Below are 72,089 nucleotides of genomic sequence, written 5' to 3'. Positions count from 1 at the left end.
TAGCAGGTGCACTCATTGCTCCTCCCCCAATCATCAGGCAATCGACCCTCTTGTAACCCACTTGGTTGCAGTGAAAACATAACGGGCTTGCCCCCTGAAGACAATCCATGCTGACATGACCAACCCTGCCACACTTGTAGCAGCCTAAACCTCTGGAATGACAAACCCCATCGTGCAGTTTCCCATACGTACTAAACTGAACCCGACACTGCTAGCCCCTTAATCACTGATATGAAGTCTGTAACATCCCAAGTTCGGAAGCAAGAAGTTGGAGGGTGCTAAGTGTAAATTAAGGAAGCTACTCGACGAGTAGGTATGCTACTCGTCGAGTCGAAGCGGGATTGATCGCGGGTTAAGTGGCCAACTCGCCGAGTCGGAAGACGTACTCGACGAGTTGGTGCTGGAATGAGAAAACCCTAATCCCGAGGGTTGCACCCTATTTAAAGGACTTTATGTCCTTCTCCCAGCCTCCTATTCCCCCAGAGAGTTCCAGAAAACCCTAGATTCGAGTGAGTCTCCATTAATAGAGAGAATAGAGCCTTGGAGGAGAAAATCTTGGAAAGGGGCTTGAAGATCAAGAGACTTGCTGCAAAGGAGTGGTGTAGATCCGGGATCTACTTCAGTTGGAGCATATATTGGAGGTATTAATCTATTGCTTGGGCTCTTTTGTATCTGGATCTATTATCATTTGAGATTTGGGGCATTTTTGGTATGATTGAGAGCTATTTCGAGTTAGAGGCTTAGATCTGAGGTTGCTACTTCAGATCTAGGCTTGTGATGGTCCATAATGTCATAAAGCTCCTGTCTAAGAGTTATTGGTGAAGCCCCTTTGTCATAAACCCTAGCCCTAGAGTGTTTTGGGCTTATATCTCCTTGGTTTCACGTAAAGTTTGCAACTTTATGTGAGGGTTAGGCTGTAGAAGAGTGGATCTATGGATTGGAGCCCCTGCATGGCTCGAAAAGCCTATGTATGGATTGAGAACTGAAGAGACTCGGTGAGTCACATGGGTGTACTCGACGAGTTGTATGAACATGTGCATGGACTCGGCGAGTTGGAAGAACAACTCGGCGAGTATGTTCTTGGACTCGGCGAGTCTGGTCGCAGAACCCAACCTCTTTTGGTTAAAGCTTTGGATTAGTGAGTCGGTTGGCGACTCAGTGAGTTGGACAGGATGGGATTCCGAGATCGTTGAACTCGACGAGTCTTGGGGCGACTCGGCGAGTTGAGTCGTGTTATGGGAGTTTTCTAAGTATAAGAACTCGACGAGTCGACGGGTTGACTCGGCGAGTAAAGTCAACCAGGAAGGTTGACTTTGACTGAGGACTTTGACTTTGAACAAGAGTTGACCAGTTTGACTTCCAAGGGTATTTTGGTAATTTTGGTATTGGTTCTTTGGTAGTGTGCTGTGGTGAAGTTCGTGTCGGTGGTCGGAGCAGCTTGGTCATATCTCTTCAGTCGGTAATTGCAGGTGAGGTATCCTCACTATATCGACAGGGTTTACGGCACCAAGGCCGGCCATTTATCGGATGGAAATCCGGGTATTGTTGTTATGTTGTTGCTTTGCTAGATCTGCATCCTGGTATTTAGGATGGTGTTATGTTAGTGACCTGGTTAAGGTGGTACGCGGTATTTAGGGTAATGTTATGTTAGTGACCTGGTTAAGGTCGGTACCCGGTATATAGGGTAATGTTATGCTAGTGATCGGTTAGGTCGGAATCCTGGTTAGGATGTTGATATGCTATGTGATCTGTTAGACTGTTTGTCTGGTTAAGGATTTGTTATGTGATTAATTGTTTTATGTGCACATGGTTGTTTGACGGGGGTTGGGTTGAGGCGGGTCCTGCTTTTTGCTGTAGGCCAACATACCTAGGGCGGACCGGATATTCCGAAGGCCAAGCGAGTGGTCCGGATAGGCTAAAGGCCCCAAGAGGGCGGACCAGACATGCTGAGGCTCGGAGAGTGGACCAGGCCGACTGAAGGCCCGGTGTGGGCGAACCAGTCATACTGTAGACTCAGAGAGTGGACCAGGTAGATTGAAGGCCCGGTGCGGGCGGACCAGTCACACTGTAGACTCGATGTACATGGCTAGACTCGGAGGGTGGACCAGGTGGACTGAAGGCCCGGTGCGGGCGGACCAGTCACACACTAGACCCGATGTGCATGGCTGTTCTATTTGGGATATGTTATGAGTATGTTTATGTGTGGTTGGTATTTTGGGGGTAACTCACTAAGCTTTCGGGCTTACAGTTCAGTGTATTGTTTCAGGTACTTCAGGAGATCGTGGCAAGGCGAAGGTGTGATCGTACCGCTCCTCATGTTTTATGATTTATGTAATATGGTTCTGGGGGATACTCTGATGTTTAAACTATTTTGAAAACGAGATGTGTGAACTTAATGGTTTTTGAATGAATTAAAATGTTTTAAATTGGCTCAATTTTTATGGGTGTTACAAGTTGGTATCAGAGCCTTGGTTTGAGTGAATTGGAGGAACATTCGTGTGAATCCAGTCTCAAATCAAGGAGAGATTTTCGAAAATAGTTTTCAAAAGGTTTTCAAAATAACTAAAGGAGGACGCAGAGGGTACGATCAGCCGGAGCCAGTAAGTAGACCCCAAAATACCATACAAGTTATTTGATTATGTGATATGTTAGAAGAGCATGCTAGTACTAGGCTAGGGATCTTCAGGAATTGCATGATAGAATTGCCTGATTATATGATGCCTGCTAGCCTAGGGTTTCCTTTGTATGAAATTGACATCATTACTGTAGTTATTTAGTGTATGCGTCATGGTCATACATAATTAAGATCTTATAGCCTGAGAATGTTTGATTTGGCCTCATGTTATGTTCTTGTATGATTGGGAGCTTAGGGTAGGATTGGATATTCGAAAGTCTATAGGGTCCAGCGTTATGTATGACTAGCATACACTAGTGCTGTAGGGTTGGTGGAAGTTTCATGGATGGGAGGGTTGTGTGAGACCGGTAGGTTGGTTATGGGCTAGTGGTGCTCCTCTAGGAGTGGGGATCGAGTGTCCGTTATGTATATGCTATTGTTAGGGTGTTGTGGTGATACTTGATACAAATATGGGTAGGTGTGGAAGGTAGTATGGGCCCGTACTACTGAAAGCACAGGACCCATACGCGTATCAAGGAAGTCACAATCCCTAGGGTTTTTGTTGGGAGCTAGTTCTCGGGGTTATTATGAGGAATGCCTAATATCTTGTGGCGTAATTGCAGTATGGAGATTACGAGACGTCTCGGGGCAGGATCCGGTTCGGGATCGGGATCAGGAGAGGGTGATCAGGATGGATCAGTACCACCCGAGGTTATTGGTCAGATGAGTACGGATGAGTTGGATGCCAGGATTCGTGAGATCCTGCATGATGAGGTTGCTGTTATGTTCCGGGCTGAGTTGCCGGAGATGTTTGGGTCGATCAAGGCTGCCATGGTTGAGTACTTTGATGAGCACTATGCAGCTCTTGCGGAGGCGGCTGCCGCGGCAGCTACAATGGCGATAACAGCGGCAGGGGGAGGAACCGGTCGAGGTTTTCAGTACCGGGACTTCGATAATACGAAGCCCCCTACTTTCGATGGAGTTCAGGATCCGATCGTTGCTATGAGATGGCTGTCAGACGTGGAGGGATGTTTCTTCACGTGTTCATCCCCTGCTGATCAGAGGGTGAGGTGTGCTCTGAACCTTTTGAGGCTCGGGGCGAAGGATTGGTGGAGGTTGACTACGGGATCTTATTCGGATGCGCAGCGGGCTGCGGTTACTTGGGATCAGTTCTGGGAGATGTTCAGCACTCGTTATGTTCCACGGGTTGAGAGAGAGGTTGGCTCAGGAGTTCCTGGAGCTGAAGCAGGATTCAGAGTCGGTGACGGAGATCACCAGGATGCTCACTGAGAGGGCGATGTTTTGCACAGAGTTTGGTTTGGAGCAGGCTCAGATGTCCCGATATCTGAGTATGCTCAAGAGGGACATCAGGCAGTTTGTGTCCACGCAGAGGCGTGATACCTTGTTAGAGTTGCAGGAGGCTGCCAGGCGGCGGGAGTTAGAGATGGAGTTGCAGTTGCGAGAACAGAGGCAGACCCTGGTGCAGTCGCAGCCGGCGCCGAAACGGTCCAAAACCGTTGACTCTAGGGTTGGAGGTCAGAGCAGCCACACTTGTAAGAAGTGTGGGAAGGGTCATGCCGGAGTTTGTAGGTCCGGTGGTGCGTGTCGCAAGTGTGGGAAAGAGGGGCATTATGCGAGAGATTGCCGTCAGTCGGTCCTGGCTCAGGATGGGAGGATCTGTTATCATTGTCATCAGGTTGGACACTTGAGGGTCAACTGTCCACAGCTTGTTGCAAGACCGGTGCAGGATACAACACCGGCCACTTTGAGGATTACATGTGGAGGTCAGGGAGGAGCGGAGCCTCCGAGGGCTCTGGGACGCGCTTTCCAGCTTACAGCAGAGGAGGTCAGGGCAGAGCCGGATGCAGTTGCGGGTATGTTTCCATTTTGATATCTTGTTATCTTGTTGATTATGTGGTATTGTAAATCTGTTCGCCTTTTTCGCATGAATCATGGTATGATTGAGGATCTTAATAGTTAGGGGTTGTAGTCGGTTAGCATCCAAGAGGATAGGTGATCGGAAGATTGGATATACGATCTCGTTGCTAGGAATAGCGACTGCGATGCCAGAAGTGTTCAGTTGGGATTCGAACTTCCTTGGAGTTCGGGATGTGCGATGTCAGGAGAGTGTTCTGCAGAGATTGCTCACTCCGGAGGGATTTAGTTCCGGAAAAGAGGGGGAACTTTATCAAGAAAGGTCGATCGAGTTATGCCGGTTTGTCAGCGGAAGTTAGTAGTTGGTACACTAAGTGGGGTGAATTGGAAAATTCTCCTGTAAAATAGCAAGTATCTAGGGTTGGTTAGCTGCTTAGATTTATCAGTGTTGTTAGCCGAGAGTGTGGCATGATTGGAGAAAGTGATAGACAAGTGGGGCAGGGAACAGACCATGGTTTCTGGTGAGGTAGTTGGTCGATGTGAGGCCTGGGTTTAGGCCATGGAAAGGATTCCGGGAACGGAACTGGAGTTCGGAACCCCAAGAGGGCTAGAACAGACTGCATGGGAGAGATTCCCGGGAAGGATGGTTCAGGGTGACGTACGACAGTTTTGAGCGGTCCGAATAGACTGAAGGCCGGAAGGCGTACCAGTCAGACCGAAGGCTCGGGGAACGGTCCAGACAGGCTGAAGGCCCAAGAGGGCGGTCCAGACATGCTGGAGGTTCTGAGAGTGGTCCAGATAGGCTGAAGGCCTGGTAAGGCGGTCCAGTCATGCTGAAGACTTTGTATGTGTCAATAGATCTGTATGCAGAGAATGAGTGAATATGTCGCCATGCAATAGTAATCGATATGGTCTGGCCCCAAGTAGTGATCATGATGATGAAGTTGGCTGGAGGCCGTGCGTGAGCCTTGTTAGTTATGTGATCGGATTCGGAGTATATGGGAGTTCGAGAATAACAGTTGCTCTACATGGATAATGTGGAGTGGAGTTTAGCTCAGTGGCACTTATAGATGTGGTAAGGGTTGTTGAGTAGACTTCCTGGAAAGGAAAGGTATGTAGCTCCGGAAGGAGTGTGGGTCCTCTTAAAGGAAGGCAGTGGAGTAAATGGATGATCGAAAGTGCTTGGTAGTAAGCACTGGGATTGTACCAGATATATGGAAGCACATACGGGTTGGATGCCCGTTGAGGTTGTGGAACGGTTAACACTGACGCGGAGTCAGGGGAGCTCGGAAGTGATGCAAGGGTAGATTCTTGGATTCCGAATTATGGTTGTGGTCATGAGCTATGGATGTAGTGGTGTTCCATCCTAGGGATGGCTGGACCATCGTAGGCGTGCCTGGGTGTTCAGGAGGGTTGCTCGGAAGCTGTGAAATGTTCCATCATGTCAGCGCGATAAGGGATTTGATCCTGGGAGGAAACAGGATGAGTTTCCATCGGTGCAACTTAATAGAGGTAGCGCCAGTTGGGCGAAAGATAGCGAGTTAATACTGGGTCAAGACCCGGTGGTTTAGAATGGTATCCAGTTTTCGCAGGTGGCGAATGAATGCGTAAGACGGAAGTAAGGTAGTGTCTTCAGGTGGCACTTAGTTGATGAGTGTTGTCATCAGAGAAAAGAAGTCGGTGGCCGGCTTGGAGCAGTTGATCAGGACCCTGCAAGGGAAGAGATGGATTTTAGGGATTCGATAACTGTGTTTGAAGGAATCTGGGTCGGTTTGAGATCAGTGGATGCATTGTGGGAGTATCATCCGGAAGTTTGTGTTGCCGCAGGCTTCGAGGACGAAGCCTAATTTAAGTGGGGGAGAATTGTAACATCCCAAGTTCGGAAGCAAGAAGTTGGAGGGTGCTAAGTGTAAATTAAGGAAGCTACTCGATGAGTAGGTGTGCTACTCGTCGAGTCGGAGCAGGATTGATCGCGGGTTAAGTGGCCAACTCGCCGAGTCGGAAGACGTACTCGACGAGTTGGTGCTGGAATGAGAAAACCCTAATCCCGAGGGTTGCACCCTATTTAAAGGACTTTATGTCCTTCTCCCAGCCTCCTATTCCCCCAGAGAGTTCCAGAAAACCCTAGATTCGAGTGAGTCTCCATTAATAGAGAGAATAGAGCCTTGGAGGAGAAAATCTTGGAAAGGGGCTTGAAGATCAAGAGACTTGCTGCAAATGAGTGGTGTAGATCCGGGATCTACTTCAGCTGGAGCATATATTGGAGGTATTAATCTGTTGCTTGGGCTCTTTTGTAGCTAGATCTATTATCATTTGAGATTTGGGGCATTTTTGGTATGATTGAGAGCTATTTCGAGTTAGAGGCTTAGATCTGAGGTTGCTACTTCAGATCTAGGCTTGTGATGGTCCATAATGTCATAAAGCTCCTGTCTAAGAGTTATTGGTGAAGCCCCTTTGTCATAAACCCTAGCCCTAGAGTGTTTTGGGCTTATATCTCCTTGGTTTCACGTAAAGTTTGCAACTTTATGTGAGGGTTAGGCTGTAGAAGAGTGGATCTATGGATTGGAACCCCTGCATGGCTCGAAAAGCCTCTGTATGGATTGAGAACTGAAGATACTCGGTGAGTCACATGGGTGTACTCGACGAGTTGTATGAACATGTGCATGGACTCGACGAGTTGGAAGAACAACTCGGCGAGTCTGTTGAAGATTGCCTTGGACTCGGCGAGTCTGTTCTTGGACTCGGCGAGTCTGGTCGCAGAACCCAACCTCTTTTTGTTAAAGCTTTGGATTAGTGAGTCGGTTGGCGACTCAGTGAGTTGGACAGGATGGGATTCCGAGATCGTTGAACTCGACGAGTCTTGGGGCGACTCGGCGAGTTGAGTCGTGTTATGGGAGTTTTCTGAGTATAAGAACTCGGCGAGTCGACGGGTTGACTCGGCGAGTAAAGTCAACCAGGAAGGTTGACTTTGAGTGAGGATTTTGACTTTGACCAAGAGTTGACCAGTTTGACTTCCAAGGGTATTTTGGTAATTTTGGTATTGGTTCTTTGGTAGTGTGCTGTGGTGAAGTTCGTGTCGGTGGTCGGAGCAGCTTGGTCGTATCTCTTCAGTCGGCAATTACAGGTGAGTTATCCTCACTATATCGACAGGGTCTACGGCACCAAGGCCGGCCCTTTATCGGATGGAAATTCGGGTATTGTTGTTATGTTATTGTTTTGCTAGATCTGCATCCTGGTATGTAGGATGGTGTTATGTTAGTGACCTGGTTAAGGTCGGTACCCGGTATTTAGGGTAATGTTATGTTAGTGACCTAGTTAAGGTCGGTACCCGGTATATAGGGTAATGTTATGCTAGTGACCGGTTAGGTCGGAATCCTGGTTAGGATGTTGATATGCTATGTGATCTGTTAGACTGTTTGTCTGGTTAAGGATTTGTTATGTGATTAATTGTTTTATGTGCACATGGTTGTTTGACGGGGGTTGGGTTGAGGCGGGTCCTGCTTTGTGCTGTAGGCCAACATACCCAGGGCGGATCGAATATTCGGAAGGCCCAGCGAGCGGTCCGGATAGGCTGAAGGCCCCAAGAGGGCGGACCAGACGTGCCGAGGCTCGGAGAGTGGACCAGGCCGAGTGAAGGCCCGGTGTGGGCGGACCAGTCATACTGTAGACTCAGAGAGTGGACCAGGTGGATTGAAGGCCAGGTGCGGGCGGATCAATCACACTGTAGAGTCGATGTACATGGCTAGACTCGGAGGGTGGACCAGGTGGACTGAAGGCCCGGTGCGGGCGGACCAGTCACACAGTAGAGCCGATGTGCATGGCTGTTCTATTTGTGATATGTTATGAGTATGTTTATGTGTGGTTGGTATTTTGGGGGTAACTCACTAAGCTTTCGGGCTTACAGTTCAGTGTATTGTTTTAGGTACTTCAGGAGATCGTGGCAAGGCGAAGGCGTGATCGTACCGCTCCTCATGTTTTATGATTTATGTAATATGGTTCTGGGGGATACTCTGATGTTTAAACTATTTTGAAAACGAGATGTGTGAACTTAATGGTTTTTGAATGAATTAAAATGTTTTAAATTGGCTCAATTTTTATGGGTGTTACAAAGTCTTGGGTCTCTTCACAAGACCCTCCACTGCATGTACCTGATCTGGCATCCTCTTCCTCAGACGCTCCAAATCAATTCCCCGCTCTCAGGCTTTAGCAATCATATCATTTAGGGTCTTGCACCCTGGCATACTCACAAACTCCTTGATGTCATCCCTCAACATATCATGATACCTCACCTTCTTCATTTCCTCGTCTGCTGCATACTGCAGGACTAATAAAGCCCTCTCCCAGAACTTGGCAGTGATCTCTGACACAGTCTCAGTAGTTTGGCGGAGATCTTGAAACTCTCATGCCAACTGTTGCACCTTGATCACCGGTGCAAACTTAGCTTGGAACATGGTCGAAAAATCATCCCACATCATTGTATCCATAACATCATCACCCACCTCATGTCCTACCTCCTCCCACTAGTCCCGAGCTCTGTCCTTTAGAAGACAGGAAGCAAATTTGATGTTCGACCCCTTGGGGAAGAAGCTCGTCCGGAATGCATTAGCCATGTCTGCTAATCATCTCTTATTAGCAATGGGGTCCTTCTCCCCAACGAACCCGGGAGCTCCACAAGCACGAAACTCGCAGAAGGAAAGAGTGAGAGCTCCAACAATAGCAATAACCTCAGCACGGAACGTTCCCAAGTGCTTATCAAAATCTCCAGAATCCCCTCCTTGACCGTATCAAGGATCACAGGAGTTTGCTCCAAAATACCGCGGGTAATCTCTGACGAGATGAACTCCCACATCTGCTCGCTAATTGGATCCGCACCTGCACCTAAGCCGAAGCCAGAACGTGAACCTCCTTCCTGAGTGCTCATCACCGTACTGAAAAATAATAGACAACTGATCAGAATATGTCCAAGAATCCTCATTCCACCGGCTTCCTAGATTATCCAAGACTCTCCCCGGTTCGAGTATGGATCTTGTGCTTTCAGTTGTACGAGCCTAATACTACCTTCCACACCTATCCATACTTACCTCAAGAATCATCCCGAATCCTCTAAGTCACCTTCTCAACTGATCCCCCAAATAATCGCTAAACATTACAACTAGGCCTACTAAAGCACTTTCTAGGCTGTCCTAGGTTCCCAACGTCACCCTGCCGTCAACTGCTGAAAGACTCCTACCAATGTCAACTAACTACCTCATAAATATAGTCACTTGCAACAGAGATCAGATAATCCTTCGAGTAAAAGACTCAACCCTAGAACGGTTGAACTCAAACGATAGCTGCGCACTAGGGCCAAATCCATTACTCTTGGATTATTTAACCTATGCGACATGTGACTTAACATATTCACTTAACAACTAATCCACATCACTAGGAGTCCCACAAAGCACAAAGCAAGCAACATTCGGATAGTGGAAAATCCAACCAGCATATCACTAATCAAGCCATTCTATCCAACCATCAGAAAACATACTAGCATGCAATTCTAAAAGCTCATACAACCAGACATACAAAGGCATCTCATCTAGCAATCTATCATGTAAACACTGAGTAGATCCTTAGCCCTAACTAACATGCAATTCACAGATTCATAAATCCAATCGTATCACATAACATAATAACCATGTGTGGGTATTCCGGGAACCACTTACTTGAGCTCGACCGATTGCAAGCACCACACGCTTTCTTGTCTTTAGAAAACTCTTTTTTTAAATATACATTTCTTTTGAAAACTTTACCAAATCCTCAGTTTGAGTTCAAACACACCCGAGAGTATGTCCGAATCCCTCAAACCAAGGCTCTGATACCAACTTGTAACGTCCCAAAAACATAGGGTAAAAATTTCATTTTTAAAACAGCCAAAACACCAATTATATTTTACTTAAACATTTAGAAATATATCATAATATAATATTTATCAGAGTACAATCCCAAAATCACTAAGATGTGGAAAAACATGGGTGTGTGCACTGCGATCAAGTCGGGCCCTTCCCTTTTGAACCTGAAACACCTGAAACTAAAACTGAAAACCGTAAGCACAAAGCTTAGTGAGGTCCCCAAAATACCACATACCATACATATCATAAATATCATACATGCCATTGAAAGTGCTATGAGCCATTCATAGTCTTGCCATTACGCCACTAGTCGTAGCATGGTCTTTCCTTGCCAGGCCGGGGGCCAAAAGGCCCAAAGCCTTGCGTCTTACAGACAAGTCCCAAGAGCCACATCTTGGTCTTCCATGCAAGTATCACAAAGACAACTAGCATACAAACTACTACTAACTATCTACCTAACTATCATAGTCTTGCCATTATGCCACTAGTCGTTGCAAGGAGCCACCTGTGACAACCGTCAAATTTCGCTCAAGTCAAAGTCAAACAAAGTCAACAAGTCAAACCGGTCAACTCCATTAACCCTTGTATGTTAGGGTTTACATTATACAATTCGCTATTTCAATGAGAAAACATCATTTGAAAAATTCATGTGTTTGATTTTCCTTAGCCTTAACAGTGCTAAACAACAAACCAAAGCGATAAAACACTATTGCACAATCATCGGGATTGTATAAGACACTAAATCATGGCTTAACGGGGTTTATGGACCTTTCGTTGCGAAGCCGGACACTCAAAAAGATCACAAACGAAACCTCTCACAATCTCTTTCACTCAACCTCTCTCTATTAAAATCTCTCCCAAATCTCTCTCAAAAGTTCCTTTAATTTTTTGTAATCATTCGGGCCATCCCGACCCTTAACTGGGTCAAAAACCACTTGAAACGGGGTAAAAACGGGTAAAATAGGCTTAAGGACCCAAAACTGAAGCTTCAGGACCGAAGTCCCCGTCATAAAGGAAGACGACACACATTTGTCTGTCGTAACCTTACGACTCGCGTGTTGATGACACGCAATGAGTATCAAGGAAGCCCCTGTCATAAAAGAAGACGACATGCATGTTTGCGTGTCATAATTTTTCCGGTTTTTCGACTACGACTTCGTTTTAACTCCGTTTTTCATTATTTTAACGTGGGATTTTCACCCAAAACTTTATTTTATAAACTAAGGCCCCAAAATATATAAATCTCCAGGGTTTTTATAAAAATGTATTAAAAGAATTGGTGGTTGGACTAATTATTGAGGGAATATTTGCTTTTCCTTATTTTATGACAAAAGCAAGCCACCACCACCTCACTCTATGATCATCCACTCTTTCCCACTACTCCTTGTCACCTTAGTGGACCTTTACACCCAATCTCCAGCTCTTCCCATGTTCTAAGAGCTGGAGGATTGATCCTCTCTCCTCATTCTCCATAAAGTTCTTTCATTCTACACTTAGCAACCAAAGGACACTCTCCAAAATTCTCTCATCTTTTCTCTCAATTTCAAGAACTTCAAGGCTTTCTCCAGGGATTTCTTCCTTCAATTAGTAAGTATCTGCATCATTCACATAATTATTAAACTCCATTCTACTCAAATCATTGATATCTTACACAAATTCCATCTTATTCGGTGTTAGATTCTCGAATCATCAAGACATCTTCTTAGTGTTCTTGGGTTGAACACTTCCTCTATCTCACTTTCATCTACTGAAATCACATAAGGTGAGTTCATACCCATACATTTACATGTTTTTCTTAAGTTTTAAGGGGGGAATACAAGTAAAATCATCAAGAACACAATTAAACTTTTTCTAACAGATTACATCAGAAAAGATGGACGTTAATCACGGACTGTTTTGGTCAACTTAAATATTTTAGTTTTCAAAACTGTTTCAGGTGCATGTAGTTCAAACTCTTAGCTTTAAAATGGCTACTTGCACATCTCCATATGATTTTTCTATAATTTATGGTGATTTTTACAAAACTGCCTGTCATTTCAGAGGCAAACTCGGACCAGTCTGTGATTATGAACATTTTCACCTCTGTTAGAAATCACTAAAAATCATGGTAAAATTTACAAACAAACTAGACTCATATTCAAACTCTCAAAATTTGCGGATTTGGATTTAGAGCTTTGATGATTTTTTTATAAATTTTCTAAGAACAGTAACAGAAACTGTTTTTCAACGAAAAGTTGCTGTTAATTTCATTTCACCTTGTAACATGTTGAGCAAGGTGTATATCTTTATGTGATTATATGTTATTGCAATATATGACATTTTATCTTAATATTTAGACATACATCAGTTTACAAATGGATTTGGTCATATAAAATATAAAGAATAACAAGTGATTATAATCAAAGTACAATCGATACATTCAAACATTTAATAAACTATTTTGAATATAGTTTGCATACATTACCACGTACTACCCTTGGTTGATAAACTATAATAGGTATAGTTTATGATACATTACATAACAAATACATTTAAAAAGGGTACATTTATACAAAGGATATTTTCATTAAGCAAGGTACGGCCATACGGTACCAAGTTTTCATAACACGTAATTCCGTTAATGACTTTGTGAGACATTTACTTCAAATTACCATTAAGTCCTGTATTGTAACCAGAGTCTCCTTGAGGGAGAGCGTGATACTTGTGTATAGATCTATATTGGGTTTGACAAACCCACACCTAAGCTGCATGCAACAGCTAGACCGGCAGGTCTGGGGTGACAAATGTCATAACATTTCCGACGCCTGAAGAACGTCGTTTCAGGCAAACTAGGTCATAGCATGGTTATAATAACTCACATAAAGTATTAATAAACGTTGGAATTTACGGGAACTTCATTAAAATTTAACGAGTTTATGTCGATTTAAACTTGCATTGTTTTACTATAAATATGACAAATTACTTGTACATTTCGGTCTTTGGGTTTTAAGACTACATTTACACATTAAGGAAAATATTGGATTTTCTAACACAAATACTACTTTCACAAACGAAAGGCTTTTAATAATACCAAACAAAAGCTTATGAACTCACCAACCTTTGTGTTGACACTTTTTCAAACAACTTGTATTCTCAGGAAATCATTAAACAGGTAATCAAGTGCTTTTGAGGATGGGACGCTAAGGCGTCTACTATTTCATATTTTGTCAACATATTGTAATTGATTCGTAAACATGTAATTCATACAACGATGTAACTTTTTCAATTATATATATGTTGGTTGTGTTTGCTTGAATTACTATTACAATTGTTGTTATGATACTATACATGAAGTCCTCCACCCCCGGACGTTTCCGCCATCCTTGGTTTGGGGGTGTGACACCACCTCCAGGTCTTTCATAAAAATAACAAGGGCCACCCCCTGGTCTTCCTATAATACATAAGCTAATGGGCTGGAATTGGTGCCTTCGACCCATAGTACAGTGAGGAGACTCACCTCAAACAGCTGAACCCACGAATAAGTCTCTGACTGACGATCCGCTAAAATCCCTGCGCTATCAATAACAATTAATCATCCAATTAATAACTGGGTCCCAACTTGCACTAAGAATCCAAATCATGGTAAAAGACCTTTTTACCCTTCCTCTATCTTGGCCCTAGGCCAAGGCCCAATCTAATGGACCCAAAAGCCCAATTTCTAAAAATGAGCACCCAAGGCCTAATTATGGCCCAATTATTCAAATTGGGCCCACGTACCTCATGGGCCTATCCCGAGAAGGCCCAATATCCTAAAAGGCCCAAAATATACAATGGTCAACCCTGGTCAAACTTCTGTTCAATGGTCAACGATCATAAGGTCAACATTTCAAGACTTCCCAAACAGGTCGAGTACGCCACATGTACTGAGAGGGTACGCCCAACATACGACGTTTGGGGCCAGTACGCATAGCCTACCAGATAGGTACGCCCAACGTACTCCCCTGAACCCCATCCTTCTTCATTAAGCACTTAATCACTTAAACCCTTGCTCCAAACTCTCCAATCTGATTCCTATGGATGAATTTTCACATAAAGTTGGCAACTGTACTTGCATGCATGGCTTAATGGGGATTTAGAGCTCAAAAGAGCTTAATAAACGGTCTTAACACATGCATGAATTCCAATACTTCATAAAGCTTGCACCTTTATGTAAAAGAGACCCTTAATATGACCAAATTTACTAGTTTGAGCTTCTGAAACAACCTTAGCTCACAAGGACCATGCAAAAGGGACTAAAATGGCCATAAACAAGCCCTAAAGTAGATCTATACAATGAGTAGCCAAGATAGAGACTTTATACCTCTAAAGTCTCGAAATGAAGATGCTAACACTGGATCTCTAGGCTCCTCTCCAGGGATTGAGTCTTCAACCTTCTTCTTCTCTTGCACAAACCACCATAAACCCTCTTCCAAGCTCCAAAGCTCACTCAAAGAACTCGAGGGTTTTATGTATGTCAAAATAGGTGGAGGTTGACCTAAAATGACCAAAGGGATGATATAATGTTGTTTATATAGGGTAAAACCCTGAAAGTTAGGGTTTGGTACTGAAGGGAGTACGCCCCGCGTACCTCTTAGTACGCCTGACGTACTCATGGACCACTTGTGATCCTCTCACCCGGTACGCCCCGCGTACATGACGGGTATGCCCACGTACTCGATGTCCCTCTAAAACCCTAAAATTTCTTTCGGCCATAACTCCTTCATTCTAAGTCCGTTCCCGACGAACTTTATATGCACGGAAAGGTGACGAGAAGCCCTATGCTTTTATCAACTCACTTTCGCTGTAATTTTTCCCAAACAGAAACCCAAAATTCATAAAGGACCGAGCTGCCAAATTATGATTATCCCCATGGGCTCCCAAACATATACAAACTCTTGGATCATCTAATCTTCAATACCAACATCCTAAAAAAGTCCAAATCTCTTCTTCCCACAAGGCCCTAAGCCTAATGATAACTGATGATCGGGGCTATAGCCCCGAATAATGAAGCGATTCGAAATCGAGCGTTACATGTACGTATGGCGTACTCCCCCAAAACTCAAATTACAAAAATGCCACTAGGGCCCTCATTGCACTCTTTCTTAAACTTAGGGACCAAAATACAATATAATTAAATTATAGGGTCAAAATTAAAAGTACCTTATCATCGTGATGTTACAATTCTCCCCCACTTGACTTAGACTTCGTCCTCGAAGTCTTTCGCAGTGAATAACTCGGGGTAATGCTCCCTCATTTCAGCCTCCGGCTTCTAGGTCCACTCGAAGCATCTCTGATGCTGCCACTGAACCTTTACCAAAGGTATCTCCTTGTTGCGCATGACATTCATCTTTCTTTTCAAAATAGCTACCAGCCTCTCGATATAATTCAGACCCTCGTCGACATGAATATCATCCAAAGGAGCCATTGTCTCGCTGTGCAACACACACTTCTGCAACTGAGAGACATGGAAAGTGTTGTGGATCTGAATGAGCTTGCTCGGTAAATCCAATCTGTAAGTTACCTTACCAACCCTAGCAATCACCTAAAAAGGTCTTTTATACTGGGGGCGTAATTTCCCCTTCTTCTTGAAGCACACCTTTCCAAGTTCTGATGGAGCAGGCTCACAAGTCGAGATTCTCCATTCATCCCGGGGTAAAGAAGATGTATAAGGATCTTCGCCCTGATTATTGGTGGCCCTGCATGAAGCGGGCTATAGCGTTGTTTGTGGAACGGTGCTTGACTTGTAGGAAAGTCAAGGCCGAGCATCAGCGACCTCACGGCAAGATGCAGCCGTTGGAGATTCACGTATGGAAATGGGAAGACATCATGATGAATTTTATCACGAAGCTCCCTCGGACAGCGCGCATAGTGGATTCTATTTGGGTTATCATGGATTGATTGACCAAGAGCGCGTATTTTATCCCGATCCAGGAGAGTATTTCTGCAGAGAAGCTAGCCGAGATTTATGTCTGGAAGGTGGTGGCACGTCATGGGGTGCCGGTATCATTAGTTTCAGACCGAGATGTTCGCTTTACTTGTAGATTTTGGAAGTGGTTTCATGACGACATGGGTACTCTTCTCCATTTCAATACAACTTTCCACCCACAGACCGATGGGCATAGTGAGTAGACGATTCAGACTCTTGAGGACATGCTGTGTGCATATTAGATTTTGGTGGGAGTTGGGATACGTATCTTCCATTAGCGGAATTTTCATATAACAATAGCATCACACTAGTATTAATAAAGCTCCTTTTGAGATGCTCTACGAGAGGAAATGTAGGACCCCGATTTGTTGGGGCGAGGTCGGCCAGTGAGTCATGGGGAGTACCGAGGTGGTGCTCAAGACTACTGAGATGATCCAACAGGTTCGGAGCAAACTTCAGAAAGCTCAAAGTCGGCAGAAAAGCTATGCTGACAAGCTCTGATCAGATTTGGAGTTTCAGGTGGGTGATATGGTTCTTCTGAAGGTGTCACCTTGGAAAGGTGTCATTCGGTTCAGGAAGCGGGGTAAGCTGGGTCCCATATATATAGGTCCCTTCAGGGTTTTGGCTCAGGTGGGCCGGGTTGCATATCGTCTAGATCTTCCAGCCGAGCTCAGCCAGATTCATAGCACTTTCCATGTCTCTCGGCTGTGAAAGTGTTTGGTGGATGATTCTGTAGTTGTACACTTGGAGGATATTCAGGTGGATGACCTCCTGAACTATGTCGAGAGGCCAGTGTCAATATTAGATTGGAAGACGAAAACCTTGAGGAACAAGGTGGTGGAGATTGTGAAGATGCAATGGCTTTACTGCAAGGGGTCGGAGTGGACTTGGGAGCCCGAGGAGGAGATGAGGGAGCATTATCCATGATTGTTGTAGGAGGCGGACTTCGAGGATGAAGTATGAGACAAGTGGGGGAGAATTGTAACACCTAGTTCCTGGTATGTATTTAATCTTCCAAATTATTCAATTTTGTAGAGCAACTCGATGAGTTGGTGGCCCCAACTCGTCGTGTTGAAATGTTATGTACCGCTTGTTTTAAGTGATCAACTCAACGAGTTGGGAGGCCTCAACTTGACGAGTTGGCTGGAAGAAATGAAACCCTAATTTCGGGGTTTTGCACCTTATTTAAGCAACTTAAGCCCCATAAGTTGGCCTCATTTCCAGCCTCCACTGTCCTAAACCCTAACCTCGAAACCCTAAGGCATTTTTGAGTGTTTGTGAGCCATTTTTGAGTGTGTTGTGTGTGTGTTTGAAGCCATTGGAAGAAAGGGGAGGTTGGAGATACAAGAAGGAGCTGATAGATCCAGAATCCTTGCTTCATTTTCGACATCTTTCTGGTAAAAAGTCTGAACCTTGCCTTGTGGTTACTTAGATCTTCATCTTAGTGTTCTTTTGCTTGTTTTTGTCCAAATGAAGTGGTCTTTGGGAGTTGGACGTCCCATATGGACAAACCCTTTCAGATCCAGGGTCTTAAGGAGCTTTCATGGCATAAAGGTGCCAACTTTATGGCCCTAAGAGCTCCATGCACCTTCTATGCCCTTATTTTGGCATCTTAAGCTTCATTTGGCCATGCATGTGAGTAAAGTTGAAGACTTTACATGACCTTTTAGCCTTTAAGGTCCAGATCTGTGTTCGTGAGCTCTATCTTGAAGATATGGTGGTTTTTGGATTAAGACATAAGCCTTTTAGGATTAGGGTTTGAGCTTAATGCCTTTGGGGTGGTTCTTAATGGGTAAAGTTGGAAACTTTACCCTTCTAGACGTATTATTGGTCTAGATCTGGAAGATAGGGTTTCGGTTTGAAGAATAGTGGCTTAATGCATTAATTGGGTTGGCTGATCGAAGAACTCGACGAGTTCTTAAGGGAACTCGGCGAGTTGGGTTGGGTTTGTCCCGATTCTGTCGACCAAGGGAGGGACTCGACGAGTTGGATCGAAATATCGCGATTCTATGCTTGATGGAAACTCGACGAGTTAAGGGATAACTCGACGAGTTGAGTCAGCTCGGAGTGTTGACTTCGACTTTGACTTTGACTTTGGCCAAGCTTGACCTTTTATGGGTTTTGATGTATGGATCGGTATCTAAGGAATTGTTTCTGTTTAGGGGCTGAGTAGAGCTGGGCCGGAGATTTATCCAGTTATCTTTTAGCATTCGAGTTGAGTTTCCTTACTGGGTTTAGCGGGTCGAAGGCACCAAGGCCGACCCATGTTTATGTTATGCTGATAGAATGCTAGTTGTCTTCGTGACTATTGCATGTACTTATGCTAGTGGACTAAGGTCTGATGCCGGGCGGAGCCCGATGACTATCTGTATGCTATGTATATTATCTGTGTATGCGTTTATATGCTTTCCAAGCTCAGCTCGATGACCGGGCGGGGCCTGATGACCGGACGGGGTCCGATGACTGGGCGGGGCCCACTGTATGTTTGGTATGTGGTATTTTGGGGGAACTCAATAGGCTTCGTGCTTACAGTTTTCAATTTATGTTTCAGGTACTTCTGGTTCCATAGGGAAGAGCTCGGGATGACTGCATCACACACACTATTGGATTCCACACTCGTTATTTTACTCTGATTTTATGACAATTAATACATTAGTTTTTATTTGAGATGTTTGGATGTCATTGGAATTACTATTTTATCTAATATTAAATCGAAAATTTTTAGGACCATATTTTTGGATGTTTCACCGAACCCAATGCTCGACATGCCTCACCATGCGGCTTACTGCACTTGCCGTAACAGCTTCGACCCTGCTGGCCTCTAGTGTGTGAATCAGAAGTCTTGGGCTTGTTAGCTTGACCCACTGCTCTCTGCACCTGATCCGACTTGCATTTCGTCTGAAGCTCCAGCTCAATCTCCCATTCCCGGGCTCTCGCAATCATATCATTAAGGGTCTTGCACCCCGAAACTCTCACAAATCCATGATATCATCTCTCAAATTGTCATGATATCTCGTCTTCTTCATCTCGTCATCCGCAACGTACTGCAAAACCAACAGAGCCCTCTCACGGAATTTGGTAGTGATCTCCGCCACAATCTCAATAGTCTGGAGAAGGTCCTAAAACTCCATCACCAGCTGACGCACCTCAATCGTTGGTGCAAGTTCCTCATGAATATCGTAACAAACTCCTCCTAAGTCATGGCCTCCACCACCTCAGATCCCAATGCAGGACCGACCTCCTCCCACCAGTCTCTGGCTCGGTTTCTCAGAAGGTAGGTGGCAAATCCCACCTTCGCCCCTCAGGGAAAAAGCCTTTTTAGTGAGCATTCTCCATATAAGTGATCCACCGAAGGCTGGCAATGGGGTCCTTAGCCCCAAAGAACTCCGAAGCTCCACAGGTCTTAAACTCCCGAAACGATGGAGTCCGTGCTCCTATCTGTCTCACAACTATCTCTTCCCGAAGGGCCCCGAGTCACTCATCCAGAAGCTCCATAATCCCCTCCTTGATGGTACCGAAAATCACAGGGGTGGACTCCATGATATCGTGATTGATATCTAATGTGATAAACTCGCGTAACCACTCATCTATTGGTTCGACACCAACGCTAAAACCAGATCCAAAAGCTCCTCCTCGACTAGACACCATACTCAATTGAAATACAAACATACAAGTGATCATCATAATACCGAGGAGACTTACACTCTACATGCCCCTTAGAATTTCCAAGACCGTCCTTTCCTCATGTACAAATCCTGTCCTTTCAGTAGTATGAGCCCAATACTACCTTCCACACCTATTTTTACTTCTCTCAAGAACCATTCCAAATCCTCTAAATCACCACACTAAATCCATATACATCATCCCTATGCTAAACAACATACATATCCCATTATGGCATTTCCTAGGCTCTCCTAGGAATTCTCAACTCAAATGCCCTGCAATACTGAGAACCTCAACCAACACTACTGGTTGCCTTATGCATGAAAGTTGTACACAAAATGGGATCACAAAGAATTTCGAATAATGATTCTACCCTAAGTCCGCAACCAAACAAAGAACATGAAATGAGGCTAAATCGATCATTCTAGGGCTATATGAACCTAATTGTATACAACTTTTAAAGCATACACTTAGCAATTAACTGAGCCGATATCAATTCCATGTAGCACATATTATCCAATCCTCCTAGGATATAAGACATCATACAAATAAGGTAAATAGGTAATTTTATCATATGATTCCTGAAGGTATCCTTATCCCTACTCTAGCATGCAATTCACATATATGACATAATAGTCATAACACATGGGTATGGGTATTTTAGGTACCACTTACTTGAGCTCGACTGATTACATGCATCACACCGCCTTTCTACTTTATAAAAATCTTTTAAATTTTCATTTTTCTTCTGAAAATATTATCAATTCATCAGTTTGAGTTCAGACACACCCGAAAGTGTGCCCGGATCCCTTAAACCAAGCCTCTGATACCAACTTGTAACAACCCAAAAAAAGTGATAAATTTTTTTGTTTTATAAAGCATTAGTTCCATACATCATATATCTTAAAGTCAATCCATGATACAAAATATAAAAATCATCAGAGTACAAATAATCATAAGTGCAGAATCATAAGGGAATGATGTGCCATCACGTCGAGCCCTTCCCTTTTGTACCGAAAGTACCTGAAACCATAAACATAAACTGTAAGCACAAAGCTTAGTGAGTTCTCCAAAGTACCACATACCATACAAATCAGTGGGTCTAGCCCTGGGGTATATTCTAACCCAACATACAATCACGGGCCCAGCCCTGGGGTTTCTTTCAACCCATCATATACTAATGGAACAACCCTAGGGTTTATTTCAACCCAATCATGCAATAATGGGCCCAACCTGTGGTTTATTTCAACCCAATCATACAAACATACAAGAGTCACAGAGACAACTAACATCCTACATACATAATCCTATGGGCCGACATTGGTGCCTTCGGCCCACAAATACAGTGAGAAGACTCACCTCAAACTAAAGATAACCGAATCACACGTGCACTTGCTGCTACAAGGGTTCCTCACACTGAATACATCCAAAACCCACCCTAATTAATAATTAGGGTAATAACCCATAATCAAGGTCCAAATCAAGGCCCAAAAATAGCCTAAGTGAACTTGTGGGAGTACGCCATGTGTAATCCTTCCTTACGCCCTGCGTACTAAATGTGCATAGAAAAGGAATCGAGGCAAAACTCGTTACTCCCTGCTTAACCCTATGTTGTCCAAAACCACTTTAAAAGCTCTTAATACCTAAAGACTAAATGTCCAACTCACAGATCTTAATCTTGGGAAGGTATTAACTGATAAAGTCAAAAACTTTAAGCTTTTGTGTGGCTTAATAGATTCCAAAACCAAACCCTAAGTTTATAACATTCTTTAATAACCTCAAACTCTTACATGAGTGAGAAATAGCAACAAAGACTTCATTTTTATGACACAAGATCCTCAAAAACAACATAAAATGACAAACATGAGCTCTGGAGTTGCTTTTACTCATAAGAACCAAACCATGGGATTAAAAGTCATGCAAAACTAAAGCCTAGCCTAGATCTAAACCATAGAGCCATAAAGGTGAGAGCTTTATACCTCCAGAAGTTGGAAAAAGAAATGGAAGTTGTGGATCTTCAAGCTCCAAGCCCACCAATCCTTAATGATAAACTTCTTATTCATTCACAATGCACCAAGAACACTCTAAAGGTCCAAAACAAGCTCTCAAGGGTTAGGATTTTGAAATGACAGAATGAGGGAGTGGAGGCTGAAGGTAAGGGAGGTATCAAGGACTTAAGGTCCTTTAAATAGGGTCCAAACCCTAAAAATTAGGGTTTGGGATCTGCGTAAGTATGCCTTGTGTACTTCTTATGTATGCCATGCGTACTCAAAGGAGTCCTCGACATCTTTTAATGAACTATGCCCAACGTACCCATAGGGTACGCCCCGCGTAAGGACCAAAAGAGTAATTATTTTAACTTTAAGCCATAATTGAAAATACCTGGGAACACGGGTGTTACATTATAGTTGTAGGTTAAATATTTTCGATACTTCAGATGACCGTAGGAAGATGAAGACGTGACTTTACACATATATCAACAACTTTCATATGTGAGATTCCACATTGTTTTATGATATACTATGATTTTGGGTTTATGATTTGTGAAACATTGGTTTTTATTTATGTTTGATTTTAATGGAAATGGTTTCTATCTTATTTAAAAATAGAAAAATTTATCATAAAAATTGGGACGCTACAACTTCCGTTGGAGTGTTCTCAAAAAAACTTTTTCCTCTTCTCCTATCATACCCTCTTCCACTACTACATCAGTTCCCACCAACAACGGATTGATTCACGATATTGTATTGAATAAGTTGTGTTTCATCTGGTGGATAGTTATCCATACAGATGTACATGAGTTTAAACCTACTATTAATCCTTTTTAAACGCTTCACATCACCCTCATTAGACATCTGTATAAATTACTTCAATGTAGGGTGTTGGGAAGATACATTGATACTAGGTTTGGACGACAAACCTATTTAATGCCAAAGTTTCTAAAAAAATGGTCTAATGTATATCAATTCCCCATTTTGTAATCGCCATGAACCAACAACACAAACAACAATAAAATACTCATGTGAAATGTTTGAACTCATGCTATCTAAAAAGAGCGAAATGTTAACGTGGAAGGAATTTCTAGTTAAATTAAAAGAAAAAACATATGGAAATTTTTTCCCAGAAAACCAGACAGTTGGTTATGATAATATTTTTTTACAAAACAATCTCTTAAGATAACATCCTCCGAATTGTATAGGCTTTCGCATTACGAATTCTGGTTTTCACAGTACAATCTCTCTCTGAGTTTTGTAGTCAACATGAGAAGACATTAGATCATTTTTCTAAAAAAAAATATATCATAGTTTACGTCATTTTTCGTAGTCAACAATCATATTTTCGTAGTCAACGACGTCCTAAACGATGTTTTATTTTTTTCAAAAAAAAAAAGAAAAAGAAATCGTAGGCCAAACAAACTATCGCTGATGGTGGCTTGCAAAATTATGTTTATTTTGGTCATTTTTCATTTTCATAGCTATTTTATAATAGAATCTTAAAAAAAGCTATCATGGTCGTTTTCTTATTTATTATTATTATTTTTTAATTTTTTTAGTTTGTGTAATTTCAAAACAACCCATTTCTAGCCCAATTACCTAGGACTGGTCACTATTTTGGTTAAAACCAAATTATCCGATAAGACAATTTGGATTGAACTATTTGATTCGAATATTTGGATTTTTGGATTGATTTTAACTAAAATGAATTGTTATTTTTGGTTTTCGGATTGGTTTTGATTTATAAAATAAGAACCAGACAAAAAAAAAAAAAAACTAAATAACAACTTATTCTTTATTTTTAATATATTTCTTTAATCATTTATAATACCATAATATATACTTATTATCAAAAGTTTTTTGTGAATAAAATATTAAACTATAATCAATTTTTCTTAATAGTTGTTTATAAATTATGATTCATAACTAAAAAGTTTTTTTAGATATTTTTATAGAGTTGGCTAATATTTAAGTTATATATTATTTAAAATGTCTTACCTCTTAAAAATTGAATTGTAAAAACCAATCAAACCAAATTGTAATTTGGTTGGATCAGATCGAATTTGAATTTAGTTTGAACTATTCGGATTCATGTTTTGAAAACGAAATCTATTTGAATTTACTTGATCGGATCGGATCAAACCGATCTATCCAAACGAAAACCCCTACAATTACCTACCATATCATGTTAAGAAAAAAATAAATAGTTTAGTGCTGATTTATAAAATGTGATAACTAATTTCCAAATATTAACATATTTGAAGGATTATTACAATGTAACTATTACATTTACCTGTGTTTGGATAAGGTTATCCAGAAACTTTTAAGCACAAATGGAAAATTTTGTCCTCCACTCACCCAAATCCATGATATATACGTAGGCAAAAGCAATAATTGAGGCAGTGTAATATATAGCTGTTCAATCAGTGGTCTTCTTCTACGCCACTATAATTTTTGCAAAGTAGCACCAGCAGCAACATTGCAAGCATACGCACAGTCTCATAGAACAGAGCCAGGTACGAGTTTGTTAAAAAAGTTTCTCTATGAATACCAATCTATTACTTGAATTTGTTGTTTTCCGTTTCAAATATATCGATCCTTGACTAGATATCTGGAATCAAGTTTAGTTTGCTACTCGTTGTGGTCCTTGTGGATTGTGTGTATGTTCTACAGATAAAATCAACTCAAATGTTAAATAAGCTGAAAACGCCTATTCATTTTCTCTGGTTTGATTATTGAACAGTGTTATGAAGGAGTCATTTTCTTACGATATATGCTTCATACTAGAGATCAGTATTAGCCTATTAGCCGTCATAAATCCCCCGTAATTTTACGAGTGTAGTGGGACTCTGTTTCCAAGTAGGTACAGGAATGTCTCAGATATGAAAGATTTTCAACTTAAATTCAATTGTTCAATCACTGCAAAGAAAACAAAATGAAAAAGTATAAACAGAGAATTTTGTGCATAATGTATTGCTTTTTGCTGTCTTATTCATCTAAGAAGAATACATTCTTGTGTGTTTATATACAAACTGAAACCTATGAGTTACCTAATCTCACTCCAGACTTAGATATATAAAAATAAAGGCAAGGCCATAATATATGCACCACAAGATGAGATAGTCCCATATCATTTTGGGTAATGCAAATTTTTCTCAGACACTGTTTAGCACAGTGACACACTTCACAAATTGTAGTTAACATAGTATCTCTATTATTAAGACTTACTTCATGAGGGATTGCTTAGAGGGTTTATGCCAAAGATCAAGAGAATTTGTTATATCCCCTTCTCTTTCACCTGCACCAGTCACCTTCATCGAATTGCGATCTTATATAGCATACAAGTAAGGAGTTAAATGAACAAAACAGTTGCAATTGCCTAATAATATTGTTGCACAGATATCAAATTAGAGTTAAACCCGGGAACATAGAGGATGTATTGTTTTCAAGGAAATACTTATATATATGTGGGCCAAACAGATTGGGCTTTTCCTTATGGGCTAAAATCCTAAAACCCAACAAGCTCTTCACTGCCCGAATACCATGAAAAGAATATAAACAGAGAATCTTGCCTATATTGCTTCAATGTCCCATTCACCTCCAAGGAATACATCCATGTGTGTTGATATACAAATTGAGGCCTTTTTGGATTACCTACTCTCATTCAAGAATAATTAGATGATAAAAAGAAGGCAAGAGTATAATATCTACAAAGGTTAGGCCGTGACCAATCTGGTCAACACAAAGGCCGGTAAAGTTGCAAGTGAAAGATACATGACAGAGTAATTGAGATCACTAGACTTGTCTGAATTTACATAAACGTTATTTTTCCCACAACCTTTTTCTTTTCTACACATATATTCATAACACACCACACACACTCTTTTCTAACCAAACGTGTTATGTGCGCTCTTCCTCTTCTCATACAAATGCATCTAAGTATTGAAGGAAATTTTTTGAATGCTAATAATTATCAATGGATTATAATGATATTTGACAAAAAAAAAAAGGATAGCTCTGCAAATTAATAATGAAAATATGAATAAATATATACTAATTAACAACTTTTAACACTTTCATCCCTTCTGTTGATTTGTCACACAGTGTGCAGGTCACATTAAAAGCTAGAATATTGGAAGATGGAGTTTGCATCTGCAATCATTGGTCCTATAGTTGAATCATTAATCGTTCCTGTGAAGAAACAGTTGGGATATCTCTTTTCCTCCACAAAACATGTTAGGAACATGAATACTAAAATGAAGCAGCTGGATGGTACAAGCAGTGATGTCAAAAAGCACATGGACGCAAACAATAGAAGTTATCTGGAGATACCTACTCGTGTACCAGGTTGGTTGGAAGAGGTTGAAAAGATTAAAAAAGATGCTCAAAGCATTTCAAGCACCGGGAATGGATGTTTCAACATGAAAATGAGGTATCGAGCAGGTAGGAATGCATTTAAGATTAAGGAGGAGATGGAAAGTCTTATGAATGAAAATAGTAAGATAATTTGGACAGATGCTCCAAAACCTCTTGGGAAAGTGATCTCGAAAATCGCATCCAGTTCTGCACCTTCGGATGGTGACGCCCAAAATCACTTCAAATCAAGAGAGAAGACTTTCAAGGATACGCTTGGGTTCCTTCAACAAGATCACAAGAGCCAAATGATAGCCATATGCGGAATGGGTGGTGTGGGGAAAACCACGATGATGGAACAACTGAAAAAGACTGCAGGAGATACAAAAATGTTTGATTATGTTCTGAAGGTGGTTAGTGGGCAACAGATCAACATGTTTTCTATTCAGCAAGCTTTGGCTGAATACATAAGTCTATCTATATCTGAAATGAATCCAACAACAAGGGCAGAACGTCTTCGTATATCATTTACGAACCTGGCAGAAAGAAAACAAAAGGTTTTGGTGATATTAGATGATGTATGGGAGATGATTAAACTTAATGATATTGGACTTAATCCTTTGCCTAAAGGCTTCAAGTTGTTGCTGACATCACGGTATGAAAATATTTGCAAACAAATTGCAGCAGGTTATTCAGATTTGAAAATAGTTAGAGTGGAAGTGATGGAGGAGCCCGAAGCACAAAACTTCTTTTGGCAAATTACAGGTGCTTTAAAACAACATGATAAGGAGCTCAATAAAATAGGAACAAAGATCGTGAGAAGATGTGGGTTTTTGCCCCTTGCTATTAATCTCATTGCCATTCGTCTTAAGTTTGAAGAAAAGGTTGCATGGAGAGATACACTTCGCCATTTGGAGAATAAAAATCTTGATTACGTGCAAGAAAGTATTAAGATAAGCTATGACTATATAAAAGAAGAGGAGGAAAAAGTGATTTTTCTTCTATGTGGCTTGTTTCCCGATGACTTTAATATTCCAATCGAGGAACTCACAAGATATGCATGGGGCCTACGGTTGTTGAATGGAGTTTCTAGTTTGGGAGAGGCTAGGGATGGGACAGAGACGCATGTGCACAGTCTCAAAAGTGCAAATTTGTTGATGGATAGCGATTCCATTGGGTGTGTCAAAATGCATGATCTTGTGCTCGATTTTGTTTTAGGTAGAGTTTCTAAGGGTGACAATCCATGGATAATCAACCATGGTGATGTTTCAAAGTGGAGTAGGGCTGGAATGAGTGAGTCTTGTAACAGAATTTCTATTACTTGCAGGGGTATGTTTGAGTTTCCTAGAGACTTTAAATACCCAAACCTTGCACTTTTGAGACTTATGCATGGAGATAAGTCGCTTAAGTTTCCTGAAGATTTTTATCAAAGAATGGAAAATCTTGAAGTTATAGCGTATGAAAATATGCAGTATCCGTTGCTCCCCAGATCACTTCAGTGCTCCACCAGGCTTCGGACACTCATTTTCCATAAATGCTTATTGATGTTTGATTGCTCTGTTATTGGTGAACTCTTGAATTTGGAAGTGCTCAGTTTTGCACATTGTGGGATCAGAAAGTTACCATCCACAATCGGAAATTTGAAGAAGCTAAAGGTACTGGATTTGACGGGTTGTATCAACCTTTGGATTGATGATGGTGTCTTGAAAAGTTTGGTCAAGCTTGAAGAGCTTTATATGAGAGTAGATGGCAAAAAGGCAATTAGGTTTACACACAGCAATCATGCTGAATTAGCAGAACTGTCAGAGCACCTTTCTGCATTAGAAGTTGAGTTCTTTGATAACAGTGGTAAGCCCGTGAATGTGTTGTTTACGAAACTTGAAAGGTTCAGGATCTCCATGGGACGTAGTTCAGGAGACAATCCTGGATTAAAGATGCACTCATTTGAAAACACGTTGAAGTTGATCACGAACAAAGATGTGTTAGGATCGAGACACTTAACACACGACTCTAAACACACACAACTCACGAAAAACAAGAACACGAGGGATTTAAGGTGGTTCGGTCTATTTCTGACCTACGTTCACACGAGGGTAACTTGGAGTTTATATTTCTTGGTGCTAATCTGCACTCTTTCTTTGTTACACTAGATACAAGTGTTACAAATACAGAATAATCTCTTATATAGAGATGGAAATCAGAAGTAGTCAAAAAACACAACTGGGTCTTCATTCAACAATTGTGGCTTCACAACTTCACATTGTTCCTGCCATTTTTGACCAGCTTTTCTGTGGATTCACACTCAACATTTCTGTGGATTCACACTCAACATTTCTGTGGATTCATACTCAACAATCTCCCACTTGAAGCCACGAAACAATCTTCACTTGTGCTTCAACTGTGCATCTGTATTTTTGTAAAACACTTTTGATCTTGACTCCATCCTAGTTACCCGGCCTTCTCTTCAATTATCCTGAAGGCCAGTTGAAGCTATGCAAAGCTTCAACTTTTCTAAGGTGACAACCTTAGTCAACATATCAGCTGGATTTTCAGTTCCTTTGATCTTATTCAACTTCAGAGTGCCATCATTAATTCTTTCTCTGATGAAGTGATATCTCAGCTGTATGTGCTTTGTCTTCGAATGGAAGACGGGATTCTTTGCAAGATGAATTGCACTTTGATTGTCACAAAATAATGCACAATCATCTTGTTCTTTGCCAAGTTCGTTGAGAAAATTCTTCAACCATATAAGCTCTTTGCTTGCTTCAGCAACTGCCATATACTCTGCTTCTGTGGTTGAAAGGGCAACACTTTTCTGTAGTTTGGACATCCAACTTACTGCAGTGCCGCCCACTGTAAAGACATACCCTGTGGTGCTTTTGTATGAATCTTTACAACCACCAAGATCTGCATCTGCATAACCATTCAGAACTACGTCTTTTCCCTTAAAATTTAATGCCGTCTTTGAAGTCCCTTTCAAGTATCTCAACAACCATTTAACTGCTTCCCAATGTTCTCTTCCCGGATTGGACATGAATCTACTAACAACTCCCACTGCATGAGCTATATCTGGTCTCGTGCATACCATTGCATACATGAGGCTACCAACTGCGGATGCATAAGGAACTTTAGCCATTTCTTTCTTGTCTTCATCTGATCTGGGTGACTGAGCTTTAGAAAGCTTAAAGTGACTTCCCAAAGGTGTGCTTCTGATCTTGGCATCTTTAAGGCTGAATTTCTCTAATACTTTCTCAAGGTACTTTTCTTGAGATAGTGTTAAAGAACCATCTTTGTTTCTGAATATACTCATCCCGAGTATTTGCTTTGCAGCTCCCAAGTCTTTCATTTCGAACTCTTCAGACATCTGTTTCTTCAACTTCTTGATCTCTGACATGTCTGAACCGGCAATCAACATATCATCTACATAGAGTAGTAGAATGATATAAGAACCCTTAAACTTCTTGATGTAACAACAATGATCATTGTCACATCTCTTTTAACCAACTTTTCTCATGAAGTTATCGAACTTCAAATACCATTGTCTGGGTGCTTGTTTCAGACCATACAAACTCTTCTTCAATTTACACACCAAGTTTCCTTTGCCTTTATCCTGAAAACCCTCTGGTTGTGTCATGTAAATGTCTTCATCTAGGTCACCGTGTAGAAAAGCTGTCTTGACATCTAGTTGCTCTAGATGCAAACTTTCTGCTGCTACAATACTAAGAACAAGTCTGATAGTGGTCATCTTCACTACTGGAGAGAATATTTCATTGAAATCAGTTCCTTCTTTCTGTTGAAAGCCCTTGACTACTAATCTTGCTTTGTACCGTTTGGTACCATCATGTTCATCCGTGACCCTGAAAACCCATTTATTCTGAAGAGCCTTCTTCCCAACTGGAAGCTTTGTTAAGTGCCATGTGTTGTTCTTCTCAAGCGACTTCATTTCATCTTTCATTGCTAGCTCCCACTGCAATGAATCTTTCAACCCTATAGCTTCAGAGTAACACTGGGGTTCACCGTTTTCTGTCAAAAGAATGTAGTTGACAGATGGTGAGTATTTGTTTGGTGGTCTTGTGACTCTGGAAGATCTTCTTAGTTGAACTTGAGGTGTGACTGGGGACTCTGGAGTTGGAGGACTAGTTTCTTCATCTTCAGAATCATTACTGGAATTATCCCCTGAGCTCCCACTGTCAGTTGAATCATCCCCAGATTCAGGGATTTCGACTGGAGTTTCTTTATTCTTTTTAACACCTTCAAACTCAACATACTCCTTCTGATCTTCTGGACTTTTGTTGTTTCTGTCTTTGTATAACTCGGCTTCGTTAAAGGTGACATTCTTGCTTTGGATTATCTTTCTGCTCTCACTATCCCAAAGCCTGTAACCCATTTCATCCGACCCATAACCAATGAATGTACACTTCTTGGTCTTTGAATTAAGTTTATCCCTGTCACCATCTTTTAACAAACTGTAAGCAGTACAACCAAAGACTTTCAGGTGTTTGAGACTTACTTCCTTCCCTTGCCACATTTCTTCTGGTAATTTAAAATCCAAGGGAACACACGGTGAACGGTTGATCAAGTAGGCTGCAGTATTAACTGCATCAGCCCAAAATGTCTTAGGTAAACCAGAATTCAACCTCATGCTTCTAGCCCTTTCATTCAGAGTTCTATTCATTCTTTCAGCTACACCATTCTGCTGAGGGGTTCCTAGGACCGTCTTGATCATCTTTATCCCTTGCTTGGCACAATAGTCAACAAACTCCTTGCTTATGTATTCACCACCATTATCCGACTTCAGGCATTTTACCTTCAAATCAGTTTCATTTTCAACAGCAGATTTCCATATCTTAAAAGTATCAAATACATCAGATTTATTTTTAAGAAAATAGACCCATACCTTGCGTGTTGAATCATCGATAAAGGTTACATAGTAGTTTTTGCCTCCTAGAGATGAAACTGGTGTTGGTCCAAATACATCCGAGTGAACAAGCTCCAACTTCTGAGCTTTCGGTGTCTTCCCCGTTTTTACAAAAGTAACCCGCTTTTGTTTCCCGAGAACACAAGATTCACAAAATTCAGTTTCGACTTTCTTCAAATCTGGAAACTTTCCTTTCTGAGCCAACATCTTCAATCCCTTATTGCTCATGTGTCCGAGTCGTTGGTGCCATAAATTAGATGGACTCGGATTGGTGGTTACTGCATGAACACCATCACCAGGTATCTCTACCATGTATAGAGTGCCTTTCTTCTTTCCTTTGGCAATCACCAAGTTGCCTTTGATCACTTTCCATTGTCCACCCCCAAAGTGAACATTAAACCCTTCATCATCCAATTTTCCAACTGAAATCAACTTTCTCCTTAAGTTTGGGATAACCCTGACATCTTTCAATGTCCAGTTGGTTCCCATGGAGGTCTTCAAATCTACGTCCCCAATACCCGTAACATCAAGCACTTGATCATCGGCCAAACGAACTTTGCCAAGATCACCTGTTTGTAGGTTCTTGACCATATCTGGGCATGAGACAGCATGGAAAGAAGCACCCGAATCCATAATCCAGGATTCCACTGAATTCTCAACACAGCATATGAGAAAATCTCCCGATTCTTCAGAGGATACATTGTTTACTTCTTTCTTTTCAGCTGGTAGTTTTGGGCATTGGCTTCTAAAGTGACCATTTTCTTTGCAATTCCAACATTCAATATCTTTTCGGTTCTTGGACTGCCCCCTTTTTCTGGACTTTGATCTGCCTCGACTACGTCCTCTTTCGTTTCTTCTTCCTCTACTTTCTGTATGCAATAAAGAACTAGAACTAGAACTAGAAGTCTCACCATTGCTTCTCCGTCTGATATCTTCATTTACAATCAAGTCACGAATACTCTCGAAAGTGAGTTTAATAGTGCCGGATGCACTACTAACAGCTGTGACGGTGCCTGACCAACTATTGGGCAAAGATGATAAAAGGAGGAGCGCTTGTACTTCATCTTCAAACTTTATTGCAACTGAGGCTAAACGAGAGATAATCGAGTTAAACTCGTTTATGTGAGCGGTAACTGACATGCCTTCCTTCATTTTGGTGTTAACCAATTGTTTGATGAGGAACACTTTGTTGGAAGCGGACGGCTTCTCGTACATGTTGGACAAAGCCTTAAATACTCCATAAGTAGTTGTTTCATTAACAATGTTATACGCAACACTCTTTGCCAATGAAAGCCTAACTACACCAAAGGCTTGTCGATCCAACAACTTCCATTCTTCATCATACATGTCATCCGGTTGTTCGCCCAACATAGGCAAATGCAAACTTTTCTGATACAACATATCTTCAATTTGCATCTTCCAAAATCCATAATCGGTTCCATCAAACTTGTCAATTTTGATTTTACCATCTTCTGCCATTTTTGCAATTTTCTGAAAGAACAGGGACCTGTCTTGCAATTTTCTGAAACTTCAGGGACCAAATCTGAGTTTTTCAAATTCTGCTACAGTGACGCTACAGTGACGCTACAGTGTCGCTACAGTGTCGTCTTCTCCGGCAGGTCTCCGGCGTACAGTGTCGTCTTCTCCGGCAAGGCTCCGGCGCTACAGTGTCGTCTTCTCTGGCGAACTGGTTTTCCCGGTCACTATTCCGGCGAACCTTTGACCGGCGATTTGGAGGTCTTCCGGTGGTCGAAAAATTCAGAAAAAAATATTTTCGGAATCTTCGGAACGAGACCTTTCCAACGGTATACACCAAAATCGTTTTTGACGAAAACAAATTTCGACCAAAAAACTGAAAATCACCTTCTGGAGCTAAACCAACGCTCTGATACCACTTGTTAGGATCGAGACACTTAACACACGACTCTAAACACACACAACTCACGGAAAACAAGAACACGAGGGATTTAAGGTGGTTCGGTCTATTTCTGACCTACGTCCACACGAGGGTAACTTGGAGTTTATATTTCTTGGTGCTAATCTGCACTCTTTCTTTGTTACACTAGATACAAGTGTTACAAATACAGAATAATCTCTTATATAGAGATGGAAATCAGAAGTAGTCAAAAAACACAACTGGGTCTTCATTCAACAATTGTGGCTTCACAACTTCACATTGTTCCTGCCATTTTTGACCAGCTTTTCTGTGGATTCACACTCAACATTTCTGTGGATTCACACTCAACATTTCTGTGGATTCATACTCAACAAGATGAGCTATTGGAATCTAGATTGAATGAGTTGTTTGTGAAAACAGAGGTGCTTTATCTAGAAGTGGATGGTATGAATGATTTTCATCAACAGTCGTTTAATAATCTAAGAGTCCTTGATGTTTTCAAGTGTGAAAACTTGAGGTACCTCTTCACAGTCCCTATTGCAAGTGATTTGATGAAGCTTGAGCACCTCACAGTTTCACGGTGCCCTGTTCTGGAAGTACTTGCACATAGTGAGAATGGTGGAGATGGAGTAATCAAGTTTCAGGGGCTAAAGTTTCTAAGATTGGATAGGCTACCAAAGTTGATAGGTCTTTGCAACACTGCTAATGTAATTGAGCTACCACAGCTGCTGGAGTTGTGACTTGAAGGCCTTCCTAATTTCAGTTGCATTTATCCTGAGAAAACATCTGCAACATCTTCTATGTCCAGTAATGTCTCTGCAATTCAACCTTTCTTCAACAAAAAGGTACATTCCTTAACCAAAATATATTTAATATAATTGCACAATATATTGATTGGATGGTGCTATTGATGGTCAACATGTCTTACCTATTGTGTAGGTGCTGATTCCTATGCTGGAGATATTGCAAGTTCAGAGGATGGATAAGCTGAAAGAGATATGGCCTTATCAATTTAGTAGTAGTGACGAAGTTAATGCCTGCATGTTGAGAAAGATTAGAGTGAGAAAATGTGATAATCTTGTGAATCTGTTTCCAACCAATCCCATGTCTTTGTTGGGTCGTCTGGAAGAGCTTGATGTTTCATTCTGTGGAAGCATTGAAGTGTTATTTAACATCGACATGAGTTGTGTTGGTGAAATTGAAGAATACAGTAGCAGCTTGAGAAAAATTAAAGTGTTTGATTTGGGGAAGCTAAGAGAGTTGTGGAGGATGAAAGGTGAAAATAGCTCTGATATCCTCATCCGTACCTTTCAAGCTGTTGAAAAGATAGAGATAAGATGGTGTAAGAGCTTTGTAAACGTATTCACACCTACCATCACAAATTCTGATGTGAGAACACTTATGAATGTGAGTATAGATGGTAGCAGATATCGGGAAGAAACCAGGAGAAACATTGAATTGGTTCAGAACAGCCAAGAGGTATGTGATGTCATTCATCTTTCAATTTCTATTTTGATGTTACAGCACTTATTTGTATGTGCCTCTATATATACCCTCACACTTATATGTGTACGTGTATCTACATATGTGTAAGTGTGTGTACATACATATACATAAATACATCACACTACAATAAATCAATCGATTATATACATTTTTTATGTATTCACACTTAAAATTGTGCCATAACAAATTATTTATAAAACTTTACACATCAAAATGCGGATAAACAATTTAATACTCCACATTTAAAAAACGGACAAATACTATATACTACCTTTATATTAGTTAGTACTTTTACATTTTTATTAGCAAGTTTTTCTTATTTTCTTATTTTTGTTATTTCACTATACTTAAGCATTTGTTTAATATTTTCTAACAATTGTAACTTCAAATATTACATATTTACACTGCATTATTAAGGGTGATTGAAAATTAATATTTTTATATTTTTCCATTAAATGCAAAGATTTTACATATTTATTCTAGTGATCAAATAAGTGATGACTCAAAATTATTGATTTATGGTAAAAAAAAGAGTATATTAAAATCTCGTCCCCTTTATCTTGGTCCTCCCTCCTAGTGACAATCTTGGCTCCACTCTGTGTCTTCTTCATTAGGTCATATATGAAGCCTTAAAGGACATCTCACTTCAATTGTTTGTAAATCTCACCTGAATTTGGATGTTCTTTCATCATCCCCCACTTGTCCTGCAACTTTTTCACTTAAATTTAAGATTTCACTCATCTGATACATAAAAAGTATAGTTTCTTTTGGAAACATGTTGTCTGGTTTTGGATTGTGACAATATGTTGTAAGCAGTTTTGTAAAAATTCCGACTAGGTCCATATTAATCCCTAGGCACTACCCAACCGATTAGATGACGCCTAGCAATTAATCCCTGCATAAAATGAGTGAATCAGTAGAAAAAGAGGAAATTTTAACACTTGAAGAAGTTCTACCTCAATAGATACTATTTGAGGAATGATTAGTGTTATATTAATCATATTAACCGATTTTATTATAATATAAATGGTAATTACGAACTTTATGATGATATTAGTCATATTTAATTTTTTAAAATTCAACGAATTAGTAATTAATGGTCCCCGATTAATCCCCGCCTAGCCGATTAATCCCTTAACCCCAGTCCATTGACGAGCAAACGTCTAGCGTTTTTTACAACCTTAGTGTAAGCATTGCCTTTTTTCTATTTTACTGGGTGTATATTTTTTGTTACACATCTTACATGATGATTTTGGATTTCAACTCACTGAATAATGTGTTACAGATGATAAGATATGGTTGTTGAATTTATGCTATACCGTGCATTTTCCATGCTTGATGATGATGAAAAATGCACCTGAGGTTGATTGCAATGGAGGAATATTGGACTCCTGATTGTGGTAGAGAAGTCGACCAAGGAAAAAGGGTTGAGTTAGGACCGCTTATAGAAGCAACAGATAGGGGAGCTAGGTGATAAGCTCTTTCATGATGATCTTATCACAAAACTATAGCTCTGTATTCAAAGAAGAATAAAATGGAATTGAACTGAAATGATTTTCATAGAAATAGGGATAATCTCACTTTCGAGAGGTGAGTGCTCTCCAAGTTTGCCTAAGCAATTACAAATTTCTGCATACCCAAACGGATACCACCTCTAACTATAAATACCGGAAAGAAAGGACAAGAAGCAGCCATGAAAAGAAAAAGAACATTCCTTTTCCACTAAAGATGTCTCCTAAATAACAACTGCATCAAAAAGAGCTCCTAAAGACCAAATTACCATTGGTCTGTCCCCTGCAGATCACTGGACTGGACCAGCCCCATTGGGCTGCCACCCATAGGCTTCTTCTTCTTACGAGTGTAAACTTGAAGGACTGGGGGCCTATCAACACCGGCGGCCCAAACATTAACCTTGTCCTCAAGGTTAAAACCGGGAAACTGCAAATTCACCTTGGAGTAATCTTCCCATGTCGCTTCCATTTCTGTTAGCCCTTCCCACTGAATTAAGACTTCTTTCTCTGCAGCCCCTCCATTCTTCTTGTATCGAACCCCTTGTAACTCTTCTGGTTGAGTCACCAGCTCTAAGTCCTCGTTGAGCTGAGGTGGAATTTCCCTAGCTTGTGTTGGAGCTCCTATAGTAGCATTGAGTTGTGATACATGAAACGTAGGATGAATATTAGTGGTGGGGGGTAATTCGAGCTTATAAGCAACTTTCCCAATTTTTTGCTGAATACGAAAAGGCCCGTAGTAACGGGATGACAATTTTTCCGATCTCCTACGAGCCAAGCTTTGTTGCTTGTACGGGCGTAGCTTCAAGTACACCCAGTCATCAACCTTATACTCCACATCCTTTCTTTTCCTGTTGGATTGGATTTGCATTCTCCGTTGGTCCTGGATGAGATTCATCCTGAGGTCATCAAGGATGATGTCACGATCCAGCAGTTGGTCGAGAGCATCCATTGGAGTCTGTTGACCTTCATATCTGATCAGGGATGGAGGGTCTCGCCCATAGAGGGATTTGAAAGATGTAATACAGGTGGCTGAATGGTAGGAGCTGTTGTACCCATGACAACCATTTGGCCCATTGCTTTGGTCTTCCCGAGCAAAAGCAACGAAGATAGGTCTCGAGACAATAATTCACCACCTCAGATTGGCCATCCGATTGAGGGTGATAGGTCGTGTTGCGTTTCAAGTCTACCCCATGTAGCTTAAAGATCTCCCTCCAGAATTGGCTTAGGAATATTTTGTCCCTGTCGCTAATGATGGACAAGGGCATCCCATATAATTTTACCACCTCTGTCATGAATTTGCTTGCGACAGTGGCTGCCGAAAATGGGTGTTTCAGAGGTATGAAATGACTATACTTGCTAAGGCGATCCACTACGACCCATATGGTATCCCACCCTCCTGATTTGGGTAGCCCCTCCACAAAATCCATAGTTATTTCGTCCCAAACTTGCTCCAGGATTGGGATGGGTTGCAGCAAGCCAACATGGGATGAAGTGAGGGCTTTATGTTGCTGGCAATGGTGCACTTATGGACAAACTTAGATATAGACTCAAGCATACCAACCCAATATACTTCCGCTGCTGCCCGCTGGAAGGTCTTCTTGACTCCCGAGTGACCTCCGATAGGTGAGTCATGAAACGTCGAGATAATGTCCGGAATCAATGGGGAGGAGGCGGGAATCACCAACCGTCCCTTGTATAACATATTCCCAAAGAAAACTCCAAAGCCTTTGTGGGTTTGGGGGTTGGCTTCCAAGTCTTGTTTTACCTTTTGCACAAAGACATCCTGGTCTAACTCTTTTTTTTTTAATTCGTCCCAGCTTCCTCATAGAGTCATGCTCACGGAGTTGCAAACGATGGTGGTATCTCGCTGGGATAGGGCATCAGCTACTCGGTTACTAGCCCCGGTGCGGTATTGAACCTCGAAATTGAATCCCACCAGCTTGGTTACCCATCGTTGGTAATCATTTCCAACAGGTAGGGTCGCCATTTCGTGACTGCTTTTACAATGGGCATGAGTTTCTTTTTGTAGATGGATCTCTCGTGCCCTTACCCCTAATGTGAAGCTGTAGTAGGCCACCGGCCGGTCTTTTTGTGACAGTACCACCCCTAACTCTAACCCTGAGGCATCTGTCTCGACCACAAAAGTTTGTTGGAAATCGGGCATGGATAGGACCAGTAAGGTTGTCATAGCGGTTTTAAGGTTTTGAAAAGCTTGTTCTACTTCTTTCCCCCACCTAAACCGATCTTTCTTTGGTTGTTCTGTCAGGGGAATCGTAATTTGGGCGTAATCTCGGACGAATTTTCGATAATACCCTGTGAGACCAAGGAAGCCCCTTAATTGCTTTATGTTCCTGGGGGTAGGCCAATCCATCATGGCTTCATTTTTCGAGTTTTCTGCGGATACCCCTTTACTAGAAATAACATGGCCCAAATAGGAGAGCTTTGATTTTCCAAACTCACATTTCTTGAGATTCAAGAATAACCGATGTTCTTCCAGTTTTTCGAAGGTAGCTGTTAAATGTTGCTTATGTAATTCGTCATTGGGACTGTAAACTAGTATATCATCGAAGAATACTAGTATGAATTTTCGCAAGAATGGACGAAAGATATCATTCATCAAAGTCTGGAAGGTCGATGGGGCGTTACTAAGGCCAAAGGGCATTACCTTGAACTCGTAATGCCCGTCGTGCGTTCTAAAAGCGGTTTTGTGCACGTCGGCTGCACAGACTCGAATTTGGTGATATCCGGATCGAAGGTCTAACTTGCTGAAAACAGAGAATCCATGCAACTCATCCAACAACTCCTTTATCACCGGAATTGGGAACTTATCAGGTACGGTGTCTCGGTTTAACGCCCGATAGTCCACGCAGAACCTCCACGACCCGTATTTCTTTTTGACAAGGATAATTGGGCTTGAGTAAGGGCTTGTGCTTTTCTAAATTATTTGTAACGTCCAAAAATTTCAACCAATTTAAACTTTTCAAAAACAACCCATATCCATTAAGTTATTACAAAAAGGTTTTCAATTCATTTAACATCAGAGTATTCCCCAGAATCATATCACAAAATCATAAAATATGAGGAGCGGTACGATCACGCCTTCGCCTTGCCACGATCTCCTGAAGTACCTGAAACATAACACTACAACTGTAAGCCCGCAAGCTTAGTGAGTTACCCCCAAAATACCAACCACACATACACATACTCATAACATATCACAAATAGAACAGCCACGAACATCGGTTCTACTGTGTGACTGGTCCGCCCGCACCGGGCCTTCAGTCCACTTGGTCCACTCTCCGAATCTAGCCATGTACATCGAGTCTACAGTGTGATTGGTCCGCCTGCACCGGGCCTTCAATCCACCTAGTCCACTCTCTGAGTCTACAGTATGACTGGTCCGCCCGCACCGGTCCTTCAGTCGGCCTGGTCCACTCTCCGAGCCTCGGCACGTCTGGTCCGCCCTCTTGGGGCCTTCAGCCTATCCGGACCGCTCGCTGGGCCTTCGGAACATCCGGTCCGCCCTGGGTATGTTGGCCTACAACACAAAGCAGGACCCGCCTCAACCCAACCCCAGTCCGACAACCATGTGCACATAAACATATAATCATATAACAATCCTCAACCAGACAAACAGTCTAACAGATCTTATAGCATATCAATATCCTAACCAGGATTCCGACCTAACCGGTCACTAGCATAACATTGCCCTATATCTCGGGTACCGACCTTAAACAGGTCTCTAGCACCTACCATCCTAATTACCAGGATGCAGCCATAACAAAGCAATAACATAACAACAACTACCCGGATTTCCATCCGATAAAGGGCCGGCCTTGGTGCCGTAGACCCTGTCGATATAGTGAGGATAACTCACCTGCAACTGCCGACTGAAGAGATAAGACCAAGCTGCTCCGACCACCGACACGATCTTCACCACAGAACACTACCAAAGAATCACTTTCATAAGTACCAGAATTACCAAAATACCCTTGGAAGTCAAACTGGTTAACTCTTGGTCAAGGTCAAAGTCCTCAGTTAAAGTCAACTTTCCTGTCTGACTCTACTCGCCGAGTCGACCCGTAGACTCGTCGAGTTCCCTTACTCAGAAACTTCCATAACACGTGTCTACTCGCCGAGTCGCCCCAAGACTCGTTGAGTCCAATGATCTTCGAGTCCCATCCTGCTCGACTCACCGAGTCGTCACTCGATTCACGGCTTAACCAGAAAAGTAGGGTTCCACGACCTGACTCGCCGAGTCCAAGAACAGACTCGCCGAGTCCAAGGCAATCTTCAATAGACTCGCCGAGTTGTTCTTCCAACTCGTCGAGTCCATGCTCATATTCATACAACTCGTCGAGTGCACCCATGTGACTCGCTGAGTCCAAACGTGACATCTCCATTCAGACGATTTCAGGCCATTTCATTGCTTCCAATACATAGATCTGGACTCCTAGGGCCAGATTCACACGTAAAGTTTCCAACTTTACGTGCATGCAAGGCTCAACAAGCCCCCACCAAGCTATAAAAGGGTTTTGGGACAAAGACACTCTCCATCAAGCCCCATGGCTGATGCTTTATGCTTCCATGTCTCACTACTAACCTAGATCTGAAGTTGCAACCTCAGATCTGGCCTCTAAACCCGAAATGGATTCCAAACAAGCTATAAAACCCAAATTAACAACCAACAATGGATCTAGAAGAGGAAAACTCAAGGTGACGACTTGTTACCTCAGAAATGTGCCCAAGAAGGAGTAGATCCCGGATCTACAATGATTTCTCAATGCTAGTCTCTTGATCTTCTAGCTTCCTCCTCTTAAACTCTTCTTCCAAGCTCAAAACTCTAACAATGGAGGCTCACACACACCATTTAGGGTTTACAGACTCTTAGAGGCAATAAGGGGCTGAGGGGAGGACATAAGGCCCTTTAAATAGGGTACACAACCCCGAATCTTAGGGTTTCTCATTCCAGCACGGACTCGCCGAGTCCAACCCCGACTCGGCGAGTTGATCACTTAATCTGTGATCCAAACCCGCTCCGACTCGGCGAGTAAGTGTACCTACTCGTCGAGTCCCTTCCTTTATTTACACTTAGCACCTTTCACTTCCTATTCCGAACTTGGGATGTTACATTATTTCTGCCCGGAGCATTTCCTGTATCATCTTTTCGATCTCGTTTTTCTGAAAATGTGGATACCGGTAGGGCCTCACGCTAACCGGTAAAGTACCCTCTCTCAGCTCGATTTGGTGTTCGATGGATCTGTTTGGTGGAATCCCCTTGGGTTCGCTGAATATCCCCTGGAATCGATCTAAGACCCCCGTCAAAAGCTTAGGAATCGGGGGCGTGTTCGTATGCTTCAACTCGACATTACTCAATTCAACCCATACCCATGGTTCCTTTCTTCTTAACTCCCTTGCCATGGCTTTTAAAGAGATGAGGGATTTCCCGAGAGATCGGCCCCCCCTTAGACAAACTGGATTCCCCGCCACTTCAAATGCCATTGATTGTTCCTTCCAATTTGTCTGGGTGGTTCCGAGTGTTTCCAACCACTTCATTCCCAATATCACATCAGAGCTTCCCAATCTAAGGCGAATGAACTCCTCCACTATGTCGACTTCTTGGAGCTGTAGGAGTACCCCTTTGCAAATGCCTTGACCTTCCTCACGGTCCCCTGTTCCCATCTTGACCCCATACAGTTCCGTCTCTTGTACTGGAATTCCCAGGTCTTCTACCAAACTTAAGGAGATAAAGTTGTGGGTAGCCCCGGGATCAACCAAAGCCACCACCGGTTAACCCATTACCTGACCTCTTAACTTCATTGTCTTTGGAGAGGAGAGCCCCGCCACCGAATTGAGGGAAACCTCCACCAAATCGTCAACTTCCTTTGAATCTAGAGTAGCAGGATCGACTTCTCTGGGCTCTTGAACTATGTCACCTTCTTCTTCTGGGTCTTCTGATTCTTCAATCAGGATGACGTTAATTTGTGTTTTGCAACGATGGCCTTTGTTCCATTTCTCATTACATTTGTAACATAGTCCCTTGGCTTGCCGCTCTTGGATTTGTGATTCAGTAAGTCGATCTGTTTGTTCTGCTGCCCTAAACGGGTTTGAGTTGTTCGCAATGGAGGTGGGGAAGGTACCTAAAGTTGTTGATTTCCCAGGTATGGGCTTACGAGCTCCAATTGATCCGATTATGCTGGTCTTGAGGTTTCGGAGCCTTTGTTCTGCTTGTTGGGCCAGATCCATCGCTTGACCCAAGTCTCGAGGAGCCCATATGTGTAGTTCGTCACGGATTTCTGGCTTCAGGCCCTTCAAAAAACTTGCGATAATAACGTTGGTGGAGACCCCTTCAAGAGGAGCCCCTAATTCAATGTACCGACGTATGTAATCGGCGGTGGTGGTCATCTGCACCAACGAGTTCCACTGTTTGTAGATATCGCCTCCCAAAATCGGTCGGAATTTCTTGAGGAATGGGGTTTTCATTTGTTCCCAAGTAACCACTGCTTGTTGATTGTGGGACCACCGATACTAGGCCAGGGCGTCGCCGCTGAGAGCAAGGATTGCTGCTTCGAGTTTCTCCCCATTATTCAGCTGATAGATTGCAAAGTATCGCTCGACTTGTAATACCCACCCATCTGGATCAGAACCATCAAAACCAGGCATATCGATCTTACGATGACGATATTCATATTTTCCCCTTCCTGTCTCGGTTGGAGGCATTGACCCAAAAACGATTTGGGTACCACCGGCGTTAAACCCTCCATGAGTTTGGCCAGAACCACCGTGGCCGGAGCCCCCCCGTTCCAAACCCCTCTGGCCCTTTGTTCTTGTTCATGGGTTCATTAGAAGGAGTAACGAGACCAGAGTTTGGTGCACCTGGGTTTCCATTGCGTTCCAGCAACTTGTTTATGTTGTCTTTCATCTCGTCCTGGTCATGGAGGATTTCGTCCATTCTGTGCTTCAGCTCCCGAATATCCACTCAATGAGATTGGAGCTGGATTTGAATCACCCTCACTTGTTCCTCCACCTTCTTGACAGCCACCGCTTCCTTTGATGTGTTAAGATTTATGGAGTCTTGAACAAATTGACAAGTTCCTAAGAGTTCAAGGGCCATAAATGTAACATTACATTTAACAATTGAATTATTCAATTGTTGTCGGCAAACGTTTGAATTAAATATTCAAATGGTCGGTGGACAATTATTTAATATTTGTTGGACGGCTAATGTGAATGGCAAAATTTTCAAAGTCAATCTTTGCGGCAATCCTGTGCATATTGCGGCTCACAAATATACCTATATATATGCATGTATGTTTTGCATATTTTGTGTGCAAAAACTTGAGAGAACATCAAGTGTAGAGTGTCAAGCCAATTGTAATCTTGTGAGTTTTAATAAAATTATCTAGTTGCAGCCCGTGGACGTAGGATTTGCACCGAATCCGAACAACGTAAAATCCTTGTGTTCTTCTTGCTTTATTTTCGTGAGTTTGTATGTGTGTGATAGTGTGTTTCCGCTGCGTGTACCCGGTCCGGTTCCTAACAACTGGTATCAGAGCCTGGTTAGCGAGGTTTGGAGGGTACGATCGTTTTTTTTTATCACGCCCGAGTGTACCTGATTTGTATCTTGTTTGTCGTAATGGCTGAAGACAAGATTATAATCGAAAAGTTCAACGGTTCTGATTTTAGCTGGTGGAAAATGCAATTAGAAGCATTGCTATGTCAGAAAGACATGGACATGGTACTCGGAGACAAACCGGAGAAAATGGAAAAAGCTTTTGAAGATGCGTGGAACTCAAAGGACAAGAAAGCCAAGGCGGTTATTACATTGTCATTGACGAAGATCGTTGCTTTCAACATCATGAATGAAACCACGGCGCGTGGTATGATGGAGGCTCTGTCAAATATGTATGAGAAACCATCGGCGGCTAACAAGGTGTTCTTGATGAAGGAGTTGTTCACTACAAGGATGAATGAGGAAGGCTCAGTTACGATTCACATTAATAATCTAAATTCAATTCTGTCCAGATTATCATCTGTGGGAATTAAATTTGATAACGAGACTCAAGCATCACTGCTACTAGCTTCTCTACCTGATAGCTGGTCCGGAACAGTTACTGCTGTTACGAGTTCCGTGGGGACCAGTGGTATGACTTTTGAAGGGGTTAGAGATTTGGTTCTAGGCGAGGATATCAGACGCAAGAATCAAGGTGGATCTTCCTCTTCTGATTTATTAAATGTCGGAAGAGGTAGAGGGAATAGCAGGAGCAGTGGGAGTCGGGGAAAAAGTTCTTCTAGAACTTTGAAGAATGTGAAATGCTGGAACTGCCAAGAGGTGGGACATGTTAAGAGTCAATGTCCAAAGAAAGAATTAAACATTGCTGGTGCTGAGAGTGTGTCTGAGGATGATGCACTGATACTCAATATGGAAAGTTCTGTGGACTCTTGGTTCATGGATTCAGGGGCTTCGTTTCACGCTATGGACAACGGGGAAACGATGGTGAATCTAAAAAAAAGGAGATTTTGGAAAGGTACGGTTAGCAAATGACGAGATGCTTCAAGTAACGGGCATGGGAGATATTGATCTAGTTACTTCATTGGGAACTGCATGGAGCCTGAAGGATGTCAGGGTTATTCCGGAGCTGAAGAAAAAATTGATTTCTGTTGGTCAGCTGGATAAACAAGGACTGGAAGTAAGGTTTGGTAGTGGTAAATGGAGGGTGGTCAATGGTGATCTGGTGATTGCTCGTGGTATGAAGTGTGGGTCATTGTATATTGTTGAGGTACCTGCTGAGGGAAGTATGACCGTCCCTGTTAAACAAGACAAAATCTGGTTCGCTAAATCTACGGCTAAGAGAGTTCATTTTGCAAACATGAATTCTGGAGCCAAAGAGATGTTAGCTGAACGAGTTCGAAAGTCTAAACCATTCAGGGGATTCTGTGACAGTGGGAGCACGGGACGTGTTCCGGGTACAGTTACAAAGAGCCGTTGGGTTTTGAAGACTAAGACTGAAAAATTCTCTCCTGTTGGAAGTTTGCAAAGATTGGAGAGTGTTAGTGGTCCTCGGTGTATCTCTGGATCTGGTGGAGTGTCCAAACCGGTTGAGACAGAGGATGAGTCGGTGGTGGGATTAGCCACGACTGAGTTGGAGCTAGTGGGAGCTTCAATTGGCCCTTCTAGTACTTGAAGATGAGGGGCGGCTGCAATTAGATAAATCAGACTAAGTTTTAGCTTGTTCTTTGGAACTGGAAGCTTGAAGGACTTGGTTGTTTTAAGATTACTGGAGTTGGATGACAGAGACGGACCATGTTGTTCAAGCCTCCAAGTGGGAGATTGTTAAGATTTATGGAGTCTTGAACAAATTGACAAGTTCCTAAGAGTTCAAGGGCCATAAATGTAACATTACATTTAACAATTGAATTATTCAATTGTTGTCGGCAAACGTTTGAATTAAATATTCAAATGGTCGGTGGACAATTATTTAATATTTGTTGGACGGCTAATGTGAATGGCAAAATTTTCAAAGTCAATCTTTGCGGCAATCCTGTGCATATTGCGGCTCACAAATATACCTATATATATGCATGTATGTTTTGCATATTTTGTGTGCAAAAACTTGAGAGAACATCAAGTGTAGAGTGTCAAGCCAATTGTAATCTTGTGAGTTTTAATAAAATTATCTAGTTGCAGCCCGTGGACGTAGGATTTGCACCGAATCCGAACCACGTAAAATCCTTGTGTTCTTCTTGCTTTATTTTCATGAGTTTGTGTGTGTGTGATAGCGTGTTTCCGCTGCGTGTACCCGGTCCGGTTCCTAACATGATGCCCCTCCCATTGGAAATTGCTCTGATACCACCTGATAAGCTCTTTCCTGATGATCTTATCACAAAACTATAACTCTTTATTCAAAGAAGAATAAGATGGAATTGAACTGAAATGATTTTCATAGAAATAGGGATAATCTCACTTTAGAGAGGTGAGTGCTCTCCAAGTTTGCCTAAGCAATTACAAATTTCTGCATACCCAAACGGATACCACCTCTAACTATAAATACTGGAAAGAAAGGACAAAAAAGGACAAGAAGCAGCCATGAAAAGAAAAAGAACATTCCTCTCCCACTAAAGATGTCTCCCACGTAACAGCTGCAGCAAAAAGAGCTCCTAAAGACCAAATTACCCTTGGTCTGTCCCCTGCAGATCACTGGACTGGACCAGCCCCACTTACGAGTGTAAACCTGAAGGACTGGGGGCCTATCACTAGGTGAGGAAGATGGTGACAGGGGAAAGAAGGGGACAGTGGGGCGATATGTGGGTGGGGGCCTATGGATAAGTTCAATGATAATTACAAAATCAGAGAAGGGTAAAATAGTTGTTTTATAAGGCTTTAACAGACTTAAGTTAACAGTGTGATTGATGGGGATCAGAATTGCAAAATGATTTTTTTGTACCTAAACAAAAAACCAGATAACCAATTTTGTATGTTAGTCTAAAAATGTTATTTTTATGTATTTGTGTAAGTGCGAGTATTTTGCATATTTATTGTAGGTATCAAATAAGTCATCATTGGAAATTATTTAAAATCCGTTAATTTAATTGCTGTCAACTTTAGTTATGTAAATAGATTTAGACAGGTGTGCCATTTATGAATAATTAATTTAAATTTTAGTTATTGGAAATTCTGAATTATATTTGTTGTTGAGATATGTGCAGATTAATGTTATATCCAAGGAAGATATCATTTCAGAGGTGCATGGTAATATTCCTGACGTTGAATTCTCAATTCTTAATCACCTTGAAATCCTTTGGGTAGAGGGCTGTAAGGATGTTGAAGTGGTGTTTGAGATAGAGAGTTCCAGTAGCAGCAACACAGATTTCACAACAACTCTGCATAATTATCAACCACTACTACTACTTCCCTACCTCAAGGAATTGATGTTATTTGATATGATGAGGATGAGTGATGTGTGGAAGTGCAATTGGAAGAAACTTGTAATTCCTCAAAACCAATCACAATCCTACTCATTCCACAACCTCACAACGATACGCATGTACAGATGCAAAAGCATAAAGTACTTGTTTTCACCTCTCATGGGCAAACTTCTTCCCAACTTAAAGGACGTCCATATACATGATTGTGATGGTATTGAAGAAGTTGTTTCGAATAGAGATATTAATGATGAAAATGAAGAAATGGCAATTACATCTACTCACACAAACACCATATCCTTCCCTCTTCTTGATTATCTCGTCCTGTGGAATCTGCCATGTCTAAAGAGTATTGATGGCGGTACTACAATCACAACTACTTCCATCCATGATCAGTTCAAGGTATCATTTCTTTTAAGTGGATCCTTTATATTCAATTATTTCTTTTATTTTTTTTTCTATTATAATTCTGCTGGAAAGACAAAACGAATAACTACATACCCAATTCTTACAGGGTTTTTTTTTTCTCTCGTGCATAGGTTATTAAAGAGATTTATAGATCGCAGGGTTGTAAAACATATCAAATGCATTTGTTATCCAATTTCAGTTAAATTAACGTACATACATGGTCAATTTTGGACCAAATCGTAAAGGAGAGAAAAATTGATTGAAATGATGCATATTATGTTGAGTATGAATCCACAGAAATGTTGAGTGTGAATCCACAGAAATGTTGAGTGTGAATCCACAGAAAAGCTGGTCAAAAATGGCAGGAACGAAATTTTTTTTCGTCAAAAACGATTTTGGTGTATACCGTTGGAAAGGTCTCGTTCCGAAGATTCCGAAAATATTTTTTTCTGAATTTTTTGACCACCGGAAGACGTCCAAATCGCCAGTCAAAGGTTTGCCGGAATAGTGACCGGAAAAACCAGTTCCGTCGGAGAAGACGACACTGTAGACCGGAGTTCCGCCGGAGAAGACGGCACTGTAGACCGGAGTTCCGCCAGAGAAGACGACACTGTAGCAACACTGTAGCAACACTGTAGCAGATTTTAAAAATTGCAGTTTAGCCCCTGAACTTTCAGAAAATTGCAGTTTAGCCCATGAACTTTCAGAAAATTGCAGTTTAGCCTCTAATCTTTCAGAAAATGGCAGAAAGCAGTAAGCTTCAGATTGAGAAGTTTGATGGGAAAGATTTTGGTTGGTGGAAGATGCAAATTGAAGATTTGCTCGTACAGAAAGACTTGGACGCAGTTTTAGGTGAAAAACCGGAGGCGATCACACAAGCAAACTGGGAGACTTTGGATAAGAAGGCCAAGGCATTTATTAGACTGACTTTGTCAAAGGATATTGCCTTCAACATTTTGAAGGAGACCTCGGCAAAGGGAATCATGGAGGCATTGTCTAATATGTACGAGAAGCCGTCGGCAGCAAATAAAGTCTTCCTGATTCGGGAACTAGTCAACACGAGGATGAGGGAAGGAAGTTCAGTTACAGTACACATCAACAATTTGAACTCGATTTTATCCAGACTTGGGTCAGTGGGAATAAAATTTGAGGACGAAGTTCAAGCTTTACTACTGTTATCATCATTACCTGACAGTTGGTCCGGAACAGTTACAGCCGTTACTAGTTCCGCAGGATCGAAAGAGCTCACTTTTGAGGGAATTCGGGATTTAATTCTAGGCGAAGACGTCAGACGAAGAAATTCCGGGGAATCATCAAGTGAACAATTGAATGCGGTCAGAGGTAGAAGAAATAACAGAGGTAGTGGGAGCGGGAACAGGAGAAGGAGTCAGTCGAGGACTCGAAATGATGTGACTTGTTGGAACTGTAAAGAGGTTGGACATTTCAGGAATCAATGTCCAAAAGACAAGAAAGAAGTTAACGTTGCAGTAGACCATTCAGATGATGATGTTTTGATCTGTAGTGTGGAGAGCAATGTGGATTCCTGGGTTATGGATTCGGGTGCTTCATTTCACGCTACCCACAGCCGTGAAGCACTGCAGAATCTGAAAGAAGGAGATTTTGGTAAGGTAAGACTGGCGAACTATGAGGTTCTTGATGTGACGAGCATAGGTGACTTAGATTTGAAGACTCCAGTTGGTCCATGGACTTTGAAGGATGTCCGGGTAATTCCAAGTCTGAAGAAACAATTGATTTCTGTTGGGCAGTTGGATGAACAGGGACACGAGGTTAAGTTCAGGAATGGGCAGTGGAAGGTTGTCAAAGGAAATCTTGTGATAGCTCGTGGACATAAGAGGGGTTCATTATATATGGTCAGTTTACCGTCTGAGGGAGTAACCGTCCCAGTTCAGATGAAAAACAAAATCCGGTTCATAGAGTCTCGTGGACAGAAGAAGGTTTGCTTTGCAGATGGCAAACCCAGAGTCACAGGTCAGATTCAGGTTGAACATGTTTGGAACGGTTCAGAAAAACCAGTCAAGGGCATTCATAGCAGTGGGAGCATGGGCTTTGTTTCAGCTAGAATACCCAGAACACAGTGGGTTAAGAGAACCAGTATTCCATCTGTAAAAGTCTCTCCAGATTATCTGCTTCACATGGAGAGTGTCGTTTGTTCTCAGGATGTTCCAGGATCGGGCAGTTCATTTCAGTGGGAGCCGGTGGAGACAGAGAACAGGTCAGTGGCAGACTTAGCCATGACTGATGCGTTGGAGCTAACGTGTCACACCCCCAAACCAAGGATGGAAGAAACGTCCGGGGGTGGAGGACTTCATGTATAGTATCATAACAACAATTGTAATAGTAATTCAAGCAAACACAACCAACATATATATAATTGAAAAAGTTACATCATTGTATGAATTACATGTTTACGAATCAATTACAATATGTTGACAAAATATGAAATAGTAGACGCCTTAGCGTCCCATCCTCAAAAGCACTTGATTACCTGTTTAATGATTTCCTGAGAATACAAGTTGTTTGAAAAAGTGTCAACACAAAGGTTGGTGAGTTCATAAGCTTTTGTTTGGTATTATTAAAAGCCTTTCGTTAGTGAAAGTAGTATTTGTGTTAGAAAATCCAATATTTTCCTTAATGTGTAAATGTAGTCTTAAAACCCAAAGACCGATATATACAAGTAATTTGTCATATTTATAGTAAAACAATGCAAGTTTAAATCGACATAAACTCGTTAAATTTTAATGAAGTTCCCGTAAATTCCAATGTTTATTAATACTTTATGTGAGTTATTATAACCATGCTATGACCTAGTTGGCCTGAAACGACGTTCTTCAGGCGTCGGAAATGTTATGACATTTGTCACCCCAGACCTGCCGGTCTAGCTGTTGCATGCAGCTTAGGTGTGGGTTTGTCAAACCCAATATAGATCTATACACAAGTATCACGCTCTCCCTCAAGGAGACTCTGGTTACAATACAGGACTTAATGGTAATTTGAAGTAAATGTCTCACAAAGTCATTAACGGAATTACGTGTTATGAAAACTTGGTACCGTATGGCCGTACCTTGCTTAATGAAAATATCCTTTGTATAAATGTACCCTTTTTAAATGTATGTGTTATGTAATGTATCATAAACTATACCTATTATAGTTTATCAACCAAGGGTAGTACGTGGTAATGTATGCAAACTATATTCAAAATAGTTTATTAAATGTTTGAATGTATCGATTGTACTTTGATTATAATCACTTGTTATTCTTTATATTTTATATGACCAAACCCATTTGTAAACTGATGTGTGTCTACATATTAAGATAAAATGTCATATATTGCAATAACATATAATCACATAAAGATATACACCTTGCTCAACATGTTACAAGGTGAAATGAAATTGACAGCAACTTTTCATTGAATACAGTTTCTGTTACTGTTCTTAGAAAATTTATAGAAAACTCATCAAAGCTCTAAATCCAAATCCGCAAATTCTGAGAGTTTGGAATATGAGTCTAGTTTGTTCGTAAATTTTATCATGATTTTTAGTGATCTCTAACAGAGGTGAAAATGTTCATAATCACAGACTGGTCCGGGTTTGCCTCTGAAATGACAAGCAGTTTTGTAAAAATCACCATAAATTGTAGAAAAATCATATGGAGATGTGCAAGTAGTCATTTTAAAGCTAAGAGTTTGAACTACTTGCACCTGGAACAGTTTTGAAAACTAAAATATGTAAGTTGACCAAAACAGTCCGTGATTAACGTCCATCTTTTCTGATGTAATCTGTTAGAAAAAGTTTAATTGTGTTCTTGATGATTTTACTTGTATTCCCCCCTTAAAACTTAAGAAAAACATGTAAATGTAGGGGTATGAACTCACCTTATGTGTTATTATAGGATGGATGTTGGAGAAGAGAAGTGTTCAACCCAAGAACACTTAGAAGATGCCTTGACGAATCGAGAACCTAACATGAAGGTGACGATGTTTGTGTAAGATTCTTATGATTTTGAGTAGAAGGATGTGTAATAATCATAAGAAGAATGAATTATACTTACCAAGAGTGGAAGAAAGCTTGATAATCAGCCTTGGAAGTCTTGGAATTGAGAGAGAATGGTGAGAGAATTTGGAGTGTGATCCTTGGAGGAAAATGAGAGAATGAAAGAAGTATGAAGAGAGGGGATGGGTTTTTATACTTAGACAAGGAGTGGGGCTGGTCATGTAGTGGGTATGAGTTGGTCATGTAGTGGGTAAGAGTTGGTCATGTAGTGGGAAAGAGTTGGCCATGTAGTGGGTGTGAGTGGTGGCATGTGACATAAAGTAAAGTAAAGTCATCTTTCCACCTCAAGCACCTCCCCTACTAATTATTGGTATGAATGGCCCTAAAAACGTGGGGATTACTGACATATAGAGTTCTAACTGTAAAAATAAAGTTTTTTGGTGAAAATCCCGCGTTAAAATGATGAAAAACGGGCCTAAAACAAAGTCGTAGTCGAAAAACCGGAAACATTATGACACGCAAAAATGCATGTCGTCTTCTTTTATGACAGGGGCTTCCTTGATACTCATTGCGTGTCATCAACACGCGCGTCGTAAGGTTACGACAGACAAATGTGTGTCGTCTTCCTTTATGACAGGGACTTCGGTCCTGAAGCTTCAGTTTTGGGTCCTTAAGCCTATTTTACCCGTTTTTACCCCGTTTTAAGTGGTTTTTGACCCAGTTAAGGGTCGGGATGGCCCGAATGATTACAAAAATTTAAAGGAACTTTTGAGAGAGATTTGGGAGAGATTCGGGAGAGATTTTAATAGAGAGAGGTTGAGTGAAAGAGATTGTGAGAGGTTTCGTTTGTGATCTTTTTGAGTGTCCGGCTTCGCAACGAAAGGTCCATAAACCCCGTTAAGCCATGATTTAGTGTCTTACACAATCCCGATGATTGTGCAATAGTGTTTTATCGTTTTGGTTCGTTGTTTAGCACTGTTAAGGCTAAGGAAAATCAAACACATGAATTTTTCAAATGATGTTTTCTCATTGAAATAGCGAATTGTATAATGTAAACCCTAACATACAAGGGTTAATGGAGTTGACCGGTTTGACTTGTTGACTTTGTTTGACTTTGACTTGACCGAAATTTGACGGTTGTCACATAACGAAAGCTTCAACTGGCCTTCAGGTTAATTGAAGAGAAGGCCAAAGTAACTAGGAAGGAGTTAAGATCAAATACAGATGCACAGTTGAAGCACAGGTGAAGATTGTTCCATGGCTTCAAGTGGGAGATTGTTGAGTATGAATCCACAGAAATGTTGAGTGTGAATCCACATAAATGTTGAGTGTGAATCCACAGAAAAGCTGGTCAAAAATGGCAGGAACAATGTGAAGTTGTGAAGCCACAATTGTTGAATGAAGACCCAGTTGTGTTTTTTGACTACTTCTGATTTCCATCTCTATATAAGAGATTATTCTGTATTTGTAAAACTTGTATCTAGTGTAACACAGAAAGATTGCAGATTAGCACCAAGAAATGTAAATTCCTAGTTACCGGTGGACGTAGGTCAGAGAAGGACCGAACCACGTTAAATCCCTCATGTTCATCATTGTGTTCTTGTTTTTCGTGAGCTGTGTGTGTGTTTAGAGTCGTGTGTTAAGTGTCTCGATCCTAACATATTACTCATTTCAACAGTATTGATAATTTTTGTTAGGTAATATCAGTGGCGAATCCACGATTCAAACTCAAGGGTGTCCATCTTAATTGAGATATTTAAATTAACATGTCTGAAAAAGTTTGGTTATCGGTTCGGGTCAAGTTGATAATAACGAATATATGATAGAAAATACCGCATGTCCAAGTTAACTGAGGTAACAAAATATATGAGTAACAAAAAATTAGTTATGAAGACCATGTTGCAAATAATATGCATCTAAATAAAATATATTAAGTAATATATTAAATATTCTTACATAACCAAAATAAATAAATAATTGCCTACCACAATTTTTTATATTTTAAAAGTAATTTATAAGTTTGTTGTTACGATGTCAAAAATTCAACATAGCTAAAAGAATATATTCTACCATGAATTTTCATATTTTAAATATAATTTATATGCTAATTGTTGTTAATTTTATCTAATGCATATTTCATAAAATAAAAAAATAATAATAAAGTTAATCAAATTTAAGTTATTTGATTGTTCAACGTAAATCACAAATATAGCTATTATAAATACAAAATAAATAAATTAATAAAATATAAGATATTACAACAAATATGAAAAAAATAATAATAAAATTATACTAGAAACAACTTGCTGCCATTATTTATTGACTTTTATTCTCTAGTACATCTAGACTTTTGTTACCCACCCTACTTTGTGCCTTCCCCATAAACCCACAATATATTTTCTGCAATACAAACCCACCAACAACACATGATAAGAAGAAAAAAGTACTTATAACTTACTCAAGAGTCAAAGAACTATCGAACTAAGCAAACAAGATGCGAGATGGCTGAGACGCTGAGGACAATGGCGGAGTGCGAAGAAGAAGAGTGGAGCCGTCCGTGGGTATCTATGCTCGGTAGCGTGGTGCTTTCCCCAAGAAGCTTCAAATACCAAAAATATGCATTTCTTGTTTTCTTTAGGTTTTACGTTCCTATCTTGAATAGTTATGATCTTTGTTATTATTATAATTTAATGAGATCACAAATTCAAAATCAGTAACCAGCTTCTAGCTTCTATTATCTGATCGAGATTTGTTTATTTTTGTTTACCATCTTAATATTAATTAGTTTCCCTTTTTCCTTATTTTTTTTATTATGTCGAAATGATAAATATCAAATCCATAAAAGAAAAATATTAGTTTTGTTTGTTGACTTTCAAGATATGGTATTCGGGTGTCACTCTTGTAATCACAAGGGTGTCCAATTGAAAAATAGAATACAATTTGTAAAAGGAAAATCTCAACAAGGGGTGTCCATGGACACCCTTGAACATAGTGTAGGCTCGCCTCTGGGTAATATGAATATTGGAACAAAAATGATTTTATTTATTTATCTATTTTGTTTACCTGCAACCTCATGTATAATGACTGGACCTCTATTTTCCCAATAGACACTGATATTGATAATAGTATAATAGTATTTTCCCCTTGGAGTTTACAATCAAAAATTCTATTTTCATAAATGCTACTACTATATTCTTTTCCTTTATAAACATTAGATAAGCTAGACAAAAAAATTTAGGTTAAGATGTAACACATACACACATGATGGAAAACTTTGAATAAATCAATTATTAATAGTGATTGAGATGCTAACATTCTCCACACTAAGTTGTTCTCCATTTTGTCATTGCGTCCTAACCATTTATGTTGGTTAAATTGTTTAAAACACAAAGAAGATGATTTAATCAATGCAGGTACGAAAGTATAAGTATATTGATTGCACATTATGTTTCTCTTCGCGACATTGTTACTTAAGTACCTTAGTCATATGAGGAGCCCTCCTGGTGTTTGTAACCACATTTATAATAAGCAAATGTTGTGTTAATATTTTAACATATAAGCAGTTTGTATGCGCATAGCAAACAGCTAAGATTTGTTAATTCAATCAGCTCCATTGATTTTTCATGTATTGTTGTAGTGTTCTCAAGTCGGTGTTGCTTCTTGGTTCTTATGCCGATACTCCAAAAGGATTGAGATATATAATTGTCCTGCCCTATCAAGAGTGTTTCCATGCTCTGTAGTGGGACAACTGCATAAGCTTGAAGAGTTGAGAATATGGAGGTGCAAATCAATGGTGGAGATATTTGAAATTGAAGGGGCCAACAGCAATGGTGTTGATAGTACTACTAATGTTGGTGATGGAAGTGATGATACTTGTACTGCAATCACCATCCCAAGGTCCGCAAATATGACTTTGCTTGAATTGCCCAACCTAACGATATTGAAAATAGAAAGATGTGAAGGTTTGGAATATATATTCACAAGTTCCACACTTGAAAGCCTCAAGCATCTCAAAGAATTGACTGTAGAAGAATGCAAGGCAATGAACGTGATAGTGAAGGAAGATGGAGAGCACAGAGAAACATCTAAATCTATAATAGTCTTCCCTCGTCTGAAGTCTTTTACACTGGGCGACTTACCAAATCTCAAGGGTTTCTTCTTGGGGATGAATGAGTTCAGGTGGCCAATATTGGAAAAGGTTAAGATTTATGGTTGCCCACAAATGATGACTTTCACATCTGGTCACTCGAAGGCTCTGAAGCTCAACTACATACATACAGGAATAGGCAAGCATAGTCTTGAATGTGGCCTCGACTTCCAGCCATCAAATGCAATGCACGAGGTATGTTGTTACTTTACTGACAACGTCTAATCAAGTAATTGTGTTATGTTATTTAAAGATATTATTTGCTTACATATTTAAGTGGTTCACGTGTGTGTATTCCACAAAACAAAACCAAATACAAATACATAACCACCTCCCATTTCTTATATCCAAATTTAGGAAAATTTGCAATTTATTTTATTATAATTAATTCGTTTATCCCTGTGATATTAAATTGTGTGTTATGTTAAGAAGAGTGTTAAATTCACTCATACATAAGTTAACTACTTAGTTTCCATATTAAGTTGGATGAACTAAAGACAACGGCCAATTGCAGCACTCACTATTGGTGGGTTTTTCGAGGTCCAAAGATACAAAAAGTTTAATTTTTTTGTAAGATTTAATTAAACTCATTTGAATGTCAGGGTCCCATATACTTGTTGATTAAGAAAACATTTAATTTTCATCTACAACCATTTTATTTATGTAAAAGTTATCAGTCACACCATTCGCTTATAGTTTACACATGCAATATTTCAATATATATAAACTTAGCTTACATAATAAAAATATGTATTATTTCTAACAAATTATATTGCTAAAAGATTTTGTTAGAACCTTTAAAAATAATACCAATATTAAACATTATTGATATTTTTTATTTTATTTTTATCTCAAAATTGTTTTTGTTTACTTTAATATAGAGTTATATTTTTTAAATTCACAAAAAAAAAAAAAAAGTTATGGGTCCTATTTACAAAAAAAAAAGAGAAAAGTTCTTATTCACAAAAAAAAACACTTAATTATTAATGGATTGGAATAACAACTATTCAAGTGAGCCTCTGAAAACCATTTTGAATTTGGAGCACGTAATAGTTAAGTTTCCTAAAATAGAAGATGTAACAAGTTAAACGCCATTTAGATTAAATACATGAATATAAAAAGATTATGTTCTTATGTATTATAAAAGATATTTGGCAAGTTTATTCTGATTTAAATCATGTTAAAATTACAAGAAATGGTTCTATTGTAACCAATTCATATACTTTTTCTAAATCCTAAATCAGTAATTATGCAACAATATTTTGTAATTAAATCATTTGTTTTCACCCAATTTAATTAACTTACCTAACAAAAATCATTAATAACTATTGTGATGCAAGTAGTTACTTAATCAAGTTGTTCTTTTCTCTCGTAGTCTTTTCCAAACTAACAATCTATGTAGCTTCAATTAACTAAAATTTAGGGCTGACAAATATGTACCACAAAGAACCAACCAACATGTTACCAACCGAACCAATAAAATCGGTAGCCAACATGTTTGGTTGCCAATATGTTTGGCCGGTAATACCATGCCAATTAAGTAGTCTTAGTACGGTAACGGTACAAAATTTTGAATACCACGGTTGTACCATACCAACCAATTCATATATACATACATACACACACACACACACACACATATATATATATATATATATATATATATATATATATATATATATATATATATCAATTCTTACATTTTTCAAGTTTTAATTCGAAGTAACAACTAACAAGTAATATTGGGAGTTACTAATATAATTCTATTGATATTGATTCTTTTTTGAACGAAATGTGATAGTAAAAGAAATTACTAATACAAGGTTAAGGAAGGTACATAACACTAAAAGGATTTACTAAACACAAACGACGACCACAACTTCAGCTCATATTCATGTTTGGAAAACCTTCTAACCATTCAGTGATGATTATAACATGAAGACCTATATAGATTATCAAGTCTCAAACTCTTCAAATATAAATATTATTTAAATTTTTTGGTATATACCAATACCAATCTGTACCAACCAAATTTGTTGGTAGGCAACTAAGTTGATACCAAGTATCGTTGGTACGGTATTGGTGGGTAAAACTGTATGCCAACTACAATTGGTACGGTACACGGTTTGGAGGAAAAAAACTTGGTACCGTACCAATTCCACCCCTACTAAAATTGAAGTAAAATTGTGTAGATGAGATTGTTGTAAAAGTATAAATATAACGTCCATATATCTCTTGCTATATTTTAGTATGAAATAAAAATATATATGTATAATAATAATACGATATATAAATCTTAATTCTTTGAACCCTATTCCCCACATTGCTCATTTTGACGCACAAAAAAGAACTAATGTAGGTAGTGTCATAAACTAGCTAGACTGTCGATTTCTAATAAATTTTGATTCAGAAAAGAATAATATAACTTACAATCTTTTAATATGTTTATATACTAAATGTATTTGTCCTTTATAATTGTAGCGTTTTGATGATTTATGTTTGTTTTTTCTTAGCAGACTCAACTCCTTATGTACTACACTCCAGATATGATAAAGCTAGTTCAGTTCCCGTGGTCTTTTTCAAATTTAGTTGAAGTAGATGCACATGAGTATGGTGACAAATTGTTGAAAAGCAGCATAATTTTTCCATGCAAGGAGTTGCTAAATTTGAAGAATCTTGAAAAGCTTTCTATTACCGGGAACTATGATGAATCTAAAATAGAGGAGGTATTTGAAGTAGCAGAAGGGACAAATGAAGATGTCGATTTTGAAACACAATCTGTTGTGGTATTTGAGAAGCTGAAAGAGGTGACTTTGGGTAGATTAAATAATCTGAAGCATATGTGGAAGAGCAATCGGTGGATAGTGTTGAACTTTCCAAACCTTACAAAGGTGTCAATTGTAAGTTGTAACCTTCTTGGACACGTTTTCACTAGTTGCATGATTGGTAGTCTATCACAGCTCCAAGAGCTACAAATAAGTAACTGCAAGAATATGGATGTGATTGTGAAGCAAGTTGAAGATTCTGAAACCAGACCGACTACTGAGGTTGTGTTCCCTTGTCTGAAATCCATAACACTTCACAACCTTCCAAATCTCAAGGGATTTTGCTTGGGAGAGGAGGCTTTTGAATGGCTATCGCTAGATGCTTTGGAAATCAAAGATTGTCCACAAATAACAGTTTTCACCTGTGGACAATTAACTACCCCGGAGCTGAAGTTAATAAATGCAACTTTTGGATTGTGTCAAACAACGGAAGACCCAAACTCCTTTATAAAGACCTATCAACAAGAGGTATGTCATGTCTCCTTTGGTTATATTACTCACAGGTTAATGTTTCTGGAACAAAAAAGTTTAACATAACTCTCTAAGTTACCACTTGTAATCTCCAACAGGGATGGCAGTTCTAGAGAAACATTTGAATTCACATGTGCAATTTGGCTCATTTTGAAGTCAGCTATATATAGCATAATAGGTAAGATTACAGCATTGTACCATGGTTCATGCCTTGGGATTTCTTATAGCACTCATTTGTTGTTGGGGAAAAACGAAATAGGGTTATTGGAAATCTGGATCACAAACAGGAATCGTGTTAACACTTTCCTTGTTTGATATTTCGACCGTATATGCCTTGGGTATCACGAAATCCAAACTGGGATAATTCCTGATGTAACAATTCTGATTTTAGGCACAGAATCAGAATCAATTTTGAGAAGATAAAGAAGAAAGCGTTTCCCGTTTTCTGTGTTTCAAAGTCGTTATTTTTCCCGGATTTATCCACTCAACGGATAAACAAGAACAGTTTGCAACTTTCAGAAAAAACAGATTAGTCCTTGAATTTTCATTTTTCAAGAATAACAGATTAGTCCTTGTACTGTTCTAAACCTCGACTTGACACAGTAGATTAGGGTTCGGTACTAACAATGTTTAGTAAATACAAGTGTGCACTCCCCACACCTCCTAACTTGTATTATAACTAAAACATTATTCTTGAAACACTTGTTAAATCCATTACACTAAAATATATTTGGTGATAAAATCACCAACATTTGTTTCCTTTGTCCATCATCATTTACATGTTTCTCTACCTTATTTGATTGAATTGACTTGATGACCAACTCTTCTGCTTCAAGGTTATTCAAAACCATGTTCCTAATAAACCCCTTTTGTTAAAAGATTTGATTCCCAACAAATTGATACTTTAGTTACTCTTATGTTAAATCTATTCTTTGGATTGATCGGCAAGTGCAAATCAAGAATCCTGAATGATAGACATATTCTTTTGTTCAAAGTTCAAACGGTTGAATGAAAAACCGGTTCTTTGTGGTCTTTCCTTTTAGTTATTTGTGTATTTTTTAGTGTATTCAACTGCTCGAGTTTCTGGGTTATTGACTTATTATCTATATTTTTTGGATTTTATCTTATTACGTAGTTTGGCTTCTTTATGAAGGCATTTTATTTTGACTTTTTCACAGTAGTCAAACTTCATGCTTTTAAAATTCAAATTTTAGGCATTTTTTCTGTTTGATTATTGGTCATGTGAAATGGTTCTTTTTTCAGTAATCTTGGGATAGATAAACATACTGTTAATTTCATAGAGATAATGATTATTCTTGTCAATTTATGAAGTTAGAAAATAACTCATCTGACACAAAAAGAATCAATAGTTTCACCTGCTGGCTGTAATCATATTTCCCTGTGTAACCTTTTTTTTTTCATGATTTTGTTTTTCAGGCATCTTCTGATTTCAAACAGCCCCGCTACCACCACATGTCCCTGGAACTTGTATCTTGTGGTGGCTGGTGGTTGTTTCTGGTGGTGATTTGGCCGGAAAAATTTCCATGTGTAACCTTTTTTTTTCCATGTGTACATACTTACAACAAAATTACCTGTTTTCAAAAGAAAACACAAACTCGGTCGCCTTCTTGATGAATTATATTTCTTCCTTCACTCACAACTTTACCCTCTGTAAATAACATACAAATACTTAACGCTACGTTACCAGTTAGTTTTAAAATAACATTACATTGTAGGTGCATCACCATGCGAAGTCAAACAAAAAGATGAAATCGTTAGGATGAAGTGATATACTTTAGATCATCCTCTGGAAATTTTAATTGTCGGTTTCGTCATTTTTACCTGTAATAGCAGGTTTTCAGGTTACCATGAAATACTATTTGCGAAAAAACCCTTAAGTTCATAAATATAAAAAGTTTATATCAAACCAATATAAAATTTACCGTACTTATATTATGAAACCAAAACTGAAACATATTTTCACCTTTAAGTATAGTAAATTTTATATTGGTTCGATATAAACTTTCGATATTTAAATTTTAAAAAAATTATTTAGTTTTATCAAATTTTGTATATATTTCTCAATTAATATTTAAAAATTTCAAAGCAAAATTAAAAACGTCTTGTTAGCTAATAATTAACTATGCTAAAATAGTTAAAATTTTCAATTAATTTTTTTTATGTGTGTTTTTCAAAAATAATAACTTATACAACTACATTTATTTTTATTGAAAAAATATGGTAATATTATTATTTCCGAAATACAAATCTTTTAAACATATAAAATATGTTTATTTCCCTTTTAACAAATAATTGCATGGAAATAATGTCACCACATATATAGTGACTATGATCATCTCCAAAACTGCTTTATGAGCCATGGATATATACAACGAATCGAAAAACCACGTAAATCACAAATAAGAATAAGATTAGACAAGCATATATCACACCAACAACTTATCTTGAGAAAAAATTGGGATATTACTTAACACTTGATGAGCACATGTTGAATATCTTTCTATAGAGTTTTTACAAATCGGGCATATGGAATAAAGAATGTCAATATCACAGCTAGACAAATTTGTTTTGATAGGAAAACAGTCCAAGACAACTCTCTATCGAAATATATTAACCTTACTAAGAATGATTTTATTACATTCGGTCTTTATAGGAGGCGGTGTCAATTCGTGTTCATCAATACGAATTAGAGAATCCTTAATAATATATTCGAGACCATTATTAAGATTTATAATCTTAAGGGTTTTTTTTGCAAAATATTTGTGAACTTAAGAGTTTTTTCGGAAATAATATTTTATGGTAAGTTGGAAACCTGCTATTACTGGTAAAAAAGGCAAAATCGACAAAAAAAATGGTAAGTTTGCGGCATAAACAAACCAAAAATTTGTCGGAGCGTAAAACCGACACTTTTGGTCAAACTTAAAGCTTTTTATGGCATTATCCCTTTTCTTTATTCAAATTAGTATTTTCTTCATTCAAGAGAGTATCATTTTCATTCAAATTAGTATCATTTTCATTCAAACTAGAAAGGTTACCCCCGCTACGCGGGGGCCAAAAGCTTTCAATGTTGTTTCCGAATCGATAAATATGACAGACGTAGAAAGTGCAAGAATGAAAAGCCCGGGCTTTGCCCCGGACCGTTTTTTTCATGTTTTTATGAAAAAATGTATAAGTTTTGACTGCAAGGATCAGAAGTGTCAAAATGGCTAAATAAGTAAAGGGGTAGGAATTAGCAAATTTTTAGAAAAGGGATCAAAGTTGTCAAACCGTTAAAGTTTTGTGGCCAAACTTTAAATATTAAAAGGTTCCTAAAAAGTGTAAAAATATTGATTGCAAGGACCAAAAGTGTCAAAATAAGTAAAAAATAAGGAGCAAAGTGTAGGGACAAATTCTGCCAAAAAAGTGGTAAGTTTACTATTCCTTTTGTTGAGAACTTTAATATATATATATATATATATATATATATATATATATATATATATATATATATATATATATATATATATCATTTAAATAAGAACTCAAAGGTTTAAAAAAACTTATCCATATACCCTTTTTGAGATTGTATAGAGCATCAACAATTTTTCGTTTCTTTCTTTGTTGGCTTCCAAATAAATGCTTTTCAGGCAACATTGTATTGTATGATTGTCAATAATTAAACACTACTTCAAGGAAAGAATTCCTCAAGTTTGGAGAAGTTAAATATCAAAGCAAGTTGCAAAATAAAATTTACAAAAGTCATAGAATCTGAATATCTTATAAATAAATAAAATATGATAACCAACAACTTGGATTAACATATGCATATTACCTTAAGAAGTCCACATAAGTAAGTTGAAACTGAAACTTTGCAAAAATCAAATCACAACAAAAAAAAATCAGAAGATTTGAAACATAAACTTCTAATTAGATTATACAAAAGCTTTGAATTTGATCAAACAAAATTTTGATAATGAGAAACTGAGAAAGAGTTGAACAAAATAATATATCTGATAATTTGAACCTAATAAAAAACTATTGGACTCATAAGTCAGAAAATAATATTGTCAAAAATCGAAATGAGAAACAAACAACCAAAAAATGTATAAATAAAAATTCACAAGTTTTATCAAATGTTATAGCCGGAACCAAGTGGAGAATGAGGGTGAGTGAGCGACTAGACGGTAATCACTAGATTAAGGAAATAGGAAGTGTGGTTGTATATTGCAGATGAAGCCAGAAAATGTGATATGTTACTGTGTGCGTCGTCTTTAATCGAGATTGAGTGAAGGCGAGATCGAGAGTGAGAAAGCAGATTAATAAGAAAAGAAGAAAATCGAGACTGAGAATCATACAAGGCTTGTGGGTGTGGTGCTACACTTGCCACGGTCCACGTAGGCACCACGACATATTTTCCACACTTTAGTCAAAACTTGTCATTTTCATGGCGCGAGTTGCCACACTTGCCATGCTACCTTTTTTTAATTAATATAGAAAAAATGTATTTCAAACATATTATTTTTTTTAAAACTTAAAATTCATTAAACATAAAATAAAAATACAACACACAAAAAAAACATAGAAATTCAAATTACAAACCTAGAAATGTAAAAAGAACGAAACCATGAAATTAAAAAAGTGAAAGCTAGATGTTATATTCTTTTGCAAACTCCTCTTTGGCTTTTAACGACATTTCCCGTTCGCGTACAAAGAGCTCGTTTATGGGTCTCGTTAAGATGGACATGACACGAGTTTTTTTCTTTCTCTTATGCAAGTTCCAAGTATCGCTCCAAGGCTTCAAATTGTCCATTTTTGTTGTTAGTTGATCGATGTTGCCGAAAGAAGTTCCCGCCCCTTTTCCCTTTCGCGTGGCTCGGTCTCTTCCAATGGGACGAGTGGCTCTTGGAACCTCAAAAGGCTCCTCTTCATTGAGGTCAATCCCAATATGCACATCAGATGATTGACTATGTGTCGTTTCGTATGTTTTGTTTCTTTTAAAAGAACCACCCGTAAAAGTTTCAGAAGAGCCGACATCTTGCCATTTTTTTGACATTTTTACAATGTTCCAAACATGTAAAAATTTGAATGGCGTCCCTTTTTGATTCCGCTACATGTCAAGAGTTTTGAGGCCAAATCTGCATGCAACCGTCGAAAACCACTTTTTCCTCTTGTATAAGAACATACTTCATGTTCCAGAAAATGTTTTTTTATAGAACATACTCTCAAAATCTATTTATTAATATTGGTTCTATCTCTCAATAACACATTAACAAGGTATTTTGTGTTTCTTAATCTGAATTAGGCATGTAAATCAGATCGGTTCCTTCTTGGATTATCCAATTTCTAAATTCTCGTGTACCCCAGGCAAAAGGGAAGAATTGCATATTTCGGAAAGTATTTGAGAAACACGATCCTTGAATCTTTCAAAGTTTGTATTTATTGTTATTCTAATCCTTTAATTTCTAGCATCTAGTTCTTTTCTACTCTATCTCATCGTCCCCGTATTACAACCAATGTAAGTGTGTATGAGAGTTAATTATGTCTATTTTAGTTGGTAGATTTTTAATATGTGTATGTTTTTGGGTTGCTTTTATGAATCACAGTTTCAAATCTCTTTATGCATTCTTGTTTTATCATCCTCAAATTCCATATAACCTTGTTCGCCTTTTATGTTCATGACAACCACATGTTGAGGTCCTATCTTCTCGTCCATATATGAACCCTTATAAACAGGTCCAAAGCAACCCTCTCCTCGAAATATCTTGAAGAAAAAGTTTGTGTAATGAACTTATGCTATGAAAGGCTAAAATGCATAGCTTTGATCCTACTAGAGATGTCGATAGCTCCTCTGATAACGTCTTTCTATTTATATGTGTTTATATGTGTATATGAGACCCACTTAGCCGAATTAGTAAAATTAATGTGTTTCAGTACTTCAACCTTCTTTTTTATCTCTTTCTGTCACAAGTTCAATCACTAGAATTCAAAAATAGTTCTTGGGTAAGATCCAATATGATTTTAACCCTCTATCACCTTCATTTCTAAGTTGAAATAATTAAGACATGTAACGCTTGGGTAAGGTATTATTCAATTTTCAACATTTTAGTGTTTTGGACTAGAACTTGACTAGTTGGGGAGCTCCAACTCTTCGTGTAGAAATCGTTTTGGCCGCGGGGCTTAGGGAAACTACTCGATGATTTGGGGAGCCCTAACTCGACGAGTTGACGCTGGAAATGAAAACCCTAATTTTCCGAGTGTTGCACCCTATTTAAAGAACTTAACTTCTAGGGCTGGCCTCCCTACCAACCTTGTAACATCCCAAAATTTGAGGCCAAAAATGTCATTTTTAAATTAAGTAAATCATAATTTATGTTACCAAAACATTGTCACTATTTCATCATTCATAAAATCATAAAGTCATGTCTCGAAAACCATATCATCAGGAACAATGAAAATCAGAGTACAATCCCAGAAAATCCGATGCGGAAACCATGTGTGTGATGCGTTGCTAGGCCGCCGGCTCTTTCCCCTTAGACAAAGAGGTACCCGAAACCAAAACTGAAACCGTAAGCACAAACCTTAGTGAGTTCCCCCATCATACCACATACCACATAACACCGTCGGTATCTTTCAACCGGTAACTGCCATCAGTATCTTTCAACCGGTAACTGCCATCGGTATCTTTCAACCGGTAATCATCATCGGTATCTTTCAACTGGTACACACCATCAGTATCTTTCAACCGGTAACTGGGGACTATTTCATCCCCTAGCACTAGCATATAGTAACGAGAGGTAATCATACAATCAGGCATAACTGGGTAGGGACAACTAATCCCTTCTACACACATAACATATCACACAGGCATATCTCATTACCATACCACATTAACATACCAAGATAATTATCACAAAGACAATCATCTCAAACATAACTACCTACTGGTGGGCTGGCATTGGTGCCTTAGACCCACCCTACTGGAAGGTAACTCACCTCGTAGTAGTAGCTGTTGATCTGTGCGGGAACTCTCTGTCTGCTGCTGCTGATCCGGAAATCCTCCGGCTATAATTCCCACAAAACACTCAATCAGAGTCTGATAAACTACTCTTATGGTAGAATGACTATTTTACCCCTGACCTAGTCAAAGTCAAGCCAAAGTCAACTTCCAGTTGACCTGACTCGCCGAGTTGGGCCGCCAACTCGTCGAGTCCTTATCCATCTAATTGTCCTCATTCTCGTCCCTACTCGTCGAGTTAGGCAATGACTTGACGAGTTCTCCTCCTATTCGAACATCGAATGATCCTTCATCCGACTCTCCGAGTTGTATGAACAACTCGTCGAGTTCATCTTCATCTGAAGAACAAGTCCTGTCCTTGACTCGCCGAGTTGTATGAACAACTCGTCGAGTTCATCTTCATGTGCTGGGAGATTTCCTTGGACTTGCCGAGTCTGTTCATGTACTCGCTGAGTCCCATGAACATCAGGTCTAAGGCTAAGTCCAATACGTTGGGTCACTCCTTTGGATCCTCTAAAACTCGTACATCACCCAACTGAGTTCCTTCGAACCCTAATAGAAAAGGGAGTCAAGTCTCGGACTCGCCGAGTCCCAAGAAGACTCGTCGAGTCGATAACTTCCAACTCTATTTCTTCGATTTCTGGTGTGCAACTCTTGTCCAAATGATAGATCTATGCCCCTAAGATCGATCTAGCACGTAAAGTTACAAACTTTACGTGCATGCATGGGACTTTGAGCCTAAAATGCCCAAAAAAAAGCTCTAAAGATGCATGGGGCCTTCCATGGGTGCAAAAGCAACCCCTAACTGCCTTGTGACCCCTCCAAGGTCCTAGATCCGAAGCCTTGACCCCCCAACCATGCTTGCAATCATGGTTGGTTACAAAATATGGCTTAAAAGCCCTAAATCTCCCCAAAAAGGGATCTAACAAAAGAACAAGCAAGGTATAGACTTTATACCTTCTGGAAACTGCAAATGATGAACCAACAAGGACTCCTTTGGTCTTCCCTTGATCCCTCTATGTTCTTCCTTCTTCCTTGTGATCAAAACCACCAAAAATCACCACAAATGCCTTAGATCTTCACACACACAATTAGGGTTCGCTATGGACGGTTTTTGGAAGCAATAGGGACGAGTGGGGGCTGAATGAGATGATTAAATAGGGTGCAAACCCTCAGATTAGGGTTTTGTCCAGTCAGAGTCTACTCGTCGAGCCTGACCGCCGACTCAATGAGTCCACCACTTAAACCCCGGGTCTAAACCGCTTCTACTCGACGAGTTGGGCCGCCAACTTGCCGAGTCCCAAGACAAAATGCAAAATTCTTCAATAAAAGAAATACATACCAGGAACTAGGTGCTACAAATCTCCCCCACTTATTTTAGACTTCGTCCTCGAAGTCTGCTGCTCGTTCATGGAAAAGCTCTGGATAATGCTCCATCATCTCATCCACCGGCTCCCAAGTCCATTCCGAGCCCTTCTGGTGCTGCCATTGCACCTTCACTAGCTCGACCTTCTTGTTCCTCAGATCCTTCGACTTCCGGTCGAGGATCGCGACAGGTTGCTCAATGTAATTCAGGCTGTCATCGACCTGAATATCCTCCAGGGGCACCACTGCTGAGTCGTCCATCAGGCACTTCCGCAGCTGTGAGACGTGAAAGGTGCTATGAATCTGTCACACCCCAAAACCGGAACGGCGGAAATGTTCGGGGGTGGAGGACGTCATGTTAAGTATCACGAGATATGTATATGGTAAGCAAGTAATGAACAACCATCTCATTTCGAAAGAAAGTGTTTACAATGTGTGTGTTCACAAAACATAGAATTCATACACAAATAACAAAACAAGACTTGAAGCTGTAATACTTCATCTTCTAAATCCCTAGCACGAGCACCTGTCTAATAGCCTCCTGAGAATACAAGTTATTTGAAAGAGTTGATCAGCAATTAAGCTGGTGAGTTCATAAGATTTTAGTGATGTGAGTAAGCTGTAAAGTGTTGTTGAAAATGTATATGTAAAAGTGGTGTAAGCTGTAAAATTCTATTTTGAAAAGTTCGCCTGTTCCTCTAGAAAATCATATATTTCCTACTTGAATGAAAGTTAAGTAAAATGACACTACAAGTCTTTCTATGGGTACTAAGTGAGTACAAGTTATATAAGACTCAGAGTAAACAAACAATCGATTGTGCGCATCTGCCCTAAGCTCACAACCCAACGAGGAATAGAAAGTAAGGCGGCCAGCACACATCCCATTGGTTGTTAGATCGTTGTCATATATAACCCTGGTGTATTCACTTGTTACTCATGGAGTTAATTGTAATGGTTCCTTTATATCTAATGTAAAGTTCTTTAAGAAAACCTATATTTCTTTTAGTCAAATAGTGACCACAGTGACTACTTTTATAATAGCTTAGTTTATACTGCTATATATAATCTGATATCGGATAGAAAGTTAATTGAGTGAGTCTGCCCTAAATCCACAACCCAACGAGGAATAGGAAGTAAGGCGGAAAACACACATTTAACTACCTATTGGGTATTAGTTTTATATATAAACATGGTGTATAAACTAAGGTATTATAGAGTTACTCACCTAAAGTCTTTAAAATTGTACCGACTTAATAAAATGGATTAAACCCTTTTCTGGGAAATTTCTAGTTTTATATACCAAAAATACAGACTTTGGAAAGTATGTTTTGTACTAGAAAAACTGTGCTTCGACTCTGTGCCCTATAACCTGACCCATACTTGGTACCCTTATGATGACTTAATGTATACTAAGCATACATGTATATAGAATCGGGTAGATAATAGATTGGGTGAATCCGTTCCAAGCCCACAACCCAACGAGGAACAGGAAATGAAGCGGAGAGCACTCATCGTATTAGCTGTCGGAACCTATTGGTATATATATATCCTGTGGTGTATACATTAAGGAATCATAAGACTAGCATTATGGTCCTAACTTTTAATCGTAGCCTTCTACCAAGACCCGACTGTTTTGAAAGTAGCCTTCTACCAAGACCCAACTGTACGACTATTATCATTGAAATCTAATCTACCTCATCGATTATGTGAATATGACACATAGTAAAGGTATTAATAATATATTAACTGGAATTTTATATCCTTTTGTAATTGTCGTATATACAGTGTAAGTACTGTAGTATTTGTAATAAGTGACTACTTTTTGTACTATTTTGCCTTAATTGAGGGTTAAGGCATAATGTGATGGCTAGATCCCATGCTAAACGCCCCCTTGTCAAGAGATTTTGGGAACTACACGCGACCCCTACAATGATTGCAAGCCGCGAACATCCACATTACTATGATCATGTATACCCAATATAACTATCACAATGCGTTAGTGATTCATTGGTATAGTTAGATCCTGAAATTATTCCATGCTATAGCACCTTATTATGTTCTGTTCTGTTATCGTGTATTGTAATCGTATTTATGTAAACGTATTCATGTAAGCGTATCTATGTAAACGTATTCTTGTAAGCGTATTGTATTAGCATAGACTCGTGAATGAACTGATTCTTTGTGTGCTTCATTGTACTAGAAGTAATGAATAGCATTCTCCTAAACTACACCTATTATAGTTTACTAATGTTCTACTTGGACTGTTATTGAAAAGACTCGTTTATCTACTTAGTTATGCTTGTACCTTAGAAACAGAATTTTGTATAACTATAAAGTAACATAACTTTAAAAGAGTTTTTGAAATGTTGTGACAACTTATAAATAACATAAGTAACATTTTGAAAGATGTTTATAACAAACCATTTACACAATTATCATTGTGTTCAACTTGTATTCCCCCCTTTAAAATAATTAAAACATTTAAAAGATTCATTATGGGGTATGAACTCACCTGATGTGGGTGATTCAAACGGGTATGCGTGTAAGGATGAGAAGTTCCATGAATGAAGTCCCGAGACACAACAAGTCCTAAATGATATATAATAACACATATTGGCATGAATATAGTGTTTATAACAACTATATGAAAGGAAACACCTTCCGGGACTAGGAAACACCTTGATTAAGTGTTGGAATCACGTGTGATTCATCTAAGGGAAGTGAAATGGCATCTAAAGGTGTTTATGGTCATGAGACCAACTCCATTGGAGTTTACGGTCGTAAACCCATGAGTTTACGGCCGTAAACTCATGGTACTCCTACCATTTTGTGGTTTGAAGTCCTAAAAGTCATAATGAAGCATCCTAACTTCAAGTCTAAGCCTTAGGAAGTGTTTGTGGCATCAATACACTCCTAAATGGAGTTTACGGCCCATGGACCACTTCTCCATGTGCTTGTGGCCGTAAACCCATATGGATGATGGTCTTTTGATGTTTTCAAGTACTTAGCACATCAAGGTAAAGGTCTAGGCTAGTTTCCAAGCATAAGGAAGGAATTTAGGGCAACTTTGCACCATAAAAGGGAGTTTACGGCCTTGGGTGATCCTTGGCCGTAAACTCTCATCCAATCATTGATTCTTGATGTTTTTGATACCTAACCATGGTAAATCTAGTACATAACAAGTTAGAACAAGAGTACTTACGATCTAGGAGCTTGAAGGGTCGGTTTTGGCCAAGAACACTAGTGTGTGTTCTTGGTGTTCTTGGTGTAACTTGAATATCTATACAATCATGATTTCCATGGATGAAATCAATGTATGTAGCTAGTTAATAAGATGTATCAACTAATCAAGGGATAGAACACTCACACTTTTGAAGATCTAGGAAGAAGGTTGGATGATAGTTGAGAGAGAATGAAGAAAATTCGGTCAAGAAATGAAGAAATGAGAAGAAATGACCCAATGCCCTATATATACTCTTGAGTTTACGGCCACATGAGTTTACGGCCATAAAATCATGGTCTTGTGGCCGTGAACTCACTTAGATGAGGTTAGGGTTCATTTTGCTACACTGTGGTTCTAGCGGGTACTTTCTAACACTTATTCCTTAAGTGTATTAGGCTCAAAACTCCTTAGAATGACCTTTAACCGGGCTAGGACTCAGTACTAATGAGTTTGACACTCAGTTGAGTTGACTGACTGAACTTATAAAATAAAAATTTTCGGGTTGTCACATCATCCCCCTGTTAGAGGGAATTTCGTCCCGAAATTAGCTTTCTTAGCATTACTACTGGGGTTGCGCTCTTCTGCTTTGCAGAATACTCACTCGTAGACCTGGCAACTTTGCCCTGGTGTTCCTGATAGGATTCATACTTGGTCCATCTATCATTACCTCGCGTATACAAGTCGTATATAATTAGGGTTAGTAAGACAGTCGGATGTGCGACTCTGCCCCAGGTCCACAACCCAACGAGGAACAGGAGAAAGGGCGGAAACTCACATACTAAGTCTGCGTAATCATAATCATATACCACCCTCGCGTATACACAAAATCGTAATAGGTGGGCTGTATTCGTCCATAGCCTCTGTGCTCGAACTTGGTCTGCTGGACGAGTGGTATTTCGTGACGGTCTGCGGACATCTGACGACAAGGCTTCGGAGGACAAAGTACTCTTCGCACGAGTACTTCGGGGGTTTAGAATGCGAAAGATAAAATGTTTGGTTCAGGTCGGACTTTCGATACGAATGACGAAAGTTTCGAGAACTTGTCGATCGAGGCGATAGAAACATATGAACTCAGTATGGTGAGGACCCCGCCAACTCATGACGAAAGAAAACAACGGACTCTATACTGAACAAAGTTTTGGTCAAATGAAAGAAACGTCAGATATACGATGATGTATGCCTGGTATGCTCGGTACTGTACTCCTAGTATGTTCAACAATGTACTCCTCGTAACTGTTCTCGTGTTTCCTGTTTTCTATTTGAAGTTAACACTCCTACGTATCGTACCGCTATGTGCGCATACATACGAACAAAAGTGCTTTATTAACTGTAGGGATACTTTATACCATAATCCTCCTTGTTACCACTACCATCGCCCGTCATATACAAGTTACGAATAATTAAGATGAACCAGGCAGTCGACTGAGTATCTCTGCCTCAAATCCTCAACCAATTAAGGAAAAGGGACCTAAGCGGAGTCACTCACTCTAAGTCTGCAACATCTTAGTTGCGCACAACCCTGATGTATATGGT

General features: G+C 39.7%; 2 protein-coding genes across 5 annotated transcripts; both read left to right on the top strand.

Annotated features, from left to right (window-relative positions):
• The first annotated feature begins 24,376 nt into the window (after positions 1–24,376).
• Positions 24,377–28,485, top strand: LOC145158860 (disease resistance protein At4g27190-like). The gene is made up of 2 exons (XM_079077721.1): positions 24,377–24,497; positions 26,086–28,485. The coding sequence occupies exon 2, from the start codon at positions 26,121–26,123 to the stop codon at positions 28,482–28,484; it is 2,364 nt and encodes a 787-aa protein (XP_078933847.1). The 5' UTR covers positions 24,377–24,497; positions 26,086–26,120; the 3' UTR covers position 28,485.
• Positions 28,486–29,821: 1,336 nt separating this feature from the next.
• Positions 29,822–60,613, top strand: LOC145158859 (uncharacterized). Of its 4 annotated transcripts, none has more exons than XR_013737335.1 (7): positions 29,822–33,994; positions 34,089–34,628; positions 46,874–47,491; positions 55,148–55,852; positions 58,174–58,950; positions 59,052–59,131; positions 60,391–60,613. XR_013737335.1 is itself a non-coding variant. In XM_079077720.1 (6 exons), exons 1-6 carry the CDS (start codon positions 33,950–33,952, stop codon positions 59,064–59,066), a joined length of 2,703 nt encoding a protein of 900 aa, XP_078933846.1. In that variant the 5' UTR covers positions 29,822–33,949; the 3' UTR covers positions 59,067–59,713. The 4 variants fall into 4 exon arrangements, 1 of the variants encoding a protein (XP_078933846.1); XR_013737334.1 differs by having other exon boundaries at positions 58,171–58,950; XR_013737336.1 differs by lacking the exon at positions 46,874–47,491 and having other exon boundaries at positions 58,171–58,950.
• Positions 60,614–72,089: the final 11,476 nt, after the last annotated feature.

The sequence above is a fragment of the Lactuca virosa genome, chromosome 2 (genome assembly GCF_052849685.1).
Source record: "Lactuca virosa cultivar CGN04683 chromosome 2, Lactuca_virosa_CGN04683_v6, whole genome shotgun sequence".
NCBI lineage: Eukaryota > Viridiplantae > Streptophyta > Magnoliopsida > Asterales > Asteraceae > Lactuca > Lactuca virosa.
The sequence above is the reverse complement of the archived record's forward strand: the minus strand, read 5'-3'. Positions and strand labels throughout refer to the sequence as shown.

What these genes read in the sequence shown, in the direction of transcription:
- LOC145158860 (XM_079077721.1), top strand. Translation starts at nt 26,121, where the DNA reads ATGGAGTTTGCATCTGCAATCATTGGTCCTATAGTTGAATCATTAATC.
- LOC145158859 (XM_079077720.1), top strand. Translation starts at nt 33,950, where the DNA reads ATGTCCAGTAATGTCTCTGCAATTCAACCTTTCTTCAACAAAAAG. An exon ending in AACCTTTCTTCAACAAAAAG is followed by an intron (nt 33,995 to 34,088) that starts GTACATTCCTTA and finishes CCTATTGTGTAG; the next exon opens with GTGCTGATTCCTATGCTGGA. An exon ending in TGGTTCAGAACAGCCAAGAG is followed by an intron (nt 34,629 to 46,873) that starts GTATGTGATGTC and finishes AGATATGTGCAG; the next exon opens with ATTAATGTTATATCCAAGGA.